General features: G+C 33.8%; 7 protein-coding genes and 2 pseudogenes across 7 annotated transcripts; 4 read left to right on the forward strand and 5 right to left on the reverse strand.

The window, feature by feature from the left end:
• The first annotated feature begins 261 nt into the window (after positions 1-261).
• Positions 262-1,502, forward strand: LOC18594004 (VQ motif-containing protein 4). Its single transcript, XM_007021445.3, has one exon. The coding sequence runs from the start codon at positions 599-601 to the stop codon at positions 1,325-1,327; it is 729 nt and encodes a 242-aa protein (XP_007021507.3). The 5' UTR covers positions 262-598; the 3' UTR covers positions 1,328-1,502.
• Positions 1,503-4,314: 2,812 nt separating this feature from the next.
• On the reverse strand, positions 4,315-15,939 carry LOC18594005 (haloacid dehalogenase-like hydrolase family protein). Its single transcript, XM_007021446.3, has 12 exons — positions 15,555-15,939; positions 14,391-14,527; positions 8,311-8,406; positions 8,049-8,168; positions 7,551-7,640; positions 7,083-7,265; positions 6,695-6,850; positions 6,060-6,209; positions 5,880-5,981; positions 5,219-5,328; positions 4,994-5,112; positions 4,315-4,511 (listed from the first exon to the last, which is right to left on the reverse strand). The coding sequence occupies exons 1-12, from the start codon at positions 15,781-15,783 to the stop codon at positions 4,420-4,422; spliced, it is 1,584 nt and encodes a 527-aa protein (XP_007021508.3). The 5' UTR covers positions 15,784-15,939; the 3' UTR covers positions 4,315-4,419.
• Positions 9,191-10,278, forward strand: LOC148761547 (uncharacterized; annotated as a pseudogene).
• Positions 15,940-19,366: 3,427 nt separating the features above from the next.
• On the forward strand, positions 19,367-23,126 carry LOC18594007 (uncharacterized). The gene is made up of 4 exons (XM_007021448.3): positions 19,367-19,724; positions 20,106-20,501; positions 21,975-22,389; positions 22,689-23,126. Exons 1-4 carry the CDS (start codon positions 19,472-19,474, stop codon positions 22,888-22,890), a joined length of 1,266 nt encoding a protein of 421 aa, XP_007021510.3. The 5' UTR covers positions 19,367-19,471; the 3' UTR covers positions 22,891-23,126.
• A 452-nt stretch (positions 23,127-23,578) lies between these two features.
• On the forward strand, positions 23,579-30,963 carry EMB2737 (embryo defective 2737). Its single transcript, XM_007021449.3, has 12 exons — positions 23,579-23,880; positions 24,595-24,659; positions 25,209-25,307; positions 25,606-25,738; positions 25,882-25,941; positions 26,800-26,859; positions 27,177-27,299; positions 27,587-27,658; positions 28,192-28,329; positions 28,425-28,580; positions 29,206-29,310; positions 30,665-30,963. Exons 1-12 carry the CDS (start codon positions 23,656-23,658, stop codon positions 30,695-30,697), a joined length of 1,269 nt encoding a protein of 422 aa, XP_007021511.1. The 5' UTR covers positions 23,579-23,655; the 3' UTR covers positions 30,698-30,963.
• A 5,546-nt stretch (positions 30,964-36,509) lies between these two features.
• Positions 36,510-38,225, reverse strand: ENODL1 (early nodulin-like protein 1). The gene is made up of 2 exons (XM_007021451.3): positions 37,797-38,225; positions 36,510-37,671 (listed from the first exon to the last, which is right to left on the reverse strand). The coding sequence occupies exons 1-2, from the start codon at positions 37,969-37,971 to the stop codon at positions 36,659-36,661; spliced, it is 1,188 nt and encodes a 395-aa protein (XP_007021513.1). The 5' UTR covers positions 37,972-38,225; the 3' UTR covers positions 36,510-36,658.
• A 551-nt stretch (positions 38,226-38,776) lies between these two features.
• LOC18594011 (indole-3-acetic acid-amido synthetase GH3.17-like) lies at positions 38,777-41,747 on the reverse strand. Its single transcript, XM_007021452.3, has 4 exons — positions 41,360-41,747; positions 41,081-41,179; positions 39,746-40,596; positions 38,777-39,546 (listed from the first exon to the last, which is right to left on the reverse strand). Exons 1-4 carry the CDS (start codon positions 41,635-41,637, stop codon positions 38,990-38,992), a joined length of 1,785 nt encoding a protein of 594 aa, XP_007021514.3. The 5' UTR covers positions 41,638-41,747; the 3' UTR covers positions 38,777-38,989.
• A 4,078-nt stretch (positions 41,748-45,825) lies between these two features.
• Positions 45,826-48,758, reverse strand: LOC18594013 (indole-3-acetic acid-amido synthetase GH3.17-like). Its single transcript, XM_007021454.3, has 4 exons — positions 48,408-48,758; positions 48,119-48,217; positions 46,615-47,456; positions 45,826-46,498 (listed from the first exon to the last, which is right to left on the reverse strand). Exons 1-4 carry the CDS (start codon positions 48,683-48,685, stop codon positions 45,942-45,944), a joined length of 1,776 nt encoding a protein of 591 aa, XP_007021516.3. The 5' UTR covers positions 48,686-48,758; the 3' UTR covers positions 45,826-45,941.
• A 7,656-nt stretch (positions 48,759-56,414) lies between these two features.
• LOC148761548 (uncharacterized) lies at positions 56,415-57,853 on the reverse strand (annotated as a pseudogene).
• Between the last annotated feature and the right edge of the window lie 388 nt (positions 57,854-58,241).

Here is a 58,241-nt window from a genome sequence, read left to right on the forward strand (position 1 = left end):
CAGGGCTCTGAAGTCAATGCCCAATGCTTTCTATATTTATAGATTTATTAATCTATTTTTATATCTAAAAAACTATAATTTTTACATATTTTTCATATCTTTTCCAATACTTTGCCACAGGTGGCATAGATGCTAATGGCCAAAAGAAATTCCATGTTCAACCAATACCCTTTCATCTTTATATAATCCCAAAACCCAATTGGGTATTTTTTTTCTTTTTTTTTAATATTAAACTAAGCTAAATTCAGTAACCCCAAATGAAGCATGGAAGTTCAATAGAGAGAGGGAGAGAGAGAGAGAGAGAGCAGTAAAGAGAAAAGGCGACTAACAAGAGAGAGAGAGGGAAAGAGAATACGCTAACCCCTTGTTGCTGCCACAACACAAGAAAACAAAACAAATAAGCAACCTTCTCCCCCTCCCTCTCCCTCTCCCTCTCCTCATCAATCAAGCCTTGTTTTTCACTCATCATCTCTTCTTCTCCTCCAACCAAACTAACCCCAAAAGTTTCCTGCTTTCTTTCCTTTCTTCTCTCTCTCTCTCTCTCTCTCTCTCTCTGTCTTTGATTGTGGGGGTGCTAGCTTGCTGGAGAGACCTATCAATGGAGAATTCAACAAGGCTAGTACAAGAGAACAGGAACAATCTCCCATCTCCTTTAAACTCCCCACATGGCAATGGAAACAACAGCAATGGTGTTGTCCAAATCCACACCCCACCCCTCACTCCAATTCCAATCTCCAGATCTGAAACCAACCCTTACCCAACAACCTTTGTCCAAGCTGACACAACTACTTTCAAACAGGTTGTCCAAATGCTCACTGGCTCATCAGAAACTGCTAAACAGGCCTCCTCTAAAACTCCAACACAACAACAAAACCAACATCATCATCAGCAGCAGCAGCAAGATCCACCATTACCATCAAAATCATCCTTTCCTATACCTCCCATCAAAACCAACTCTCCCAAGAAACAAAATTTCAAACTTTATGAGAGAAGAAACAGTAACCTCAAAAACAACCTCATGATCAACACTTTATTCCCTTCTAGTGTTACAAACAGCAGCAGTTTTTCTTCACCGAGGAATACGGAGATCCTCTCTCCAAGCTTGCTTGACTTCCCAAAGCTAGCTCTTAGCCCAGTCACGCCATTAAATGAAGACCCTTTCAACAAGTCTTCACCTTCTTTGGGGAATTCGTCAGAGGAAGAGAAAGCTATAGCTGAGAAAGGTTTTTACTTGCATCCATCACCTATGTCAACTCCCAGAGACACTGAGCCTCAGCTTTTGCCTCTGTTTCCAGTTACTTCACCAAAAGTTTCAGGTTCTTCTTAAGAATTGAAAGAAGAGGACGAAGAAGAAGAAGGTGGTTATGTAATTCGAGAGTGATTTATCAAGAGGTTTAATGGGTTTTGGCTGAATTTGAGTGAAAAAAAGAGGTGGAGGATCTTTCTTCAATTGTATGATTTGATCTCTCTTTGATTATGGTAAAGCTCTTTCTTTTTTTTTACCTTCTTTTCAAAATCTTCTTTCTTTTTTTGTTTTTCCTTAATATTGGTTTCGTACTTAAAACTATTAAAACTTGATTAATTCTCCGTAGATGCTATGAGAAAAATGACTAATTTTCTCTAGTTCTTCTTTTCTGTTTAGCATATTGAACAAGTCAATTTCTTTCTTTTTTTTTTTCTTTGGGCGGTTGTGTTGGCCTAGGAAAGAAGCAGGTCATTTACTTCTACCTTTCTTTTCCTTTGCATAATTTGACTTACATGAACCTAATCTTTTGGTTGTCCTGCCTTTCGTTTTATGTAAATGCAATAGCGATTCATTTCTGTGTACAATCAAAAGCAAGTCAGCTTGTTAGTTCTTTCTGATAAAAGGGAAAACATATCAGAGATGGAAACCTTGTCTCTCAGTACCTTCAAACTATCAACGTAATAATTAAAATCTTTAACCTCTAGATATAGTACAACCATTGCAGTTGTTGTAAGGATGTTCATTTCTTTCTTTGTGATTGAGTTAATGGCAAAAGAGAAAGGGGAAGACTTTTTTTTCAGAAAGTAAGGGAAGGTCACAGCACAATGAAGACTTTTTGGCTGCATTTTTAAGAATGGACCACCATATTGTAAGAAGGGTATCCTTGTTGAGTCCAATTTAATGGAAATTTTGGTGCATTTTATTTATTTTTTTTTAAAAGAAAAATTGGGTTTTGGAAATTTTGCCAGTTCTTGTACCATGTAGTAGTGCTGCTTTGTCTTTGTAACTTTATTCATTCAAGTATCCAACTTAGGCAGTTGTTAATTAATAGTATGACAAACAAGCTTTCCTTTCATAAAAATGGCCCACAAAAAGAGATCATAATAAGAAGGAAAATGAAAAAGGGATCAAACAGGATGTGACCATATTGGATCCTCTAATCTTTTCACTTTTTTCTACCCCAAAACTCAAGTGGAAGGCAAGTTAAAAGAAATATCAACAGCAAATGTCAATGCAGCTTCTTCTTTTTTCTTGGTAAATTGCTTTACTGTTGTTCTTCTACATTTCCCTAACTAAAACCCTTCTTCTTTAATTGCTTTCCTTAACTACCTCCACCAGTTTTAGTCTGGTTGATCTGTCTTAGCAGTACTGAAAGTGCAGTTGAGGTATACTATAAAAATTGGTTTTAGGTATGTAAGGCTAGGCAAGGTAGGTAAGAAACTGTGGAGAACAGAGATTAATGACCCACATCTGTTACTTCTGTCAAGATGGAAGGAGCAGTCTTTGTCATTTAAATTTGATTTAGTATGCAATCATGCAGCTTGGCTTATTTATCTTTTTTTTTTTCTTTTTTCTTTTAAATACAGTCTTTTTCTTGACTTTGAGACATCACTCATCAGAGTACTTAAGAAATGGGAACACACTAAGCAGGCTAAAGTGGAAAAGTAGGACTTCTATTATGATTATGATTGAAAATGAAGTTAAAAGAAAACAAAAGAACAAAAGACCATGCTAAGTAAATGTAAAGACTTCTTCTTTTTCTTTTTTGCGCCCTTTCAAAGTTTTTACTTTGTCATTGCTTGAATGCCAACAGTTTTGTCACTGGACAAAGACCTGCAACCTGTTCATTTCTTTGTACCAGTTGAGATGCAAGTGGAGATAGCTTTTGGTTAGCTGTTTCACTTCCTTAACGGGGCTAAGCTTTGTTTCTATGTATAGAACTTTATATTGTCTGAAGCTAATTTTTTCCCTTAAAAAGGACTTTGAATAATGGAAAAGCTATGCAAAATCCAGCAAATTTTTGTGTGGTTAATAGAGTTTGGAAACCAAGTCCATTCATTGCCAAAGCAGCAAAAATAAAATTAAATATCTTTCCTGTTGTACTGAGAAAAAACATTTGGTAATCAATAAACGAGCTGTGTTATCTGGTCTGTACTTTTGTACGGTATCTGCATGCATGCAACTTCAACTACCTCATTCGTCAGTGAGTAGCCTAGCACATTTAGTGCTTTTTATTTGCAAAGCTGAACCAAATGCTCAGAGAAATACATACCCTTCCCAGCTGTATTAGATGTTAGTTGACCCTATTCGAGATTTTGAAATAACTCTAGCTTCCGAATCACCTTTGCTTCTCAAGATTTTTTTTTCTTGCAACTATTGGTATTAAAGAAGGGAAAATGGGACGAAGCAAATTGGTTAAAAAACGAAACAAGAAGGGATGTAAGGGACATTAAGTTTGGAACCAGACATCTGAATTCATGTTTAGCATATTAACACCGACCATCATTCTTCCAGATCTTAAACATCAACATCATTGCCCATCTGCAAAGTATAACTCGGACACGAAGTTTGGTAGACATCTAAACAGACCCTTTATTGTGTGGCAGAGGTCCCTACAATTGCATGTCGAAGAATTAATGTTAGGCTTTGGTTGCTCTACAATAAGTTAAGACTTCTTTATACCAGTATTGGTTGAGGAATGTTTGGAACTTTCTAGTGCATTTCACAGCAGACATCTGAGGCTTCATCTTCTGCAAGTTTATCACCATCATCCTTTCAAAACGTTACACATCCGCATCACTGCCCATACAGAGCTAAATGGCATACAATGCTTGGTAGAGGTCCCCTCCGATCCTTTATGGAGTGACAAATGTGCCCACACATGCATGTTTAGAGATTTTTGACACCAAACCTTATAAGTTGTTTGCTTCAACAAGGCTACCTACCTAAGCATTAGTGGTCGCCCACAGGATAGAAATTATTCACATAGCTTATAGAGTATATTTAGAGAATGAACAAGCAAATAACTCTCTTGAATGATGATACGAAACAAAATCGACAGCAACAGATTGAGAAATGGTTGTAACAAAACCAAGATTTATTGCATCCAAAAGTGATTTATTATGTGTAGAAACTATTACAGTTGATATTAATACGGAGTTACAGAACTTGTATCAGATCTCCAAGAAAGAGTTGATAGTCTTGAATCCATGGTTATCGGGAAGAGGACCATTTCCTGGCCGGACAGAGATTACCACCTCCAAACCTACGACAAGGATGATGATGAAAATATTAATGAAGAAATGGTATTTATTTATTCCTACCTGACAAAGTATTTATTGCCTTAAATTTCTAGTTGGAGTAACACTGAAACCAGAAGGTGGTCTACGAATCCACTGAACATTAAAGGCACAGGCCTCAATTGACAACTTATGCAAGGATAAGCAGAGTATTACTATTTTTCTTATGCTAACTTGTTGCACATGGAAAAGGATTCTGATATTTTCCTTTAACAGTCTAGCATGTCTAAGGGGGAAAAGATAAAGAACAAACAAACAAACAAAAGAGAAAAAGAAAGAAAGAATATGAAAAACAGTATCACTTATTTTGCAGAAGTAAGTTCTAAACAATATAAGCCAGGTGCCAACAAGTCTAGAATTTGGACAATAGAGTAAACGAAAAAGTAGAACCAAATTATTATTGCTATCTGGCAGTCACTGTTAAAATAAATTATGGGCAGAAAAGCACCTGCAGCTTTTGCAGCGGTAGCTTCTTGATAGACATCAGTCACAAATAGTATCTCAGATGGCTTATCAACTCCCAATGACTCAAATATTTCAACATAACTGCGTGTTTCTCTTTTGTTTCTGCAAGCAAAAGAAGGGGAAACGGATTGTTACTTTGAATTAAAATTAAGTGTTAAGTGAAAATCTATTTTAAGTACTGAAATATCTGTGAAAGTAACAAACTTACCCCACTGCGGTGTCAAAAAATCCAGATAAATACTTCCTCAAATCGCCAAAGTTGGAGTTTCCAAATATAAGCCTTTGAGCCAACCTGCTACCACTAGAATATATATATACCTGTGGTGAAATGAGAAAGGAGTGATTAACATTGAAAATGGAATTGTCTATCCGTAGTCAGGAAGTTAGGGAGTAAGGATCCTTTTGCAAAGGGAGGGGAGAGTTGAGAGATGTCTAAAAGGTGAAACACTCTCATCCCAAAGATGCTTCAATTTTTCCTAATGGATATGTCTGTCTTCTCAGAAAAAAGAGAAAGTATCTGGTACTATGCTGATAAGCGATACAACTTTTCAACCACTCAGATGGTCATGAACATACATTAACTTGAACTTAGGTCCAGATCAGTCTCCAAGTGGACACCTATCTACTAAGAAATTTGGCTTCAGTTTGGCAGAATGACCAGATATAGATGTCCACAATTCATATATTAACTCCAGACGTAAACAGTTATTTTCTTTTCCAAAAACGGACTGCAATCATACTGAGTTTGGGAGCAAATGCATTAAAACCTACTCAAAAGATAGAGAAATATAGTATCCAGAACTACATTCAGAAAATGAAAATGTATAATGAATAATAAAGTGAAGAGTGAAGGAAAAATGCAAGATCACCTTTACGCCCAAACTGTGCCACTTTTGAAGAGCTTCTGGTACATCATCAAAAACTACACCTTCCAGCTCATTGTTCTCAAATCCAGTTCGCCATATATGACCCTATTGAACCTCATATTAGCTCTAATCCCAAAGATAAGCTCCAAAAATGTATCTTCTTTATAATTCGTAACTGCTTACTTGCAATTGCTTTAAGGCGGTGATTTTTCTATCAGCTTTTATCATTGCTTCCACATTAGCAACCAAAGCTGCAATCACCTCCTCTTTTCCCACATCCTCCAAAGGGATAGGCACAGCGCCAAGAACACCTTGCTTCAAGTCATCTACAACCTGCGGAAAGCATGTTGTGATTCAATATAGACATATCATTTAGGAGTCAATCTTGAGTTCTGGACTACCATGGTTGCTAATTTATGAGGCCAACAATCCCACCGCCTTAACTACAGGAAAAGAGGTGAAGAAGTTTTGTTTGCCTAGCTAGAGCATACCAAAGAAGCAAGCATATAATTTCAGTAAGAAGCATCTATCAGAAATAGTGATCCCAGTGAAACATACGTGCAAGTCCAAATTCTTTAGTTTCCAGTACCAAACTACAGGAGTCTAAATTATGATTTGTATCCAAGTCAGTAAGCATCTCGGGAAGAATGTAAGATTTCTTATTTATTTGACAGTCAACTTGCAACCTAACTCTTAAAGTTAATTCTTTCATCTAGATATTAGAAAGTAATTGCCCTGAGAAAGCCAAGCAAGCAATTTTGTATCATGATGCCAGTACAACATCACAAAAGGTTCAAAAGTCCAAATAAAAATCTTACTTGAGAACGTAACAAATTTATATCATCTTGGGTTTTGGCGGTAGCATATGTTGCAGACAAATGCCTCCCAACATTGTTTCGGGCATAGGGAAAGAGAACATCTGTTACAAATGAAATAGGAGTTGTCGTTCCTTCAATGTCAAGCACAATGCAATGCTGCAACAGAATAAAATTGAAGAGTAAGAAGGTATTCCTGACAATTGAATGGACCAATCTTCTTTCCCATTTAAACAGTCAGAGTCTACCAGAACATCATTCACCCATTCACATTAAAGAGTAAAGAAACAGATTACCCATTTTAACAATCCACTATATCTGCTAAAAGGGAAATACTATTATGTGTAAACCTGAATTTACCGATGGAAGGGAAAATATGTAAATTTCTTACTGGAAATGACCCAAGTTTGTAATTTGAATCCACAGTCCCAGCCTTCGTAGACACATTTATCCTGCCATTGATGCCTGAAACTCCTTTAACATTCTGAATAGGGCCATGATCCGGAGTAGACCAGTCTAAGCCTAGTTGATGAAGTTTAATAGCAGCATCAAAGAGGTAATGGTAAGATTCAGCCTGAAATAGTGTGTCAGTGCCGAAGTAAGAAACACAATATGAGCAATAAAACATGTAAGAACCTCTATATTACTAGGAGACAATTAAACTTTTAATAAAGTTTTTCATTATTCTTTTCACGTTCTCATTCACATGAATGCAAAATTTATCATACTGTATGCATGTCAACAGCAGTAAACTTTAGACATCTATAAGCCATAGTTAAGCCATAAGAAAAAGAATCTCCAGTGACATTCTAAAAATTTCACCAGTTTGGATTCAAACATTTCCATAAGTTTTACAAACCTGAGTTTTAGCACTGATCCATGAGTCTCCCCATACATATATGCCATGATTGCGAACAAGCACAGCAGTTGTTTTAGGATAGGCTTCTATCTGAATAACATTAAAGCCAACTTCAATTGAGTGAAGGAAATATTTACATGGATAGATTCAACCAAAATATAATGGATTGACAAAAGCAGAATAAATTTCTGTAGAGAGTTGCAACATCATCCATTCGATGGGATGATACTCCTTCACACTGAAAGGCCAATCTTTCTGGTCCAAGGAAACCTTTCCATTCCTCCATTACCTTTTGGCAGCAAATTATCAACCTTAACAAAGTGGTAACAGGCAATAGACACATCATTCGCTTTAATTTAGCAAAGTGGCACAAGAAAATAGACATACTCCTCATTGCTAAAGTAATATTCATTAATCTTACTCAGCTACATGAACTATGATCAACATGAAAGGCAATCTCATAATCTCTATGACAAGATGAACACAAAAGAAACATACAGCTTTGGCAAGAGAATCCGTGAGCTCATTTTCATAGGCTGTGTTCTCGATGATTGGGATTACAAGTTCATCATAGTAACCATGCCCTTGAATTCCCTTTATCATCTCCATATGAGTGATCTGCAAACATCGAAAAGAGAAAAAGTGAATCAATCATTGAAATAGCAAGAGAGATGTGGAGCAGTGAAGAAGGAAAATAAAAGTGGGAGAAAGATAGAACCACACTTTAGAATAATATTTGACAGTCAAAACAAAAACTTACACGAAACTCTTTTGAAAGTGGATTGATCATCGTTACAAGACAAGATTCCATCCCATGACTATGGATAACAGCTCCGGCATTACGGATGTGATATGCCTGAATTATGAGGGGAGAAAGCCTTTTAGAGATAAAGATAGAGCCAAAAAAATATTAAGTGGAAAGGGGGCATTCTGGTTAAGACTGATTCAGTGACAACTGTCATAGATAATTCATTAACATAATCTCCACAAATTAGACATTTATAACATGGAGACAAATAAAGTACTAGTTTGACTGCTTAAATAAACCAAGTGATCTGCAGCTAAACATTTGGGTAAAAGAATCAATAGTTGTACTCCAGATGGGTCAATACTGTTAAAACTGGAATATAGCTCAGCTTCAATGGAGGGTGACTTGATGATGGTTTGAATAGGTGGAGATGAGGTCACGAGCAGCAGCATGTGACTAGTCTAAAGTAGCAGTTTATGTGTTGGTTATTTTCAGTTTTTTGTCTTCAGAATTATGTCAATTTAGCAACATGGATTTACCATGTTGAGTTGTGTTTGTTAGGATGTCAGCCACTAATATCATGCTACAGCTAAACAGTTATTGGTGGTTTAATTGCTTAGTTATGTACTGGTTTTTTGTTTTGTATTTTCTCTCTCTCGGTTCTGTAACTACTGCATATATATATATTCAATGAAAAACAGAACAGCAAGTGTCTTTGTCTTCATAATTTTCCCTTGGCCTGATTAAGTCTCAATGCTTGTATAACTCATTCCTTTTTTGAACATGGTATCAGAGCATTTCATGTGTTCTTAAGGGACCTATGAAAGCAATTTTTTTTTTTTTTGAATACTTAATCTTGCTGTCTCATATCTTCCATTAGAATACTTAACCTATGGCTTCCACCAGTTTCAATGTTGTAGCTCCACCAGTGTTTAACGGAGATAACTACCCAATTTGGGCAGTGAAGATGAAAGCTTATCTCCGTGCATTTGACCTCTGGGAAGTTGTGGAGGTGGGTGGAGATCCTCCAGTTCAAAGGCATGCCAATCCTACAATGGCACAATTGAAGCAGCATAGTGAAGAGGTTGCTAAGAGATACAAGGCCCTTTCATGTATCCACTCTGCTATATCTGACTCCATATTCACTAGGATTATGGCTTGCGAGAATCCTAAAGATGCTTGGGACAAGTTGCAAGAGGAATTCCATGGAAGTGATAGGACTCAACAGATGCAAGTTCTTAATTTGTTGAGGGAATTTGAAGTTTTAAAAATGAAAGACAGTGAGACTATTAGGAGTATTCTGATAAAGTAATAAAAGTTGTGAATCAACTGAAGCTACTTGGGGAAGACCTTCCAGATAAAAGGATTGTGAATAAGTCCTAGTAAGCCTACCGGATAAGTTTGAAGCTAAGATATCCTCACTTGAAGAGTCCAAGGATATCTCACGCCTTACTGTCACAGAGCTTGTTAATGCTCTCCAAGCACAAGAACAAAGACGAGCTCTTAGGCAAGAAAACACGGTAGAAGGAGCCTTCATAACTCGAACAAAGGAGAAATGGAGTGACAACAACAGAAAGAATGATTCAGAGAAGAGAGACAAGGACAGGAGATCTGGAGATGGAAAACAAGGCAAGCCGAGAGCTAAGTATCCTGTTTGTTCTCATTGCAAAAAGAGAACACATCTTGAAAAATATTGTTGATATCGTCCAAATGTTAAATGCAGGTCATGCCATCAATTAGGACATGTGGAGAGAGTTTGCAAATCGAAGGGAAACAGACCTAAGGAGAAGGCTACTGTTGCAGAACATCAGGAAATAGTTGATGAATTTTTATTCATGGTAAGGAAATCTGAAGTTTCAAACAAGAAGCACACATGGCTGATTGATAGCGCTTGTTCGAATCATATGATCGGGAAGGAAGAAAATTTTATTACCTTGGACGAGTTATAAATCTCAGGTTGAGATTGGAAATGGACTTAATTTGCAGATTCAAGGGATAGGAACAGTTGCGGTGCATACACTTGCAGTTATGAAATCAATTTCCAATGTAATGTTTGTACCTGAAGTTGCTCAAAATCTACTTAGTGTGAGGCAATTGATTGAGGATGGATATATTTTGTTGTTTAAAACCAATGCTTGCACTATCCTTGATGCCTCAGGCAAGGAACTTTTCTCTATTGAAATGAGAAATAAGTGTTTCTCTGTAGATTGGATGAAGGTTAAGCATAAAGCTTACCAATGCTTGTCCACTAATTCTGAAATTTGGCACCGTAGATTGGGGCATGTAAATTACCGGTCTTTAATGCATATGATATCCAACAACTTGGTTGAAGGACTCCCTAGTTTGACTCAAACAGATAGAATCTGTAGCACTTGTCAATATGGTAAGCAATGCCGAGTCTCTTTTCCAAAATCTAGAAATTAGAGAGCAAAACAAAAGCTTCAATTAGTGCACTCAGATGTGGGAGGTCCTATGAAGACTCTATCATTGAATGGGAGTTTATATTATCTGATTTTTGTAGATGATTATACAAGGTACAGTTGGATATTTTTTATGAAACACAAGTATGATGTGTTCAATTTGTTTACCAAGTTTGTTGCAGCAGTGGAAAATGAGTCTGGGAGCAATTTAATGATTCTTAGGACAGATAATGGAGGAGAATTCAACTCAACCGAGTTTAAAGAGTTTCTCGCTCGAAAAGGAATCAAACACAAGTTGACGGTTGCCTATAACCCTCAACAAAATGGAGTTTGTGAGCATAAAAATAGGACACTGATGGAGATGACACGCTGTTTGTTATTTGAGAAAGATTTGCCAAAGGAATTTTGGGCTGAGGCTGCTAATGTTGCTGTGTATTTACTAAATGTTCTCCCAACAAAAGCTTTAAATGTTAAATGCCCCTATGAAGCTTGGCATGGTACAAAACCATCAGTAGCGCACCTCAAAGTTTTTGGGTGCATTTGTTATGCCAAAATTCCTGATGGTAAGAGAACAAAACTCGATCCTAAGTCTCAATTGGCAATTCACTTGGGCTGCAGCAATCTGTCAAAGGGATATCGATTGTATGATCTGAAAACTAAGAAGGTTTTTGTAAGCCGTGATGTGAGATTCGACGAAGACTTGAAGTGGAATTGGAAAACTACTGCTGTTGAGAAATCAAAGTCAAATAATACCACTGGTGATGTGAATGAAGGTTTGAAGTGGAATTTGGAAATAGCTACTGATGAGAATAATGCTGATGGTGATGAGAATCTATTTGATGATGAGGAAAGTGTGGATGAGAATGATGAAAGCTTGGCTGTTCGAGGAACAAGACCACTCCAAGAAATTTATGGTAGATGCATTATGGCAGTAATTGAACCAAATGAAGTTTCAAAAGCTTTAAAAGATGAGAAATGGAAAGAAGCAATGGATGCTGAAATGCAAATGATAGCAAGGAACAGGACCTGGTACTTAGTAGATAGACCTCAAGGGCCAAAGGTAAGTGGTGTTAAATGGATATTTAAAACCAAGCTGAATCCAGATGGGTCTGTTAACAAATTAAAGGCCAGATTAGTTGTAAAAGGATATTCACAAGTTCAAGGAGTGGACTTTGAAGAGACCTTTGCACCGGTGGCTCGATATGACACCATTCGAGTCTTAACAGCACTTGCAGTCAAAGAAAATTGGTCCATTTGGCATATGGATGTGAAATCGGCTTTCTTGAATGGGGTTATATCAGAGGACATTTATGTTGAATAACCTGAAGGTTATGTGGTACAGGGAAAAGAAGACAAGGTGTGCAAGCTTGTCAAAGCTCTCTATGGACTCAAGCAAGCCCCAAGAGCATGGTATGACCGAATTGACAGCTACATGCGAGAAAAAGGATTTATTCGCAGCAACAATGAAGCTACACTCTATGTTAAGAAATCTGGTAATGCCGTGAAACTGATTGTATCATTGTATGTTGATGATTTGTTAATAACAGGGCCTGATGATGAGTTTCTAAAAGAATTCAAAGCTCAAATGAAGTCTGAATTTGATATGACCGACTTAGGAAAGATGTCTTACTTCCTAGGCCTGGAGTTTCAGCAATTGGAAGGTCAAATTTGTCTCCATCAAAGTAAATATGCTGAGGATTTGCTTAAAAAATTCAAGATGAACTTTTGTAAACCAGCTCCAACGCCACTAACTATGGGTTGGAAACACAGCAAAGATGATGGTGAGATTAAAACTGATGCACGACTCTATAGAAGTATAATAGGATGTCTTCTATACTTGTCAGCTACCAGGCCTGATATTATGTTTGCCACAAGTCTCCTATCTCGATTTATGCAGGAACCATCAGAAATGCATATGAAAGCTGCAAAAAGAATCTTGAGGTACATCAGAGGCACAACAACATTATGGCTTAAGTTTGTGAAACAGGACAGTAATCATCTGCAAGGCCATTGTGACAGTGATTGGGCTGGGAGTGTGGACGATTCAAAGAGCACCACTGGCTATTGTTTCTCATTTGGAAGTGCAATCTTCTCCTGGAACTCAAGGAAACAGGAGGTGGTAGGAGGTGGTAGCTCATTCTTCTGCTGAGGCAGAATATATAGCAGCATCTTCTGCAACTAATCATGTGTTATGGCTCAGGAAATTGCTTGATGATCTGGGTTTTAGGCAATTTATTGGCACTGTCTTATGGGTGGATAACATGTCTGCAATTTCGATAGCAAAGAACCCAGTGCAGCATGCAAGAACTAAACATATTCGAGTGAAGTTTCACTCAATCAGAGAGGCTGTGAAGAATGATGAAGTTGTAATCAAGCACTGCAGCACCAATGATCAAGTTGCTGATATATTTACAAAAAGCTTGAACAAAGATAAGTATTATTATCTCAGGAGCAAGCTTGGAATATGCGAGATAAATTCCAAGGAGGGGTGTTAAAACTGGAATATATCTCAGCTTCAATGGAGGGTGACTTGATGATGGTTTGAATAGGTGGAGATGAGGTCACGAGCAGCAGCATGTGACTAGTCTGAAGAAGCAGTTTATGTGTTAGTTATTTTCAGTTTTTTGTCTTCAGCATTATGTCAATTTAGCAACATGGATTTACCATGTTGAGTTGTGTTTGTTAGGATGTCAGCCACTAATATATCATGCTACAGCTAAACGGTTATTGGTGGTTTAATTGCTTAGTTATGTACTGGTTTTTTGTTTTGTATTTTCTCTCTCTCGGTTCTGTGACTACTGCATATATATATTCAATGAAAAACAGAACAGCAAGTGTCTTTGTCTTCATAATTTTCTCTTGGCTTGATTAAGTCTCAATCCTTGTATAATTCATTCCTTTTTTGAACAAATACATACATCATTCTTGGGTTTCAATTTTCCGTGCATAACTTAACTTAACACCCTCCAGTAATATCACAAGGTCAGATGGGATCAAGAGCACCTAAAACAGATGAGAACAAAATCTGCTGGCTATCATTTTGTAACTAAGATCTTTAATCTTTTTTGCCACCATTAAACAACAGTTGACTATGGTCTGATTTCAATCCAACAGTAGTCACAATTGCACATGCTTTACTTCCAATGAAAAGTAGGAAAACCCACTAAAATCATAGTTTCTAATCTTAAATTCATTACCTTTTGAGACTGTTAAGAAGATTCACATCCATTCCTTTTTAGTTTCTCTCTCTATCTGGCTTGATGGGTGGGAGAAGAGGTGGTTTAAAAGTTAAACCAAGAAAACAAAACATTTGATTGGAGGTTCATTCTCCTTTCTTTTACTTTGTTTTCTCAGCAACCAAATGGAAGGCAACCAAAGTTATAGTAAAAAGAGCACGAAGTTACCAACACCATAATACAAAATGTTCAAAGTATCATGCTCATTTTCATCGTCAAGCCTTATTACATGAAAGATCAAGCTAAAAAGTTATGTGGTGTTTAAAAATAAAACAAATCATAAAAGCCAGCTATCCTAGCAAATATTCCAATATCAGCCTCATAAACTATATCATAAAATTACCAAATTTCGATAAAAAACACTCAGTAAAGTAAACTGTTGGATTGATTAAATGACATCAAACAATAGTTATTTAAAAGCACAGATAATAGTTACCTTCATAAAAAGAGGAGCACAATCAGAACACTTGGGAGGCTTATGAGGGTATGGCTTTGGAGAAGGTGAAGTTATGATAGAGCCATCACCCGATAATATATACATGTCCTCTGGTTCCATTCTCTCCTTTTGAACACCTATCAAAGTACCAAGTCACAAACCCATAATTAAGCCATGCCAGAAGACGGTATACAGAATATAACAAAAGATGAGTCGTATCCACGTAGAATGTCTGCTGAGGTGAGTATTAGTATTCATAGTTTATGTAAAAATGAGAGTCAGAAACACAATCAGTCTCATACAGAGGCCTGTGTAAAATCAACAAGGAAACATTAGAAAAGCAGAGATATCTCAGATTAATAAAAAAAACAACTCACTGAGGCTTGAAAGCACATACCAAATAGCCAAAAAGTCATAAAAAGGAAAAAAATTTTGTGCTAGATTTACCACAGCCCACGTATAAAACATCCCAGAATAAATAAAAATAGTCATCGGTGCTTGAATAACTAATAACAAAAGCCAAAATGTATAGTAAAACAAACAAGTGACCTAGAACAACAACAATTAAGATATCAAACATCCAAGACTAATACAGAAGAAACACAGAGTTGAGCTTGAATAACATACACCAGAAGCAAAAAGAACCATCTCAAAAAGAAAAATAAAAATTTACATAGAATAACAACAACCGGTATAGTATACATTCCGTATTAATACACAGACTGATTTGAGCCTGAATATGAAATGCCCATAAGCCAAAAGAACCATGAGAAACAAACATTGAGCTAAAACAATAACAACTTGTAATATCAAACATCCCAAATTAATCATCAGAAAACACGCCCTTGAGCTTGCATAACAAAACCCAGAAAACAAAACAAAAATTATGGAGCTAAAAATAACTACAACCCAAGATCATACTTCCCAAATTAATCAACTTTGAGCTTCAATAACAAATACCGGAGCCATAAAATAAAGAAAAAATCAATAATTAAGCTTAAATAACAATATTCCAGATATCAAACACCCCAAATTAATGATAAAAAATTTAAAAAAAAATACAACTTTGAGTTTCAAAATCAATCATCCTGAAGCCAAAGAAATAAAAACGATGAAAAGGACCAAAAAAAGACCCCACAAGATGATTGATTGAGAAATAGGTACCAGAAGGGGACATGAGGATGAGCTGCTGAGGCTTAGGGATACAGCTATCATGGACCTTCATGGTGATGCTGCCACCCGTCCCTGAGACCCATCCAAGGTTATAGAACTGGCGGCAAAGCTCAGATATCAAAGACCTTGTCTCCTTCACTGCTTTGCTTTCTAAATAAGCTTGTGATACGCTCCCCATCTTCAAGCCCCCGTTGACTGCCACTGTTGTTGCTACAGCCATTGCAAAAACAAAGGCTCTCCTTAATATATAGCTAGAAAAAGTAACTGAATAAGGAGAATCTTTAAATAAAAAATAAAAAATAAAGGGTAGTTCTGCTGGAGCTTTAAAATATGCCCTTTAAAGGGCCTTTCTTTTATTATCTTCAATCTCTGCTGAGAGATGGGACAGGACAATGCTCTGCTGTACATATTTTGTTTTGATTTGTCCGAGGTAAGAATGAATGTACCGTGGGTCAGAAGTGATTTTCTTGCTGAACGATGTGGTCAAGGCTAACTTGAACTCGGACTCAACAAATATTTATTAGGACTTAATCACAGCTTTGGGTACTAATGGCGGCCTTTGACTGAAGCCAATGTGGGGGATGTGATGAAGTGAAAGTGAGTTGCGATTTCAGGACGTTTTGGGGGAATGGGGATGTGGCTGCGGGTCAAATTAGTGGAATTTCTTCTGTTGGGAATTTGATTTAGAGTGTGATTAAAGAGGGGAAATTGTGTTTTGCAAGTGGCACGTTTCATGAGAATTTATTACCTTATTGGAGTCAAGAGGCTTGCCTTGCCTTGCTGTGGTGTGATTTAAAGTCCACTTACAAGAAATATATTTTTACAATTAATGTTGTAATTAAGATGTTTTGAAATATTAAAAATCTGAAATGATTTTAGGATACTTATTAATGGAGGTGTTCGGATTTTTCCTTTTTATAATCAAACTTTAAATCTAGTCTCGTACGTCCAATCAATTATAAAAAAGAATAGGCATAATATTAAAAAACAAATTATTGTAATTAAGTTTAAGAAAAAATTGAATTAATTTTAGAGTTTTGGAAACCGAGTTAAAGATTTTTAAATTGATTTTAAGATTTTATGAATTAATTAAGGGTTTCTTGAAACGGGTTTTGGGTTTGTTGGATTTGTTTTATGGTTCATTGAATCGAGTCGAACTGATTTAAGAGTAATGAATCGATTTAGAGTTTTTTTGAATCGAATTGACCTGATTTTAGGTTATGTTGAATAAGATTGAATCGGTTTTAGCCTTTTTTTTAAAATTGGATCGATTTGATTTCAAGGTTTCATGAATTGGATCAAATTGATTTTAGAGTTTTATAAACTAATTAAGGGCTTCTTGAATCAAGTTTCGAGTTTATTAGATCGGTTTTATAGTTCATTAAATCAGGTCGAAATGATTTAAGGTTTATAAATCAATTTTATAGTACGTTTGCTTCACAGAATAGATATGAATGAAATAAAATAGTTATTACGTGAAAATAGAATGAGGTGAGAATAGAATAAAATAAGTATTACGTAGTTTGGTATGACGAATGGAATAAAACATGAATAATTATTATGACTTATTACAGTGTTTGGTTGATAACAATAACTTTGGAATAAGAAAGGAATAGAAAATAAAATGACAAAAATACCATTTATTATATATATATATATGATTATTTTTTTTTTTAAATATTGATGTTTTATTTATAATCTAATAATTAACATTATAAAATACTAATATTTTATTTATAATTTAAATGTTATTATGATTGTTTATTTTTAAATTATTTTATTTTTAAACATTAATAATGTATAATTTATTTAAAATATTAAAAATTGATAGTTCAAATATTAATATTTTATTTATACTTTAATCATTAATATTAAATGTTATTATGATTATTTATTTTTATTTTTAAATATTAATAATTTATATTTTATTTATAATATTAATAATTTATCATTTAAATATTAATATTTTATTTATAATTTAAATTTTATTATGATTATTTATTTTTATTTAATTTTATCTTTTAAATATTAATAATTTATATTTTTTAAATATTAATAATTGATTATTTTATTTATAATTTAATCATTAATATTATAAAATACTACTATTTTATTTATAATTTAAATGTTATTATGATTATTTGTTTTTAGTTTAATTTTAAAATATTAATAATTTATAATTGATTTAAAATATTAATAATTGGTAATTTAATTTATAATATAAATATTATTATTAAAATATTAATACTTTTAATTAATTTTAAATTCAAGATATTTTATAATATATAGTTAATAACTTAACCTTTTTATTATGATAAGATTTATTTTTCTCTATTTCCATTTTTCATTTTTAATTTAAATTTCACTTAATAATTTAAAAATTAATTTTTGAAATATTAATTTTTTATTTATAATTTAAATATATTATAATTAAATATGAAAATATTAATAATTTTTTAATTTTAATTTAAAATATTAATTTTATAAGTTTAAGTTTGTAATTTTTAAAAATAAATAAGGACATTTTAGTTTAAAATGTTTAAATTTTATTCCCATGGGTGTGGAATAGCTAATACCATGGGAGAATGTGGTATTCGCTATTCCTGCCTTAAAAACAAACCAAACAAGGGAATAAAATTTTGTAGGGAATAGAGGGGGAATGGCAACCAAACATGACCTTAGGGTTTTATTGAACTGGATAAAATCGGTTTTAAGGTTTTTTTTTGAATTATATCTAATTGATTTTAGGGTTTTCTTGAATCAAATTGAACTGGTTGTAGGTTGCTTTGAGTAGGATTGAATTGGTTTTAAGTTGCCTTGAATAAAATTAAATCAGTTTTAACATTCTTTGAATTGGATTGAATTGATTTTAAGGTCTCCTAAAGGGTTTTTTAAATTGAATTAAATTGGTTTTAAGGTTTTATGAATTAAATTGAATTGGTTTTAGAGTTTTGTGAATTGGATTGAATTGGTTTAAGGGTTTTTGTGAATTAGAATGAATCAATTTTGAAGGTTTTGTGAATCAAATGGAATTAGTTTTTAGGTTTTTGTGAATTGGACCAAATCAGTTTAAGGGTTTTGTTATTTGAATTGAACCAATGTGAGGGTTTCATGAATTGAATCGATTTTAGGATTTTGTGAACTAAATCAAATCAATTTGAGGGTTTTATAAATAGGATCAAATCGGTTTGATGGTTTTATGAACCAAATCGAATTGGTTTGAAGGTTTTGTGAATCAAATTGAATCGATCTGAGGGTTTTATGAATCAAATCGAATCATATTAAGGTTTTTGTGAATTGAGCTAAATTGGTTTAAGGTTTCATGAATTAAATCAAATTGATTTTAAAATTTTGTAAAACTGAATCGAACAATTAATTTTGAGATTTTCTTGAACCAGATCAAATTGAGTTAATACGAATCGATTTTAAAATTTATTGAACCATTTGCGTTTCACCGAATCAATTTAAAAGTTCTTTGGATCAGTTTTACAACTTTGACAAGTAACTCGACCCTTAGACGTGTTCACTTCTATTTTTAACCATAAGATATATAATGAGTATTCCTTTTTTAAGAAAAAATAGTTTAAATTTATAGACTCACTAAAAAAGGGAAAAAAAGAAACTAATCTTGGTCCAAGTAAATGCAAAAGCCAACCCAAGTTAGAAACTAAAACTTAATTTAGCCCAAATTGGTAGCCATAAATCAAGTGGGCTCTAAGCCTAAAACCCAAACCAAGAAACATTTCTCCTTCCTAAATCAAAACCCCGAAGCAAATCAAAAACCCTACCCTTTCTTCCCAAATGAAACCGAAAGAACACTGATAAACAAGATAAAAAATAAAAAAAAGGAAAAGGAAAAGGAAAAGAGAAGAAAGGATACCCAGATCCTAAAACCCTTCTTGGAAGCCATGAAAAGAGCTCTGTTGAGAAGCATTTCACTCACTACTCGCAATTTTCTTCACTCTTATACCAAAACCAGTCAAAACCCAGTCCATTCCCTCACCCCACTCGCCTCTTCGACTCGGTCTCGACTTAGGTTCTACTCGTCCGAGTCGGATTCTCCCGACGAAAAGAAGCCTGACCCAGTTGCTGAATCCACTTCATTAGCTCAAGCCCATGTCAAGGGTGTAGCTTTGGATGTTGAGGACGTGAGTACTGAAGGTAAGAATCCGGAGAAAAAAAGATTGGATTTTGGGTTTCTTTTTGTCAATTTTTTTGTGGCGTATTTGTTTGGATGATGAGAAAAGAAATATAAACTGAGTGTAAAGTTTGATGTTTTTTTTTCCATTATTTTGGTCAATTTGAATTGGTTTGTTGTGTTGGTGTTCTTAGTTTGTTAAAAAACTTTAAAATTTGGGTCCGAGAATTTGATCTGGGGGTCTTTTTCCTGCATATCGATTGGTAATGGTTTGTTATACGTTTGTTTGGATAATGAGAAAAGCAAAAGAATTTTTTTGTTTTGGTTTGGATAATGAGAAAAGCAAGTGGTAGTTTATTTCTTAATTACTATTTAATTTAACTTTGTTTCTTTTTTGGTGCTAGAGCTGAAAACGCGAATTGAGAAGTACTTCAAAGGGGATGAGGAGGCACTCCCCTCAGTTCTTGAGGCCATTTTGAAAAGGAAAATGCTTGGGAAGCATGAGGAGACGGATGATGATTTGTTGGAAGAAATGAGGATTCAACCAGTTGACGATGTGACGGATAGAGAGTTTGAATCAGATTTTGAAGAGTTGTACTCAACTGATGAAGAGATTGATGATTTGTATAATGCTAGGGATATAGCTATGAAGAAAATGGTCAAGGATGAGTATTTTAACATGGATGATCAGAAGTGGGATGAGATGATTAAGGAAGCGGTTCAGCATGGATATCTTAAAGACACAAAAGAGTGTGAGGAGATTCTAGAGGATATGCTTAGCTGGGACAAGCTCCTCCCAGGTTTGTCCTAATTTTAATATATCATCATCCTATGTCCTTTATATGTGTGGCTGTCTGGTTCTATAATACTTAATTGCTTTACTGTCTATGATTGACTTACTGCTAATTTCTAGCTTTTCATCTACAATACTTAAAAATCTTAAGATTATCAATCTCTTTTCTTCTGAGATGATTCATGGTAACATTTTGAAGGCTTTTTGGTATAGTGAAATGACAAGGGTGGACTTATTAAAATTGCTTGTGATTCTTATCATAATGTTGACTCTGAAGACCTGCCTCTTAGTCTTAAGCAACCCACCTTTAATTTTCCTCAAAAGTTGTTCCTACTCTGTTTGCCTTTTTGTATGCATTTTCTGAAATATTGGCCACCATTTGGTTTTTAAATGAAATTAAGTTTAGATAAAAAACTCTTAAATACTTGCTATGTTTGTGGCCGTAATGTTGATAAACGAGAAATGACCCTAGACTACTTCAATTCTCAAAAGCTAATTGCTTGTGATGACACATAAATAGTCACCAGCAAAGTGATGGCTAAGATTAAAGAATTTGTTTTATGAATAAATATATCTTTTTCAAGTTCAATTTTAAATGTCACTCCATTTGCTCCTTTCCCGTTTAACCGTTGTAGGCAAATTGATATTTATACGATTTATTTCTCATGAATATTCATTGCAAAACTCTTACATATTAATCGTTAACAAGACAGATTTGCAGGGTGAAATAATAGGTGGATCTTGTTTTAGTTTACCATGGATGCTTTACGCCTATGTGATTTAATGTTAAAACACAAAGCTTATACAATTGAAGGAAGCAAGTTCATAGCTCTAGGATATCAATATATGAGATTTTCAATGATGGTCTTTTTATCTTATTGGCCTCTAGAGTCTAGGGTGTTTCATTTTAACTTTATATATTCTTTTAAATATGAACTGCATGGTGCTCATACACTGTTACGGAAGTTTCACTCAACTTGGACAACATTAGGGAAAGGGAAAAGTTGGTCATCATTTGGAGTGACTTGGATCAAGGGATAGCTAGAGTAGCTGTTGCACTTTCAGAGCATCTAATTAATTTTGGCTTGTTATAGTTCATACTTTTATGTTCAACGAATTGAAAATGTTAAGAATAAACTTTTGAATGAGAGTGACTGAGGTATATGACTTATTTGAAAGTGTTGAGAAATAGAGTTGTCTAATATTCGAAATTGGTATATGATAAGTGCGTGTACCTTCCTGTTTGTGGGAGTTATGTGTTGAACATTTAGTGTTTCTTTTAACAGACATTCAAAACTTGATCTGCTGTGTCCTTTTGACAGTTTTGCAGTTTGACTTTTCTTTTTTTAGTTTTTTTAATTGTATTTATGACCCTCCTACACTTGCAAGAGTCTTATATTTAATCTTCTGAGCATTATTTTGATGTTCTTTGTGAATGGATGTTTGCCAGCTGTGATTTAATTTATGTTGGCATGACCAGATGAGATGAAGAAAAAGGTGGAAGAAAGGTTTAATGAGCTAGGTGATATGTGTGAAAGAGGCGAGCTTGAAGTTGAAGAAGCTTATGAGCTATTCAAGGAATTCGAGGATCAGATGGTCATGGAATATGGAAGGATGATGGAAGCTGAGGGCCCACCCAAATTTGATGAGACTGATGTGCCTGACATGAAAAAGAACTTGGATGACCCACCTGGTGAAGGGCCAATCCTTAGGTGGAAAACACGGGTAGTCTTTGCTCCTGGTGGTGATGCATGGCATCCCAAAAACAGAAAAGTAAAGATGTCTGTTACAGTGAAGGAACTTGGGCTTTCAAAGCATCAATTTCGCCGATTAAGAGAGCTTGTTGGGAAGAGATACCATCCAGGCAAAGATGAGCTTACAATTACTAGTGAGAGGTAATGATACTGCATTTTTTTTTCTATATTGCTCATTGTTTCTTTTCATCTTCTTTGTCTTCATATTGCCCCTAGTAATCTTCTGAAACCCCAGCAGCAGGAATCGAATTACTATGACTTCTTGCACCTGGTAAAAGTACAATAAGTTGTCTTCAAATGATTCCTGACTATGTACCTTAATCAGTGCCTGTTTGGATAGGATTGATATAATTATTTTTATGCTTGTAGACATATTCTTTGCACTTCTGGATCCTTGGGGAGCTGTTAAATTTATTTTATCCATTCTTCCAACTTTTCAGGTTTGAACACCGGGAAGAGAACAGAAAAGATTGCCTTCGAACCCTCTTTTCTCTCATTGAGGAAGCTGGTAAAGCTAACAAAATGGTGCAGGAAGTTCGTGCTTCGTACGTCAAGAACAGACTTAGAGCCAATCCAGCATTCATGGAGAGATTGCGTGCCAAGACTATGAGATTGCAAGCATCTAGAACTCTAAATGCATGAGAGTTTGATCTGCAATAGTTGGCTTACTATTCCAGACAATTCGACCATGCATACTCACCTCATTCTATGGATTCATAACTCCTATGCATTGAAGCTTCTCAGGGGGTTGTTGTTGAAGCAATTATCATTGTGTTTTATGAGGCATCAGTGTATTTCTTTTGTTTTGCAAATTTTGCTTAACAATTTACAAAATGTTCCTTTCATTAAAAGACAATAAATAAACTCACTTGGATGCATTTGATTTCTTTGCTCTTCCTTGCTATTTGTTCCTTCCATCTTGTTGGGCCATGTTTCAAGCATGGGTTTTTGTTTTCTGTATGAACTCTACATGCTGCAGCGGGAAAGAAAAATCAAATATTACCATTTATATATTATGTGTAAAAGAATAAGAATTTATTTACATTTTTAAAAAAAATTTAGAAAAATTTTAAAATATTATGTCCAAATTTATATAGTAACAAGTAATAGAGAATAAACTTTTTAAAACAATGTCCAAATTTATACAGTAACAAGTAAATTTTTTTAAATATTTTATTTACTTTTAAGAATTTTTCCATGAATACCAAACAAATATAAATTTTTTATAAATTCCAAAAGGAACAATAAGGGAAGTGTTTGGTTGCAGAGATTAAACTATCCTCCTCCAAAGCTTATCCAAAAACCCAGAACAAACCCCTAATTGAAACCAAATTAAGTAAGAAAGAACTTCAACATTATCCAACGATACATGTACCTTTCCCTTCTCTTTCTCTTCGACAGGCAGCCATGTCCAGAGGAACAGAAAAGCTAATAAAGAGTGTGAAGCAATTCGCAGATAACCAATACAAGTTCTTCACAACTAGATATGGGCAACAAGTGATTGACATTTTGGAGTTTCCTATAAAAGTAGTGCTCTCTCCTTTCACTCTTGCCTTTGACATTGCTGGCTCCGCTCCTCGTGGCTTTGGCATCCCTGAGTTTATCTCCAAGCTCTCCTACACTTCTGTCTTTGTAAGTTTTTCCTTTGTCAGGTCTAAGTCTTTTGCTCAAATGGGTTGTAACTTTTTTATTCCTTTTGTTGGTTGGTATGTTCTTGTTTGTTATAATTGCAATTTGCTGAAATGGGTAATTGTGCAATCTGTTAAAGTTTTGAGCTTTTTGTTGAAAGTTGTTTTTTTTTTTTTTGTCTTTTTTGGTGCTCAAAATTTGATGGTATCTGTCATTTTTGTGAAACAAGTAGTTGGGTCTTTGCTAATTGCCACTTTGTTTATTGGTTTATTGCTGAGTGATGTTCTATTGAAAGATGCATTTGAGTTAAAAAATTAGTGCTCATAAATTTCAATTTATTTAGTGTCCGTTTTGAGTGGTACTAATCACCTGATGAATTGGTGGCTTAGTTTTTGACTTGTTTACCTGATGGTTCTTTTAACTTTGACATTTTCGACATAATATATGGTTGAACTTCTGTATGCTTACATTACTTTAAGTTTTTACATTTCAAAGATTAAGCATTTACAATGAAACTATAGTATCTAGTTGCCGTATATTCCTTATAAATGCTAAATTCTGAAAGGGCATAGAAACAACATGCTGTGTGCTCCATTGACCGTGTGCATCAAATGTGCCCATGTTGGTTGTTCTTTTAATGATTTACCGTTCTAAAGGTTAGAGAAGGGGTAGCCTGACTTCATTGGTTTTAATTCTTTTTTCATGGGTTGATTGCAGGCTATTGCTGCTTTAGGAACCTATGATATTGCATTAGAGCTGGGAAAGAAGGTGATATGTCAAAGGTGCATTTCAGTATTCCTTCAAAGTTATATTTTGGATACTGCTCATCATTAATTAAATTCTAATTTCATAGAACTTGTGGCATCTTAATGTGCTACTCCAATTTTACTGTTACATAAGTTGGATTCTGGATTATTTTATCCTTCTACTTTCTTCTAAAGAGATGAAGAAGAAAGAAAACATTTTACACTTGAGATTTATTATATCATGTGGAGAATATCAGTGCTGATATTTTTGTTAAAGCAAAGACTATTTCAACTTTTTGGTGTATGTTTAATATTGATTGTTACTAAAGAAACACTAAACTTTTGGCACACACATCAACTGTGTCATTTATCACTTTGGTGAAGTAGATCTGACAGAAAATTAGAAGCCAACTTTTGTTTAAAAGCTTATGTACACATGATTTATTTCTTTACCTTTTTTCCACAACTCTCTTGAAGTTTCAGAAATGATTATTACTAGCTTTTTGTGTTATCAATAACTTGAAATTTGAAATGTAACTTTTAAATGAAATGCCTTCTTACACGAGATTGGTCTGTCAAGTTCAGGAACTGTCGAACCTGCAATGGATGGATGGCTTTGCGGTGTACTATGTGCAAAGGATCAGGGAAGGTGCACTACCAAGTGAAAAATTACACCTTGAGAAGGTAGATTAACCTCTGGTCACTGTTTTCAGACTGTACACCTGTAACTATATCTTCTCCTCATTTCTTCCATGGCATAGACCATACAAAAGAACAAGCTTATTGAGCTTGGGTACAATAGAGTTTCTTAAAGATGTTCAGTCCACAAGACACTAGGGTCTTAGGCTTGGGTGGTTAATATTTGGAGGTTGAATTGCTTTATGATCTTAGCTGACTTTGTTTAGGTCTTCAATCCTTAATCCAGCTCAATTATGGTTGTTTTATTATTTAATCGTGAATATTCTCTCTGAATCTCCTGCAGTGGGGAGAAGGCAACTGCAGAATGTGTTGCAGATGCTATTGCTGATAATCGAGCAGAGCTGGTGCACCTTCCATCCTCTATTGATCTTAATACACCATTGCCATCTAAAGACTGCCCAACTTGTGATGGAACGGTGAGTCTTACATTTCTGGGCATATTGCATTTAGTTGCTGAAAGTCTTTCCTGTTCAATTCTACTATCATCCTTCATTGCTGAGTTCTTTTAACTGGAAAGTTTTGAGTTTTGATCCTTGGGTGAAACATGTGTAATTTGCAGGGAGTAATGCACTGTCCTGAATGCAAGCACAAATTACAAGTCAGGATCTCTGCAGATGATGTGAGTTGCTCTGTTTCTGTTTAGTCTATGGTATGCTTTGCATTTGACATTATGTTCTCCTATCTTGAACAAAAAAGACATTGTAAATTTCTTTGTGATCAACTGGCTTCTGTCTTTATCACTATCTTGAAACATAGAATCAATTGCAATGACTATCTAGAACCATTATGCTTTGACAATTTGTTGCATGATATATCTCAATGCTAGAAAGTGATTCACATTGCCCTTTTCTTTTAACTCAAGCAATATATGCTTTGAGGATATGACCAGGTTTTGTTGGGGACATGCTATGGCTTTAATTATCTGTCATGTTTAATATATTATTGTCCCTTTTTGTTAAGGGAAGAAGGCTGTTATGCTGTAATTAACTTTTCCTTAAAAGTCTTATTACATTAGATTTTTGGCTTGAGATGCTATATGATGCATATTGGGATGGGATACCTTCTGAAATATTTTAAAGATACAATAATTAATCAATAAATTAACCAAAATACACCTGTAATACAAAATGTCTAAATAAAGGTTCAACTTTGATCAGAAATAATCTAAAAAGTAGCACCAGCTTGGAGATAAGAATTTTTGTTTTGGCCGGTTTAGATCTTAGAGTTTAAACCATGTGCAAACTGTATTAAAGATATGGATGAAGAAATTTTGGAGGATACGGGGTTTGTGCATTAGACTATAAGCTTTCGTTTTTTTTTTCTTTTTTTCCCCCTTCTACTTTTGTAATTGATTGCATATCTTTGAAACATTCAACAACTCTTGTTTTAAATGTTATTCACTTCTACTAGTGTTGTAATTTTCTTGCTTATTTCATGCTAAAGTTGCCCATCCTTAAATTTGGTGTGCTTTTTGTAGATAATGGAACCTCCATGGAAAGCCTATAATATCCTAAGGAAGATGGACTATCCATATGAGGCAAGTATCATAACTTATCGCTCCTTATTTGTTCTTTTCAATGTTAAAGGTCGCTTAGGGCATTTCTATATTATTAAATAACTGAATTGCTAAGGGGAAGAAAATAAAGATAACATCTCATGGTTCTCTACAATCATTAATAAATTCACTACAATACCAACAGAGTCTTATTTCTGTTTTTAAACTCATATGCCATATTTTTTATATATCTAAAGACTCAAGATCCTAGAATTTGTACGTAGATGATTACTTGTCATATAGTTTACATTCTTTTTCTTATTTAATTTGATATTTCTTGGTCAAATTTACTGTTTCAGCACATAGTTCACAGCATGAAAGACCCCAGCATTGCAGCATTTTGGTTGCTTACGCTGCCTCAGATTGTGGGTGGATTTGACTATGATGATGATGTGAAGCAGAAAATTTGGTGGCAATACAAGGTATAGGTGTTTATGATCTCACTAATTGTCTATGATATCGTTTGTAATCCTGGATAATTAATGGATAGCCATTTATGAGATTAATAGTGAACAAAATTTGTTAGAAGTCAATTTTACATAATAAATAAGAGATATAGGTATGTATGATCTCACTACTTGTTTGAAATTTATCTTCTTATTACATGATGTTTACTTTTAGCAGTCAAAGAATCTTTTATTGCATCAAATGCAGTTTGTTTAAAAGGAACTTCTGCTCTTGTAATTGCTTGAGTTTCTCTTGGATTTAGGAATCTATGCGGTATGATCAACTTCGAGATGTGGTGGCCAAGCGAAATCCTGGCTGGGAGCACTTGCAGGAAGTAAGATAATGATTTTATTTAATGTAATCATTAAATTTTTTGGTAGCATGTCTGTGATAACTTTTATGAGCAAAACATGCATGATATTGTTTATGAGATAAATCATGTGTAAGAAAACAGAAAGTCTTTGTTTCTATATGTTTTTCTAAGGGCTTGTTTGGGTGTAGAAATGCTTTCATATGTTCATTTTCCATGAAAAGATGGGGGGAGAGGTGGGGGATCTTCTTGTTATTCTCACTTTTAGCCTCTTTGCCACCTCATCCTGTGAAAGATTTTACAAGTTTTGATGAGCCAAACGTGTTTCATTTAGTTTGCCATTTTCACTAGAGTTGGAAGAGAAAAGTATTGAAATTATTCAATGACCAAACAGGCTTGGTATATTGCTGAATTGATTATTTTGGGGGATCATACCTAGTGGAGTTCTTTTGATAACTCTCCACCAAGTTGGTGCTCTATATGGTTCATACTTACAAAGTACATATAAGTCCTTTTATTTGGAAAGTTGATAATGTGAATTAATTTGACATTCACAGGCCTTGATTGCCATAGATCCTGTCCGTGCTAGAGATGACCCTGTTGTAGTGAAAAATATCCCTTATTACAAGGCCAAGAAGGCATTGGAGGCAGAAGTGATGAAACTTGATCCTCCTCCACGGCCACAGAATTGGGGTGTGAGTATCCTCTGTTGTCATATTACATAATTCATATATTTGATCTGTTTGAAACAATTGTGGCAATAATAGGACTAACTGCAGAGTGTTTGCAGAAGCTGGACCTTCCCCTAAATGCATCTTCCTGGAGTGAAGACGACCTTAAAGATCCAGCAAAACTGTATGAAATGACTGTTCTTCTTAATGCTCAAAGAGAAATTGCTGATAAACTTTTAGATACTCAGTGGGAAACAAAATGGCGTCAAGAGAAGGTTTGTAACTTCTGATTGATTCCTTCTAAAAAAAACCCTGTGTGGTATGTCAGCAATTCAATAACGACATTTATGATTTTTAAAATAGTTAATGTTCCGTAGATAATGGTTCTTCAATGGCCTCTTTACTACTGAAAGACTTGAAAAGATAAAAAGAGAACCCTATAAGTTTTTGTGATTTGTTTGTTGAAAAGTGGAATGTTGGATTTAAATTGCTTCAGTTGGGACCTTAAGGTTTTTACCCAAAGGCAAGGTGATCTCCTGCACTCATGCACATGTACCTGTACCAACATCCATGTGCCTTGCACATGCTCACAATCACACACACACATGCACATGCATGTTGCATGCTAAACTGTGAAATTGTCTGCAAGTGCATAGAGAGGAAAGAATCCATAAAGTTGGCAGAATTGTGTTATGTAAAATATGCCTCTTAGAGGAGCATGTGGTTAACAGAAAACAAACAAATACATTTAACTTGTGTATTTCAATTGCCTTTCCTCATTTTCTCTTAAAACTGCTTTCTCCATTGCTACAACTGATTCAATCTATCTTGTTTTATTGGTGTACTTACTGTCAAAACCAATATTTTTTTGTTCATGGTTTTCTGATATTTGATTTTCAGTTAAATGAGATGTTGGAGGAGAAGGTGCGTCCATACATTCAGAACATTGATAATAGTCTCCTTCCTCAGCCAATTGTAATACAATCCCAAAATCGAAATCAAAAGGTTCGAAGTTTTTTACTTTCTTTGCTTACAAATGTAGTGTAATGGTCATTTTTATGCTCCTTAAATGGCCTGTTTTACATTCTTTTGTCATTGGTTGAATTCTAAAGTTGATCCCTCTATTATTTCATTTCAGTGGTTTAAGTCCCTCTACCTCAATTTTAATAAATTTAATCTTTACATTTTATTGAAAGTTAATTTAAGAACAATTGATAACGACATTAAAATTATGGCATTAATTTCAGCCATATGGCAATTTTTGTTGATTACTTGACATGAGAATTTGAATTTTTTTTGGCCACATGGCACATATTTGCTCAGAAAAGAAACCATTCATTTTAAAATATAATAAAAAATTGTTTAATTTAGAATCTAAAAAAATAATTATTATGTAATCGAAGTAAAATGTGATATTTTTAGATTGATATTTGTCCCATGGTCAAAAAATTAATTAATCTCATCATATCATGTCATTAATAAATGCCATGTCATACAAATTAACATTAAACTTTTAACTCTGTTATTAGCTGTCCTTAAATTGATTCTTAATAAAAGTGTAGGGATTAATTGAGGTAGAGAGATTAAAATTATTCAATTGAAATAAAAAGGGACCAAATTCAAATTTCGACTTTTATCATTTCATATAAGGTTCTGTTTGCTTGGTCATCATAAAATGATATATTAGTCATGGTTCTATGCTAAGAAATAAAAAACTACAAAAGATTGCTACTTGGACTGTGGCATTGCTTATGTTCGTGAATTTTTCCATTTCCATTTTATTCTGCCATTGCATTGCATGGATGCTCTAAATGTTGCTTTCTGTATTAGTGGTTTTTAAGTTGATTTCTTGTCTTCAAGATGGAGCTTTTCAAAGTAAGATGTCTCCTTGGAGCTGTGTGACCTATATGATTCTATCCTTATTGTAGCACATATTAGATATATATTTTAGGAGATTTTGTAACTGCTAATATGGTAGAAGGTCATTAAGCATGTGGACCAGTGACTAAGGGCTGGGTTTTTAGACATACCGTGTGGAAGAAAGAAGGAAGATATATAATAATTTTATGGGCTTAGTTTTTGAGTATTCCCAAATTTCGGACCTACATGATGTTAGATTCTTTATGTTGGACATTGGCCTAGGAACAATTTTGTCTTACACTGGATATATATTCAATGGTAGTGCATTCACAATCTATGAATGGTTTACATTTAGTTGCTATCCCGGAAACCTTATTTTGGTGATAGTGAGCCCAGTTTGATAGAAATCATTAAGCTTCAACATGTGAAGTCTTCGACTTTGCAGTGTTTCATTTTAATCGGAAGCTGTTAATGTTGGTAACTTGTGTTCATGTTGCAGAGGGCTAGGCGAAGGAGATGGTTATTTTTCTAAATCATTCCACCCATCTTTGTATCTGGTCACCACATTGGCTATACTTCTCCCATTTTCCATGTTGTATATTTTTATTTAGGCATGAAAGTTATACTATGCTTTTTCAAATCCCAAACCATTGATTATTGTTTTTAATGTAATGAGTATTGCTTGCCCCTTACAATAAGCATAGGGATATGTAGAGTCAAACATGGTTAAGGTTTCGTTCCAAAAACCAGTCTTTTTCTACATGGGAAATAATTAAAATGACATGTTGAATCGGTCCATTTGGATTTTCTGGATTGGTAGTTGTTCCAAACCTTTATTATTAAGGTAAAGAACGTGCTTGACAAGATGAAAAATGCAAGTGTGAATAAAAGAACAAAAAAAATGGAACTTTTCTTTATGATGCAGAAGGTTAAGGCAGAGGTTGGAGAAGATAGTTTTTGAGTCGAAGAACGAGGTTTTCAGACAGTTGATGAGTCCTTACTCACTAAGCTAAAAATGTCTTCCATGGGGTCAATAGAGAGATGTAGGTCTACCCTTTCTTTTAAGTTATTACGACTTGACTCAACCTACTGCAAAACCAATTTTTGAGTTAGAAGTATGAGTTTTTCTATCTACTTGATGATTGATAACGAAGGGGTTGGCCCCAATCAACTTGGGATGGAACTTCCAAGAAATGATCATCTAGACAAAGCAAAACTGTAAGAAACTCCAAGCTTGGGCTAATGGTTACGCCTACCCTTGGTACAAAGAGTCAGCCTCATTCAAGTCTTTTTCCTTAGTTCTCCTGTTTATCTGCCCGCTTGTGAAGTTCCTGCATGCAATAATTGAAGGAGATAAAATTCTTACATTTGTCAAAAACACAAGCAGGGAATAACTGGTCAGTTTTGCCGACACGATGGCAACAGGGCCAATCACATCACTTTATCTAATCACGTTCAAATCAATAAAACTTTTGAATAATTCGAAAACAATATTACAGAAGCTTTGTTTGGCTCCATCTTTGGTCTTTCTCTTACCAACAAGCTATTTGTTTCCACACGATTTCCATGAAATAAGCTACTTTTTCTGATGTTTCTTATGGCTCGCGTCTTCTGGCAATGGCTGTAGATTTTGTTTCTTTTCTGGTGTTCTTCGTTTGCTTGGGGCTTGTTCTGCTGTTCCTTGGTCTGTTTTTATGTCTTCCTCTAGATTGAGTCTTGGTGTTTTATATCGATTGGCTTGGTTCTGTGTTGGGTATCTGTTTTGTTCCTAAATAGAGAATTTTATGTTCCTTTTCCTTATTAATAAATTTATTATACTTTAAAAAAAAAAATCAATAACAAAATCAAAAGTAGTGCACAAGAGCATAATTAAATTTAGGAAACAAGACGACTACAAGAATCATAAAAGATGGACCACTTATGAAGACTCAAGTTACATTTTCATGATGTGTAATAACAATTGGTAACAATTGCTCAATGCATTTTAGAAGGCATTAAAACAAAAAACAAGAAAATTGCCCTAAGCTACATCTATGTGATGCCAAGAACAAAGCCTAATTAAAAATAGACAAATGAAAGTAATTGTTGGGTTTTAGATTGTCAATCCATACAAAAAAGGCATCATTCTCCAACAAAAAGGTGAGCAATCTTTCCCCTAAAACCAAACACATAATCAAACTTCTCTCAACGAAGGGTAGACAAATACGGTGAACCCAAATAAAACGATGTCAGCGGTAGACAAAATAAAACCCAAAGGAGCCATAAACACCAAATTTTATATCAAATAAGTGAAATTACATCATATTCTTTGGACTAACTTGTTGATTCCCTCTTTTGATTCTTTTCCCTATCAAATGTTCAATCTTTGCTTGCAAAATAAAAAAAAAAAGTCTTTCTCGATTCTTCCTTCTAATACTTTTCCCTATCTTCAATGTCCGATTCAAACGATTCTCCCTCTTTGGATTATTTTTGTTAATTTGGTTTAATTTAATTTAGGGTTAGTGTGTTTTTAAGGTAAAATTTGAAGTGTTTCCAAATTTAATTTTTTTCAACACCAGCAATTGCTACATCAACATCTGCCACGTCAACACAAACTTGTGATTTGTTTAGTCAATGCCACATTAATATCACCACCTCACATCGACACATAATCAATGCCACATCGACTTAATCAAAATACCATATCAACATACTTAAACTGTGAGAGGGTTAAGAATTGAATTGACACAAATTATTGTATAAGAATTACATTTATATTTTTTGTAGAGTATAGAGACTAATTATCCTCATAAGCTTAGCTAAAATGCCATGTCAGTATATTTAATTGTGAAATAAAGATAACTTGTGAAATAAAGGAAGACTTTTACTTATGAACTTAAAATTCATAACATTTCTTACTAATGTGAGATCTATAACACTTAAATGACAAACACAAATCAAAAAATGATTCAAATTTTTGTAAGTACTATTATACAAACATTAATAAATCGGATCTCATCAAAACTCTGCAATCAAAATGTTTTTGGATGGAAGTAGTTTGAGAAATCCTCGTTTTACACCTCTTTTGACTAAAAGAAAAAATATTACATTAAAAAAAACACTCTATTAGCGTTAGAGTGATTGTTTAATAACAAAAGTTTTCCTAAGTGAATAAAAAATGATGTAATTACGCAAATATAATTATTTTGAAAGTGGTGTTGCTTCAAAATATGTTGGTCTCTCTATTAAGAAAATAAAAACCTATCTAGTAATTCCTATTTAACGAAGAGTTATAATTTTGAAAATATAATAACTATAAGTTGAAAAATTGTAAATTAGTAATCTTCTTAAAGTTAATTTTTAATAGATAAAATTCAACCTTTATAAATTAAAAAAGAAAACCCTTTATATCAAAAGTTGTCTTGTCAATTTGTTGACGTGGAAGTTTTACGCGGGGAGAGGAGTCTTCTCGACACTTCCTTCTTTGTATTCTTCGATTAAGTTAGAGACAATGATGCGACTGTACATAAACAAAGATAATGTCATGACAATGATTTTTTTTTTTTTGTTTTCTCTCTCTACAATGTGAAATTTATCACTGTTCTCAATTATTTTTAAATCCAGTTTAATAAAAAATGTCAAAATTAATTTATTAAAATTAAAACAAAAAACTAAAATCCCTAAATTAAGACACCAAATTACTTTTCTCATTAATAGAGGTTTCCAATCCATATGGGATCTTGATAAGTGGAAGAATGTTTATATTTTTATATTTTTTAAATATTATATTTTATTACAAAGAAAATATTGATGAGCATTAAGTGAAGGGCATGTGAGTGGAAAAAGGTTAAAGGGAGCACAAGAAAATTTGTCATGGATTGGTGCTCGATCGAATGTATTCCATTTGAAGGCAATGATACTTTAACAATGAAAAGGACTTTGATTATCTTCTAATAATAATTACACCACAGCAACAACAAAATTAATAAAAAAAAAAGAAAAAGAAGGGAGAATGTTGCTTGAGATGGAGATGTGAAACATAAATTCCAGTGTGGGTCTCTCTTGCTTTTACTCGTTTGGTAGATAAAGTCTTGTTGTTTTAACCATCATCATGGAACTTTGACAGATGATCAAGCCAAGAATATGTCGCTTTTATGGGGTTTGAATGGGCGATAATTTCTTTAAAATGTGGTTTTCCAAATTTTTTGGTTCTTGGTCATGTACCTCCAACTATCATCTGATGATTGCTTTCTAGGTATAAAGAAGATGAAGAACAAATCCTTAGTCTCTTTGATGGAGGAATGGAAAAATCTAGTGAAAAGTTTAATTCTTATGAGGAGATTGAACAAGAGTTCAGGTTCGGAAAAGATGACTTAATTGGATCAATCATGCTGTTGATGGGGCATAAAATAGATCAAGGCCTATGTTCGAATGTTTACTTATATGGGAAAGACATTTTTACATTAATTCAGATTTTCTTCTATGTGGATATTTCTGTTTCGAATTTATATTTTTAATTTAAAAAATATATTTATTAGGTGAAAGAAAATTTTTTATTTATATACTTAAAAGATCTATTCTGTCTCTCTCTAATACTTTGGAATGCCGACAAGTTATTTATTTTCATTTTCTTATATCTTTCGTAAGGCTTTTAATTTCCAACCGACTGTGTTTATGGCTCATAACTCTTTTAGTATGCCCAGTCAACAAAGTTTGTCCAGAAGACTTGCAAAGACAAACCCCCTCCTTCAGAGAAGCTACCCAGACGCCTATTTCACTTCTTGAACATTCCCCAGACTCGATCTTTAAGTCAGTCAATGCTGGAAATTTGCAGGAAGTGTTGCATGGGCTTTATTCCCTCCTCCATTGACCCCAACCAATTGAAGAATTCAAGCTTGTTTTTTTTTTTTGTACAGAATAGTATAGGTATAACTACAATTACGATTAGTCCATCAGCCTAAAAGGGAAGATTTTGATTGTTTAGGTAATTAATCAAGAAGAAATAAATGCAAAAATTGATGGTTAAATCAAACCAAAATAGGGCCATAAAAGATTTGTAATTATGTCAATTTAATGGCATTTAATAGAATTAAAGTAAAAATAATTTTCATTTGACATTGAATCTCTGATTTTATGCATGAAATCATGAACTACAGGTAGATGACACAATCAATTGGCACAATCAAGGCCTGTCGGCTTTAAATAATTTTTAACTGAGCCCATAAATAGATTGAAAAAATCAGATTGGTGATGCACTTTTAATAAATAGTAAAACCCTTAATTCACAGTTTTGTTTTGGTACATAAGTGAATATAAGCAGAAAATAAGTGAATCTTTTATATTTTGGAAGGGCAAAGCTGACTCTTTCTTGTTAGGAATGTTAATAAATTATTTTCTTTAAAAGGAATGGTTGATTGAAAGATGTAGAAACCATACTTATATGAAACATTTATTAGCCAATATTTAAGCCATTGATTAAAATTTATATTTTAGATTCTTGAACTCGAATCTTATTATTTGATAGGGTACTTTAACCCTATTATTTGATTAAGTACCCGAACTCTATAAATACTCGATTAAACTTTTTAATTGTAATTCGAATTCGTATTAAAATATTCTAAATACTACTTGTTAAACACCTTATTAAAATAAACTTAAAATCAATTTTATATGTATATTATTAATAAAAATTAAATTAATAAATTAAAAATTACTTCATAAAAAATAAATTATAATTTAAAATTATAATTAACACAATTAGTGAATTTTAATATATTAACTTACATATAAAACTAAAATTTTACTACGAACTAAACCCTACTCGAACCTTTGACAAATAGTAATTTTACTACTTGAACTTATAATGTACCTTAATCTTATTTAATCAGGTCAAGAATACAAGATACATGATTACAAGGTACCTATTAACATCCCTAGGATTCGATGTTAAAATACCATAAAAAATACAAATAATTAACAATAATGTCATATTAAATGTCCCTAAGAGATTTAAATGTGTCCAATAATTTACATGGTAAAATCTTTTATTTCTAGGAAAAACTATATATTAATGAGAGAATCATTTGCAACCCAAAATAAGTGTTTAGCAAAAAAGAAAAAAAATAAAGGAAAAAGGAGCTTTGATGCTTTTCATTTTCTCAACAGAGAAATGAATGATGAGTATAACATAATTAAATTGCATTCCCATTTCTCAATCGCAACTTCCTTATCTCAACCGTACGATTACGTTTAATAGCCACAAATTATGAAAATGTTACAAAAAGATTAAATGGTTCTCAGAACATATAATAGAAGGCAAATAAGATAAAGGAGAAGCAAAATTAGAACATAATACACGGAAAATATAAGGTTTAATCTCTAAATATGTTCATTAAACATCATAAAATTAATAAAAAACATATGATAATAGCTAAGATTTAAAAAAAAATCAACTATAAAAATTCCCATATCAAAAACATTAATTTTTAAAACTCCACTAAATTATTCAATATTCCTAAATGGCACCCACAAAGCTACCAAATACCATACTCAACAAGACACTGCCTGCTAAGACCGTTGCACTTGAATAAGTTGCAGTGGCAAATGACGTGGAAGGAGCCGGAGATCCTGTTTGTCTTCCAGATGGTGCCTGAGAACCTGTTGGTGATGGTGATCCGGTTGGAGAAGGAGAAGGAGCTGTTGGTGGACCTGGTGGGCTTATGACCGTTGGTGACTCAACAGGGGCATTGGAAGGAGATGGAGTCAGAGCTTGGGGTGCTGCTGACTGTGGAGATGGAGGAAATGAGGATGGTGTAGGTGAATTAGGAGACAAAGCTGGCGATGGAGATGTTGCTTTAGGAGGATGTGCAATAGGACCATGAGCCATTGGTGACAGGGCTGGTCCTAGAGATGGAGAAATATGGGAAGATGGTGCTGGCGTTGGAGATGATTCACTGGGAGATTCAGCAACAGGGGAAGGGGATGTGGGAGCCAAAGCTGGCCCTGGAGATGATGCTTTGGGGGGTTTTGCAACAGGGCCATGATGCTTGGGAGAGTTTGCTGGCCCTGGATAAATGTGGGAAGATGGTGCTGGTGTTGGAGATAATTCTTGGGGAGGTTCAGCAACAGGGGTTGGAGATGTAGGAGCCAAAGCTGGACCTGGAGATGATGCTTTAGGAGGTTTTGCAACAGGGCCATGATGCTTGGGAGACTGTGCTGGCCCTGGTGATGAATATGGGGATGATGCTGGAGGCTTGATAATTGGAACAGGGTACATAGGAGGAGCTGCTTTTGGGGGATGAGTTGGTGATTTTTTCTTTCTCTCAGCCATAACAACGGTGATCAGTTTCTGCCCCTTTGGGCAATGACCCTCTTTCCCACTGATGAAAAAGAAGGGACCGGAGTGAGGAAATTGAAACTCAGAATTTCCACTGTCCATTTTCTTTACAGGGTTCGTTCTGTTGCACTTGTAGTAATCATCTTTGTGTACCAGCAAAACTGAGTCTGATCCCTTCTCATATTTGAAAGCTACCCAAACCAAAAACATAATCCACATACCAAAATCAAATCAAGTAACAGAAGAACATAAAAATGGTTATGAAAAACCAGAAGGCCAAAATGAATCAAAACATTCAGCAAAGTAAAAAACTTACTCAGAGTGTCATTGACTTGGAACCTTTGTCTACCAGCCCAGTCATTGTACTTCTCTTTAGGCTGCAAAACCCAGCCATCTTTGCCACCAACATAGAAGTTTCTGTAGGCTTGAGAGAAAGAGAGAAGGTAAGCAAAGAAAACCAAGAAAAGGACGAGAGATTTCTGAGACATCATGCTTAGTGATTATATATATTAAGAAGCTCAGAAGAAAGGCAAAGACATATATGATTTTGTGTTATGTATGTGCTTTTATATATATAGGCAAAGGAAAAATATGCAAAGAAGCTTCAGAGAAACGTCCCAAAACCCAAATTTCTCGTTTTTGGAAGTTAAGGATTCTTGTGAATATGATTGGGGGGAAAAAAGAGAGTGGAAACTGAAGCTAAATTGTTACTTATCAATTGAAGAAAGAAAGTAATTTAGGAAGGAAAATAAAAAAGAAGAAATAAAAGTGCTGTCAAACCAATTTAAGGTACGTGTTATTATGAACTCTGTTCAAATCTTCTGCCTAAAATTTTGTCCAAACACGTGGCAAATTAATAGGAATTCAACTAGAATTTTGGAATTTAATGCAATCAAGGTGTTGGGTTTTAATTTAACCTCAATTTATTAGTCTTACTAGTAAACAGCTCATGTTGAGTCGCAGGTTTAGCTTGACAAAGAAGGGTAAAAGTATTCTTGATCAAAAGAAATACGAAAGAAGAAGGTAACACTTAGCAGTCATTGAGGTTTTGCAGATGAATCCTGGAGTCTTGCTAAAAAGCTTGTCAAATTTCTTTGGTAGGATTAATAAAGAGCAAAACAGCATATCTTTGTCTAATAGGTGGGGTGCAAAGTGCAGACTAGCTGCAATTATGGGGTTAGCTACTTTGGTGGATGGACCCAAGTCCTAAACTTGAACTTTGTACAAGAGAATTTAGTCTTTAGGCCTAGCCTTAATTGAGCCATACCCGAACAAATTAATATGGGACATCAAACCAAAGACAATGTAGGTATTCGCTTCCTCGATACCTTTTTTGTAATTATGGGTCTGATGCATCAATGCATATCAACGCAATTAGCAGAATGGCTAATTAAGTACTCACAGAACTACATATAGGATCAAGTTCTCCAGTAACTATTTTAACCTTGTCAAATTACCTTCCTAGACAATTTATCCTTCATACCAAACAAACATAGGAATGAATACAAATCAAAACTGAGTTTCCACGCTGAAAAACTTTCCCATCACTCTGGAATCTAAAATCTTTATGGCTTGCTTAGATTTGATGCAACTAGGTCCCTTGTATTGGCTCATAGAAGCTCCTTGTGATACATAGTAATCCATTAGGGCATCAAAAGTTCCCTGTTTTACCACCCTAAGCTCCAAAGGTGCAATTATATTTTCCTTCCTATACATTCTGTACGTGTAATTGAGTGACTCTTCCATGCTGGAGCAACATTCTACCATTATCTTGGGATCAGGCTCTTTCATGTCATTGCTTTCCTTCATCTTAAGTTCCCAAAATAATATGTAGTGACCTGGTGTTGATGAAGTATCAGCATAGCTAGTGTACCCTGTCAACAGAAAGCCAAGCGGATCAAGAAGAGCCTTTGCTTTTGTCACTGCCCTTAAGAGGTCTACTTCGCTTGTTTTTTCTGCATCAATACTTAGAATTACATTTTGTCGCTCAACAAACTGGAATTGAGGTGCATTATTGTAGAAACCCGTTGCCATAAGAATATCTCCAACTTTGTACCGGTATAAGCCTGCAAAAAACAAAGAATCCAATGAGATCGCATGAAACTAATAAAATATATTTTGTAGAGAATTGTTCATAACCTATGTGACCCTTTATATAAGAAGTATAATATACAATTAGTACATGGCATTCAATTAAATAAAAAAAATGGAAGGTTAAGTGATGAGAATGTATATATATGATTTAAATCTGAAGAGGAATTTTGCCTGCAGAAGTTGTGACAACCAGTTCATAACATTGACCAGGCTCCACATTCACAAGATCAACAGGTTCAATAGCTTCAATGCTGCTCATCATTTCCTTGGACTCTTGGCGTGCAACACTATTAAACTGAACCTGATCCAGAAACATTGTTAGACAATCTTTCTTCACAGGAAGGAATTCAAAGTATGCCATATTGGAGAGGAAGGTGTAAGAGACATCAGCAGGCTTGCTTAGAGGTTCTAAATTGATCCCACACATAGCTTCAGAACAAACATAAGCACTTGACACTAAAGGGAGCCCTCCACTGTAGAAATCGAGTGCTGCAGTATATTGACTCATAACGCCTGTAGCAACAGCACCAATATACTTTGCTTTAGGCCAAAGCTTTCTGATTATTCCTTCCCATGATTTACAACCACATATATTTTCTATTGAATCAGCCAAATCTGGATTAGGCTTCATGATCAATGACAGAGCATTTTTGCATCCTGAGTCACTGATCCTACTGCTTAAGTGACCTGTTTTTATGTTGTAGCATAGCTCTTCCCAGTGATCTTCTATAAACTTGATAGCTCTTACCATTGCAGATGCAAAGATTGAGCCAACCGATACAACCTCATCCCGCTGTATTAAACCAACAAGTAATTGGCAATACATGCTCTGGTTGATGTCTGAACAAAAGATTGTCTCAATTGGGCTTGTGTAACGCATGGACACAATGTTTCTAAAGCCACTGTCCTTGAATATGCTTGTTGTAGCAGTTGTTGCCAGTAGGCCAGATGGAGTTTCAATCTCTGGTTTGGTAAACAAAAGTTGCATACTTTTTCCGGCTTTATCTAAGTCACCAAAGTGCCTGTAAATGGATAAACTCAACCACTATTGTTAGGTTTACTCATGTAAAGATCTTGGAAGTTGATCTGAAGCACAATAAAACAATAATAGGTATCCATGAATTTTCTTTAGGCAATCTTTCTACTTTAAGAAAAAGTGTAATCTAGCTTCCATTCTTGAACTTCTATCTGTGTTATACTGTTTTGTAAGTACAATTAAAGAAAATTATTGACATTGTTACTTAATTGTGTGCTTAGTGGTCATATTTGACAATCAAATGACATTGATGGTACAGAATTGAATATCTTTTCAGCAAAGCACCAAAGCGCCCCTAAAACAGAGTGGAAACTTAATGATTCATGAGTTTTTGCAGGAAGTTGATAGAACTTGATTATGTGCTAGTGGAGATATAATTTATTGACAGATGAGAAAGCCTAAAATTATACACTAAGAGTATATATCAAATACTATAAGCTATAAAAGAATGGGGCTAATTAGTTTCTCACTTGTTCATCACAGATCCCATTAGGGTCTGAAATAATGCCCCTTTGTCCTTTTCAGCAGTTGAAGGTATCAGCTTTGGTTGTCCTCCTGAAGTTCCAGTGCTGCATCAAAGATGATTGACTAACTATTAGGGGGAAGCAAGAAAAACAGAAGAGTATCTGAACATTTAATAGTAATCAGTGCGTGTGTTCTGATGAAAGAGCAGCTTCGAATCCCCATATCTAAAATAAGAAAAAGGAAAGGAAAGACTAGAAAGCCTAGGGTAGAAGGAACAAATTTACCTTCGATAGAACCCAGTGACAGGTTCAGCTAAAAGGATATCTGATGACTCCCCATTGGCGATCCGATGGATGTAAGGCTCAATATCATCATAGGTAACAATGGGAACATTCTTTTTGAAGTGTTGCTTGTCGCATTGGCCATTTAGGAAGCCCCTTAGGTATTCTGTTCCTGCATTTCGATTAAGTATGTCCTCCAGTACCTGTTCTTGTATTTGGTAAGCATCGGTGGTCAACTTCTCCAAAATCTTTAAGCCAGCTTGGTGCCTATCTGCTGCCATCTAGCAGACCAGAAATGGAGGAAATGGTAAAGACCCAACTTGGCTACTCGTAGCTCTTTTCAGTGGATTTTTAGTCGCTGATCAGCAGATACGACGTCTGAATTTTATCTCCTAAAGTAGTAATTGAAAACTTGACAAAAGTGATGCAGGGGGCAGACGGAATCAGACAGCAATGGCCCACGGCTTTATAGCATGTTTGACTGGGAGGAATGGCTTTATTCTCATAGAATTTTGCTTCTTTAATTTAATTGAGAAATAGTACAAAGAATAACCATTAGAAATAATTATAAAATTCTCTTAAACTAAGAAATAACTAATATCAATTTTTCCTGGTATTAGTTATCCCATAATTGAAAAATAAACTTAAAAAATAATTAAGATCAAAATACTCTCTACGAGTTTGAAAAATTACAACTCTATTTTTATAAAGTATTAATTTTTACTCTCTTCTCTTTCTCTTCTTTGATTCAAATTTTTAATAAAATATTAATATTTTAAAATATTAATATTAAATTATAAATAAAATATTAATATTTAAATTATCAATTATCAATAAAATAAATTCTAGATTATTACTATTTAAAAACAAAATAAATTAAAAATAAATAAGCATAATATCATTTAAATTATATATAAAATATTAATAATTAAATAATCAATTATTAATATTTTAAATAAATTATCAATTATTAATATTTAAAAAATAAAATAAAATAAAATAAAAATTAATCATAATAATATTTAAATTAAATAAAATATTAATATTTAAATTATCCTTATTAATATTTTAAACAAATAATCAATTATTAATATTTAAAAATAAAATAAAATAAAATAATTGATCATAATAATATTTAAATTAAATAAAATATTAATATTTAAATTATCTATTATTAATATTTTAAATAAATTATCAATCATTAATATTTTAAGAAATAAAATACAATAATTGATCATAATAATATTTAAATTAAATAAATTATTAATATTTTAAATAATAAATAAAATATTAATATTTAAATTATCAATTATTAATATTTTAAAAATAAAATAAAATAAAATAATTGATCATAATAATTTTTAAATTAAATAAAATATTAATATTTAAATTATTAATTATTAATATTTTAATTAAATTTTAGATTATTAATATTTAAAAAATCTAATAAAAATAAATAGTTATATAAATAATAAAAGGTATTCTTGTCTTTTTATTTTCTATTCTTTTCTTATTCCAAAGTTATTGTTACCAACCAAACATTATAATAAGTTATAATAATTATTTATGTCTTATTTCATTTGTCGTACTAGACTAAATAATAATTATTTTATTTTATTCTCACATAATAACTATTCTATTTCATTCTTGTTTATTTCGCCAACCAAATGTGCTTTTAAACTTTATCTCAATATTCTTCATGTATAGCTTTCATTTTGATTTCTTGCACTAAATTATGTGCAATAAATCATCTTTTTGATGGATAAATGACTTACATGTGTTTTTTAATTTTGTGAAGTGTACAAGGTATGAATGACATTGTTTCAAGAAACATTTCAATCATTGAAATAAAATTATTAGTTTTAAACTTTTAAATTCTAATTTAAAGAGAAAAAATATAATTTATGGGATGAAAATTGATTATTATATATTTTTATTTTGTTATTCAAATAGCAATAAATTCTATAAAAGAAAGAAAAAAAAAAGAGAGGATATAGGATTATTTGTGCTAAAGCTAGAATAGGACAAAGGGACTCTGATCTTTCTACTTTCACCTTTTGAATAGAATCACAAAAGCTTAAATCAATTCATCCTTGGATTCAACCATATTGGAGGAGAGAATTCAAGCAACAACATTTTGATCAAAATGGTTAATTAAGTATTCATAGAACTACATATAGGAGCAATTTTCTCAATAATTATTTTTACCTTGTATAATTACCTTTTTAGACAAATCAAAAATGAGTTTTCGGATTGAAAAACTTTCCTATCACTATGGAATCTAAAATCTTTGGGGTTTTCTTAGATTTGATGCAACTAAGTGCCTTGTATTAGCTCATAGAAGCTCCTTGTGATACATAGTAATCCATAAGGGCAGCAAAAGGTCCTCATTTTACCACCCTAAGCTCCAAAAGCGAAATCATATTTTCCTTCCTATAGATTTTATACGTGTAATTGAGTGACTCGTCCATTTTGAAGCAACATTCTACCATTATCTTGGGATCAAGCTTTTTCATGTCATTGCTTTCCATTATCTTAAGTTCCCAAAGTAATACATAGTGACCTGGTGTTAATGAAGTATCAGCATAGCTAATGTTTCCTGTCAGGATAAAGCGAAGTGGATCAAGAAGAGCCTTTGCTTTTCTCACTGCCCTTAATAGGTCTGGTTCTCTTGTTTTTTCTACATCAATACTTAGAATCACATTTTGTCACTCAACAAACTGGATTTGAGGTGCACTATTGTGGAAACCAGTTGCCATAAGAATATCTCCAACTTTGTACTGGTATAGACTTGCAAAAAACAAAATATACAATAATATCGCATGAAACTAATAAAATATCTTTTGTGGAGAATTGTTCATCATCTATATGACCTTGCTTTGGAATAGGACAAGTAAATGAAATATTCAAGGACCTTGCTGTTCCTGTCCATGAGCAGAGTGTGGTCATTGGTAACATTTCATCAAACATTGATTCTTCCTCTGCTGCAACAACCCAGGCTAGAGTTCAACTAGCTAAGGCGGAATAAGTGCGAAATCCCAAACCTCATAGTGTTGGTGGGTGCTGATGCTGGTAATTTTTCTCCTTGTCCTTAGCATGTAGTGTGCAAGGGCTTTACCAAGTAATGGCGTGCGATACAGGACGTATTTATTCTGTCCTTATCATTTATTCCATACTGTTTGTTTTAATGCTTCCTATTTTCTAATCTTACAGTAATTAAAAAAATTATTTGTTACGAATGACATGCCACTATATTTTTTTTTATGTAAATTATTTAGGTTGAACACACGGGTTGTGTGAAATGGTTAATGATATAAGTTTGTTACATATATAAGAGCCAATGTGAGCTCAATGTTTGTTTGTGGAATGAAAGCGCATCTATGCATTTGGTTATTGGATTCATGGCACTTGAAAGTGCTCTTGATAATATTGAATATAGTTGTGTTGGATGAGTGTAAGGCTTAATTGGGTCAAGGGAACGTGTCTTCTTAATTTTCGCATCGGTCATGGTTTGAGATTGGGTCGTGATATCTTTGGAGTGGATAGGGTGTTTTATCCTTCATGTACATGACTTACATGTGTTATTTAATTTGTGAAGTGTGCAAAGTATAATTGATAATATTTTTAGAGACATTTTCAATCATTGAAATAAAATTTTAAATTCTAATGTTAAAGAGAAAAATACAATTTATATGATGAATTATGTATCTTTATTTCGTTATTCAAATCGCAATTCGGGGTTTAGTGGTTGATGCTATGTCTGCGAACACAATCCCCGTTCTAGTTGATAGAGAAATATCACCTGGCTTGACAAATCGCATGAAACGTTGGCAACCTCTTGCAACAAATTTCGTTGCTTTGAACGTTGATGGTGCTTCACGGTCCTCTCTTAATAGAGCAGCCGCAAGAGGTGTGTTAAGGCACGCTCATGGTAATTGGATCACAGGTTTCTGTCTTCGGCCGAAACCTTGCTCAGCCTATAGGGCTGAGCTATGGAGAGTTTTAAAGGGTTTAACAGTGGCTTGGGATTCAGGGCATAGAAGGATTGACTTGCAAATTGACAATAGCATAGTCGTAAAAGTTATAAATCTAGCATCAACAGTCACCAGCCATAATTATGATCTAATTCAGGCTATTAGGAGATTGCTTCTGAAACAGTGGGTCATAGAAATTAGACGCGTCTTTCATGAAGGAAACATTGTTGCAGACCGTGTGGCGAACATGGGGATGACACAAGAGGCTACTTTTATGTTATTTGATGTTCCTCCTCCTTCAGAGATTAATTCTTTTCTATTACACGATGTAGTTGAACTCAACTTATTAAGCTAATAGAAGTTCATTCTCCAAAATAAAAAAAGAAAAAAGAAAAAAAAGGAGAGGACCTGCCAAGCTAGAATGGGACTGTGATCTATCCACATTCACATTTTGAATAGAATCACAAAAGCTTAAATCAATGTTGAAGGACAGAATTCAAGCAACAATATTTTTTTACTGGAATGGCTAATCACGTACTCATAGAACTGCATATAGAAACAACTTCTCCAGTAATTATTTTTACGTTATAGAATTACCTCCCTAAAACAAATCAAAAACGAATTTCCGGATTGGAAAACTTTCCTATCACTCCGGAATCTAAAATTTTCATGACTTCCTTAGATTTGATGCAACTAGGTGCCTTGTATTGGCTCATAGAAACTCCTTGTGACACATAGTAATCCATAAGGGCATCAAAAGTTCCTTCCTTTACCACCCTAATCTCCAAAGGTGCAATTGTATTTTCCTTCCTATAGACTTTATACGTGTAATTGAGTGACTCTTCCATTCTGGAGCAACATTCTACCATTATCTTGGGATCAAGCTCTTTCGTATCGTTGCTTTCCTTCCTCTTAAGTTCCCAAAATAATACATAGTAACCTGGTGTTGATGAAGTATCAGCATAGCTAGAGTACCCTGTCAAGAGAAAGCCAAGTGGATCAAGAAGAGCCTTTGCTTTTGTCACTGCCCTTGAGAGGTCTGCTTCACTTGTTTTTTCTGCATCAATACTTAGAATTACATTTTGTCGCTCCACAAATTGGAATTGAGGTGCATTATTGTGGAAACCAGTTGCCATAAGAATATCTCCAATTTTGTAACGATATAAGCCTGAAAAAACAAAAAAAATAATGAGATCTCATGAAGCTACTAAAATATCTTTTGTAAAGAATCGTTCATTGCCTATATATATATATATAAAATTTAAATCTGAGGAGGAATTTTGCCTGCAGAAGTTGTGACAATTAGTTCATAACATTGACCAGGCTCCACATTTACAAGATCAACAGGTTCAATAGCTTCATTGTTGCTCTTCATTTCCTTGGATTCTTGGTGTGAAACCCCAACCTGATCTGGAAATATTGTTGGACAATCTTTCTTCACAGGAAGGAACTCAAAGTACGCCATATTGGGGACAATGGTGTAGGAGACATCAGCATGCCTTTTTAGAGGTTCTAGATTGATCCCACACATAGCTTCAGAGCAAACATAAAAGCTTGACACTAAAGGGAGCCCTCCACTGTAGAATTCAAGTGCTGCAGTATATTGACTCATAAAACCTGTAGTAATGGCACCGATATACTTTGCTTTAGGCCAAAGCTTTTTGATTATTCCTTCCCATGATTCACAACCGCATATGTTTTCTATTGAATCAGCCAAATCTGGATTAGGCTTCAAGATCAATGACAGTGCATTTCTACATCCTGAGTCAGTGATCCAATCGCTTACATGACCTGTTTTTATGTTAGAGCATAGCTCTTTCCAACGATCTTCTAAACACTTGATAGCTCTTAGCACTGCAGATGCAAAGATTGAGCCAATCCTTACAACCTCATCTCGCTGTATTAAACCTGCAAGTAATTGACAATACATGCTCTGGTTGGTGTCTAAGCAAAAGATTGTCTCAATTGGGCTTGTGTAAAGCTTGGGTAAGATGTTTATAAAGCTACTGCGCTTGAATAAAACTGTTGTGGCAGTTCTTGCCATTAAGCCAGATGGAGTTTCAATCTCTGGTTTGGCAAACATAAGTTCCATTCTTTTTCCGGCTTTATCTAAGTCACCAAAGTGCCTGTAAATCAATTAACTCAACTACTATTGTTAGTTTGGGAACGTATGATCATATAAAAATCTTAAAAGCTGCTCTGAGGCATAATAAAACAACAAAATTACAACAAATATGGGTTTTAATTACATTTCTTTAAATAAATATAATTTTTATGTAATGAAATTTTAAAAAGACACAATTATTTTGTACAATTATAGAAATTATCACTAATTGTGTGTCATTGAGGTGCGGATATAGGCATGCACGGCACATTGACAAAAAAAATCAACATTAGTGGCCCTATTCTGATGGCAATCAAAAGATAGTATTTGTAAAATTTTCTTGATTGTGCAAAATCAAATATCACGAGTTATTTATTGAAAATTTCAATTACATGTCGTAACTTGTTTCATCAAATTTATAATAATTTTTCAAAATACAAAACTATGTAAGAAAGTATGTCATAAAAAGCAACTTAGCCAAAAAAAAGTTGTCAAAAAAGCAAAGGGAGAGGATGACAAACACTGCAGCTAAGGCTTGTGCAATTGTGTTCCATGAAGATCAAACAGAATGGAAACCTAATGAATAATGAATAGTAGCAATATAATTTATTGACGAATGAGGAAGTGTAAATATATATCAACTACTATAAGCTATAAAAGAATGGGGGTTAATTAGTTTCTTACTTTCTAATGACAGATTCTATTAGGGTATCACGTAATACCAATTTGTCCTCCTCATCAATTGAAGGTATCAGTTTTGGTTGCCCTCCTGAAGTTCCGGTGCTGCATCAAAGATGATTGACTAGCTATTAAGGGGAAGCAAGAAATCAAAAGAGCATCTGAATATTTAATAATAATAAGTTCATGTATTCGGATCAAAGATCAGAACTGAAATTCTCTTTTCTAAATTTATTAAAAAAAAAAAAAAACAAAGAAAGACTAAAAAACAGTGGATAGAAGAAACAAAATTTACCTTCGATAGAACCCAGTAAGAGGTTCAGCCAAAAGGATATCCGATGGCTCCCCATTAGCGATCCTATTTATGTAAGGCTCAACATCTTGGTAAGTAATAATGGGAACATTCTTTTTGAAGAGTTGCTTGTCACATTGGCCATTAAGAAAGCCCCTCAGATACTCTGTTCTTGCATTTCGATTAAGTATCTCCTCTAATACTTGTTCTTGTATTTGATGCGCATTGGTGGTCAGGTACTCAAAAATCTCTAAACCAGCTTGGTGCCTCTCTGTTGCCATCGAGTAGACCTGTAATTGAGGAACTGGTAAAGGCTCAACTTTGCCACAGTTTTCACTTTTGGGTGCAGAAGGATAGTAGATAGGAGTGTATCTTATATAGCAACAATTGAAACTTTGAGATGATGGATGTGGCCGACAAAATGATTCAGACAGCTTTAAAGTGACGCCAAATCCGCTGCCCATTTCTGATTTTTTGACAAGTCAGGTGCGCCCAACTCTCGCACACGTGTTCACCTTATTTATTGACATATTGGTTCATGTGGTTTTGACTAAATTTTATGTTGAAGTAGTGATAATGACACAAACTAAGCAAAAAGGAAATTGAAAAACTTCCATGTAATTCTCATTCAACGAAATCTCATCCAATTGCAAGAACCTGGGAAGCCCAAAGCAATTTTATGTGTTCAATGCAAAAAACTCCAATTTTACAGTATCTTTTTCATCCTCCCTTTTAAAGAGCCGTGTATGGCTGTTTTAAAATAAAATATTGCAAGCATTGCTCCCATAATTGCACAGTAGAGAACAAACCCAAATTGATATTTGTGTTTGATTAGGAAAAAAAAAGTAAAAAATATAATTAAAAATTTAAATAATTATACTTTTTAAAATTTTATTACATAACAGGATACTTTATTTAAAAAAAAGATTACTTAAAACTCAAATTTATTATCATGTTATTATATATCTTTATCTTGTTAATTATTCACGTCGTAATAGCATTTATTATGTAAGACAAAAGAAAAAAAAAAGTCTAAGATGATCTATGCTGTGGTGTCTTCCTCAATTATATATACAAATATTTCTTATTGAAATAGTTAATAATTGTTTTTTGAAAAGAAACTACATGATAAATATAAACTATCGAAACAAAAGTCACATTAAGATCTGACCAATAAGATTTCTTGTTGAAATAATGTGATCTTAATTTGTCAATGATTACTTTTCCCGGGAAAAAAAATAATTTGTGAATTTGACGATTTCCATAGTTTGACTCCTAGACATAATGCATCCACCAAACCAAACAAAAACGTGGGCGGCCGGCCGGAATAAAATAAAGTTATCTTCCTCTTAAAGTCAAGAAGAAAACAAATTGCAATGCAAAGTTTCTTGCTGGAATGGCTGATGTAGTAATAGAATAATGAAAGCTACTTCTTATAGATAAGCATGCAAGACTTTGGGCCCTTCTTGTATACAAAATATTGGAAAAACATGCATCTAATCACTGGGGAGTTTTTGGGATAAAAAACTTTCCCATCACAAAATCTTTTAGGCTTCCTTAGATTTGATGCAACTAGGTGTCTTGTATTGGTTCATAGAAGCTCCTTGTGACACTTAGTAATCCATTAGGGCATCAACAGTTCCTTGCTGTACCACCCTAATCTCTAAAGGTGCATTTGCATTTTGCTTCCTATAGATTTTATATGTATAATTCAATGACTCTTCCGTTCTAGAGCAACATTCTACCATTATCTGTGGATCAAAAGCTCTTTTTAATCGTTGCCTTCATTTACATTAAGCTCCCAAAATAAGACATAGTGTCCTGACGTTGAAGAAGTATCACCACAGGCCATAGCTAGTGTACCCTGGCAAGATGAAGCCAAGCCGGTCAAGCAGAGTCTTTGCTTTTGTCACTGCCCTTTTTTTTTAAAGGCAAAATGAGTATGATTATATTCACCAACAGAACAAGGATTGATAGTCCCGCGGCATATCAATCACCTGAAAATGATTCAGGAGAGGTTAATCAAGCTGAAAGCTAGCAAAAGTAAAACCTGTACATATCTCTTAAGTCAGACAACACTCCTGTACATGATATTTATCAATGGACAACAAGACAAACTCAAAAGCAGAGTTTCAAAATCACAAAAGATTCTTCAACACAGAAAATTAGAACCTGCAATCTACACCTGCCCATCCGTATCAGTGAGCATCAGCCTTTCATTACAAGATGTTGCATCAGAATTAATCCACAGGAAATCTAGTGGCCTGTGCACACCCCCTTTAGCAAGCTGATCGGCAGCATCGTTAGCAGACCTTGGCACATGTGTCACCTGCCAAGACAGAATTCTTTCAAGTGTTCTTATGATTAGCACGATGTGGTGTTCTGTCACTGCCTTTAAGAGGTCTGCTTCACTTGTTTTATCCACATCAATACTTAGAATAACATTTTCCCTCTCTACAAATCGGAATTAAGGTGTATAGTTGTGGAAACCAGTCACCATAAGAATATCTCCAACTTTATATCGATATAATCCTGAACATACAAGATTTGGATCATTTTATGAAACTTTTATACAAGATTGGAATATCAAATTCAAGATTGGATCATCTTTATTTTGTTGGCTTATTAGATTACATGGATATAAGATTTATATCTCTAAATTATATGTTATTGTTTACTCTTTCAAATTCAGTTATGGGCTTGATGAATTTTTATATATAGAGATATGAGTTCTTTAAAGGTGGACTTTGGGTTTTGGATGGCACCTTTTTTAGTTTCAATTAAATTACATGTTGCTACTTTAAAGAAAGCAAAATATGGCGAGATTCTATTAAGGTACTTTGTCACACTTCTTTATGTTACCAATGTGCGTTTATCTTTCTATTTCTGTACATTTTCTTGCTTTGTTTTTTTCTTTTGGATTCACTACAAAAAATTTGACTATTTCCAACCGAAATTTCCGTTGGAAATAGGCCATGTTTCGTTGGAAATGTTTATTTCTAATAGAAAAGTTCGTTGGAAATTCCGTCAGTACAAACCTTGTGGGTAATACTTTCCGTTGAAAATTCGTTGAAAATTTCCAATAGAAATTCCGTTGAAAATTCATTGCAAATTTGAATTTTTGCTCCTTTTTTTTTTTATAAATCTGTTGAAAATTTCCAACGGAAATTCCGTTGGAAAGTATATTTTCAACGGAAAATCCATTGGAAATTTCCAACAGAATTTCCAACAAAAATTTTCGTTGGAAAAATATTACCAACGAAATTTTCCGTTGGTAATATTTTGACCTATTATTTTTATAATAATTTTTCAAAAAAAATTACCATTTTTGTTTCCGATACTAAATTTAATTCCGCATTCAACTGTAAAATATATAAAAGAAAAACACATTACAACATTGAGATTCAAGTCCTAACATGTAATTAAAAATTATCCTTAACACACAATATATAATATAGTTTGATATATATGAATATTAAACATAACATCCTTAAAAAGTATTCAAGTGTTTGCTTTGAAAATTATACATCATGTGAGGGAATTTTTTTTCCTTACTTGTCAAGTCTTGAAGGTCCCGCATCGCCAACGGTTGAATGCGCATTACTCATGAACATGGTTTCCATACGTGCCATAAATTGACTCATGCCTTCCGCCATCATATTTCTCATTTCTTCACGTATTTTTTCACGTATTTTCTTACGTATCTTATTCAAGTTTTGTGCAAGATTTTCCACTTTTTCTTCCAATGCATTTGCGGGACTGTTAAAGTTTGAGTTGATAGGACCATAAGTAGACTTAGATGTTGCTACATTGGATTGTGTTCCAGTTAGTAAAGCTGTTGCAGGGACACGAGTGCCAAACCCATACACGTGAGTGCATGTAGTTTCCTTCCCTCCAATTGCTTCAGTCCAAGCATGTGGATCAAATTCCAGCTGAGAAGATGACTCATCGCCATACTTTTGCGATAGTATAGAATTATACATTTCCTACATAAAAACCATCATTAATGATTAATATTGAAGTAGAACATCAACTTAGAAGAAATAGTCAAAATTAATCAATTTTTACTTACACTCGTAGATTTGGATTTGTTATCAATAAAATCACCATGACCCCTTGAGCGCTTATGACTACGGTTGAAAACTTCCAAGAAGGTAACATCTTGTTTCAGCTCAATTGCCTGAATTTATTAACAATTATATTTAGTCAATCATAATCGATATATAAATATATATATATATATATATATATATATATCCTGATATTTATAACATGTATAGCAAAACCGAAATCCAACTACGATTGAACAATTTAAATGAAATTCATGGGAAAACATACATATTAATTATGAGTAACATTAGTTCATACCATCCTTTTTGCATGAACCACAAATAGAACTGAACCGTCAGTGTGCTTTGGAATGCTTCCTTCTTTTGGGGTTAAACGATTTTGCCTTGCTTTTCGCGATTTGTTTTGCCACTCTTCTGTACCCCATACTATATCGATTAGGGTGTCCCATATTTCATTTGTGATCCATTCCTCGACATGCCTTTGCATTCTGTAATGTTGTTAGTTATGGCTTCAGTCATTGCTTTATGCCTTTCTTCTGAAAGCATGTCTCTTAATCGATCGGAACAAATTTTTTTCCATATGTGTTGAACTAAAACATCTTTATTTGCAGACCAAACACACTTTTCCTACAACATAATGTAATACAATAATTTAACAAAGTTATACAAATTAATGGAAAAGAAAACGCTTAATAAATATATAACAAACATAATACCTGAAATTTTCTAAACATTAACTCTTTGATATCATTAGGAACTTTCCTCCATGTCGACCATGGACCATGAAAGTGATTTTTGATAATCCTTGTTATTGTAGATGTGACTCCTCTCTTGAAAAAAGTGCTTGATAAAATTTCAAAAAATTGTATATATTAAAATTAAAAAAATTAAAAATTGAGTTAAAAAATATAACAAGTTTAACATGATAACATACCTATCCCCAATAGGAGTTATACGTAGTTTGTCCTATGGATCTACAGGAGTCTGTAGTCCTACACTGGGTCTCCTACCTCTTGATCTTGACGATTCCTCATTTGCATTTCCACCTAAATCAATAGATAGGAATCTTGTAATATCATGTGTAGATATCTCATTTTCTACTTGCTCTGCAAATGCATCGTACAAAGACTGTGTCTCAAATGGTGCATCATTATTCTCCTACTGCACTTGTTGTGGAATGGATATATCATCACACGCTTGGGAACTTGTAGGCACAGCCATACTCCCCGATGCATATGAAGACCTAGGTCTCGGTTTTGATTGCTTCCCTTTAACCATCTTTCCTGCAATATTGTATTGTTAAAATTCCATTAGCAATTATTATTAATATGATTATTATTATAACATAATAAAAAACTTCAATTCACAGCAATGACATGTATAATTCTTAATTATTAAAAGCAAAACAACAATTATATATTAACTAATTTCAACATTTAAATCTTGATTTTAACTCAAACGTTCTAATTTTACATCATGTCAAAATACTTTAATATTATAAAATTTAAGTTCAACAATACCGTAAAAAGAAAATATTAAACTAATATCGTACGTGCCTACAGTCATTATTCACTTCGTTAATAATCAAACTCATGTTCTGCATTATTATCACTATCATCATTATAAGTTTCACAATCGTCGTGCTCCACATGATCTTCATCTTCATATTCATTTTCATCTTCATCTTCATCATCATCTTCATTATCTTCTTCTTCCATGTCATCTTCTTCATCTTCATCTTTATCGATATCATCTTCTTCATCCTCAATCGATAGATTAATGTCTTCATAATCACCACTCGCTAACTCTGTTAAATCAACTTCCTCTGATTGAGTACTAGTAATTGAATTGGACACATCTTCTCGGTATACTCCTTCATTCAAATCACTTTCATTTTCTCTATCACCACTAATAGGAATTTGAAATCTACTCCTAGCTTTTGTTTTAAATACTGCCCACCAATCATGTCGATCTCTTCTTCTTGATGGATAACTACTATAATAAACTTGGTGAGCTTGGGCAGCTAAAATAAATGGTTCATTACTGGCCAGTATTGAGTTGTAATTAACATCAACAAGACCATGCAATCGATCTACCTTTATTCCTTTTTCAGTATCAAACCAATGACACTTGAATAGAACAACTCTATTTCCTATACCAAAATACTCAAACTCGATTATATCCACTAAGATGCCATAAAAGTCACGCTCATGATCATTGTAAAAACTCCCTTTTATGCAAACCCCACTTTCATTGTCTTACGATTTTGGCCGTAATCTAAGGTGTGAAACTTGAAACCATTTACAAAATATCCATTGTAACACCTTATCATACGTCCGGGACCATAAGAGATTTCAATTATACGTTGGTCTATTTCCTCATTATGCTTTACAACCTACAAACATGAGATACAAAAGAATAAAATAATAAATTACATAATAAAAAATCAAATGATTAATTAAAAGTTCACTTCTATGTTAAGGAAACTTACATAATTTTTAAACCATTTAATGAATCTCGCATCACGTACTTTTTCCAATTCCTTTTCTGAAATTTCCACAATATCTCCCTTCACAATTTCATCAAATATCCTATCGTAATATCTACGACTACGTGATTAACTTCAATCTTATTATAGGGTATTAACAAGTTAAAAAAGTAATGGTACTTACTTTATATATGGGAGCATCTCTTCACAATTCATTAAAACATATAACTCAGCAGCATAAAACTCATCCTCATCTAAAAATTGAGATTTATCACATGAACCAAAAGCTCGCCCCGGGTGAGTGAAAATTGAAAGACGACCCATAGAGTTCACCTCTCCCCCATCATCATTACGTGGCACTCTATTTACTCTTGTTCGCACAACAGGTTCAAAATACCATGAGCAGAATGAGGAAACTTCCTCGATAACATAAGCCTCACATATAGATCCTTCAACAGAGGCACGGTTTTTTACTTTCTTCTTCAACTGTTGCAAAAACCTAACAACCACAATATTCATCAATCTTATGATGTACTTTAAACTCTTCAAAATAAATATATGAAAACAAATAACAATTATTTTACCTCTCAAATGGATACATCCATCAATACTGGACGGGTCCACCAACCTTGGCCTCGTAAGGTAAATGAATCGGCAAATGCTCCATAGAGTCAAAGAAACCCGGAGAAAATATCTTCTCTAGTTTGCATATAGTTTCACATATTTTTCCTTGCAACGTTTCCATATGATCAATAGGTATTTCAGTTGCGCACAAATCCCAAAAAAATTGAGATATCTCAGTAATTGCATCCCAAATTGTTTGAGGCAGCATATCACGGAATATAATTGGGAGCAATCGTTGCATAAAAACATGACAATCATGACTTTTCATCCCATAAAATTTTTCATCAATCTCATTAACACACCGAGAAATGTTCAATGCAAAACCATATGGTAATCTCAATTGTTTAACCCAAGCATAGACATTTCTTATTTCCTCCTTATTTAATGTGTACGCAGCCTTAGGCTTGTACAGTTTTCCATTATTTTCCACCAATTTCAATTTTGGCTGCTTGCAATACACCTTCAAATCTTGTCGTGCCTTTATGTTGTCTTTTTTTCCTTTGTCCTTCCTTTAACATCCATCATTATGTTGAGTATATTCTCAAAAAAATTACGTTCAATATGCATAACATCTAAATTGTGACGAACAAGAAGCGTATGCCAATAAGGTAAAGACCAAAATATACTATTCTTCACCCAATTATGGCAAACACCATATCCTGAACTCTTTCGCTCACCACATTTTGTTCTGAATGGGAGTTGAGGAAGCGAATTCAAACGTGTCAATATTTCTTTGTCTGATAATTGAGGAAATGGTAAGTCATGTTCAACTCTTTTTTTAATAAATTTGTCTTTCTGCCTCCTAAAAGGATGATTAGCTGGCAAAAATTACTGATGACAATCAAAGAAACAAGTTTCCTACCATGTTCCAATATGAAAGATTTAAAATGTTCCATGCAATATGGACATGATAATCGTCCATGTGTACTCCACCCTGACAACATACCATAAGCAAGAAAATCATTAATTGTCCACAATAATGCTGCTGCCATATGAAAATCTTGTTTTCTGTATGCATCATAGGTCACAACACCTTCTCTCCACAATAAAGTCAACTCATCTATCAAAGGCCTCAAAAAAACATCTATATTTTGACTTGGACTTTTCTTACCCGGAATAACCATGTTAAGAAATATATATTGTCGTTTCATACACATCCAAGGGGGTAAATTATACACACAAAGCATTACTGTCCAAACATAATAAGGCTTGGCAGTCGATCCAAAAAGATTGAAACCATCAGCACATAACCCGAGTCTTACATTTCGAGGTTCCATTGCAAAGAATTCATGTGTGAGGTTGAAGTGTTGCCAAGCCTCACCATCAACAGGGTGTCTAAGGAGTCCATCATCATTGTGGTGTTGCGCATGCCACGTTATATGTTCAGCAGTTTTACATGACATATAAAGCCTTTGAAGCCTCGGTATAAGTGGCAAGTAACGCAAAATCTTGTAAGGAATTTTCTTATGCCTTCTCACACTTGAATTCCTCTGTTTATACCGAGGATGTCCACATACCTGACAATGCTCAAATGTGGCAAATCGCTCATAAAATAACATGTAATTGTTCTTGCAAGCATCAATTTTGATATATCCCAAACCAAGCTTTTCTACCTTGTTCTTCATCCTATAAAAGTCGATAGGTAAATTCTCATCAGATGGCAACATATTCTTTATTATCTCCAACAATCGATCAAAACATGATTCACTCAAATTGTACTCCGCCTTAACATTTAAAAGTTGCGACACAACTAAAAGCGTTGTGTGCTTTGTGCAACCTACCCACAAAGGTTCCTCTGCATTTCTTAACAAAGAGTAAAAGGAAGACGCATTTGGATTGGGATCTTTTTCCACAAAACTCGACTCATTTTCAAAACCATGGTTGAAAGCAACTTCGGGATGCATAGCATCCCTAACCATTCCAGTATATGGATTTTCTATTTCATCTTCATATGTAGGTTCTCGAAAAGCAGCATCTCCTTCAAATCTAAGGGATGGTTCAACTCTAGATCTACTTCTTGATGATTGCCCAACATGATCTTCCCCATGTAAACTCCAAATTGTGTAAGCCCCAGTAAAACCACGGTTTAGGATGTGTTCTGTGACTTTATCTTTATCTAAGAACTTGTTGTTACTACATCGTGTGCAAGGGCATATAATTTTATTCTTCCACATAAATGTAGTCTTCGAACATGCGAAATTAATAAATTCAGTAACTCCATTTACAAATTCAGCTGTAATGAATCCATTCTGTAATCGACGGTACATTCAAGAGCGATCTCCCAACATTTATTATTATCCTAAGTATCATAGAATATCATTATCAAGACTAATTTGTATTGATGGAAACAAAATAATTTGTTAAACCCTACATTCCAATATGTATTATATTTATATATATGTATATATTCAAAATTACATTGTAAGATGCAAAGTAGCCCTTATAGTATAAATTATTGCATATATGAATTACCAAAAAACCTAGGAAAATTGTTTATATTTATTAGGATAGCATCAGATTGAACAACATGAGTATTGTGGACGGGTCAAAATATATGTACTATTATCCGTTGGAAAGGCTAGTATCATTATTTATAAAATTGAAGTTTAACAGGGGTGGTCAGTTCTCAAATACCAACATTTAATTGCTTGTGTA

This window comes from Theobroma cacao, chromosome 7 (assembly GCF_053813885.1).
Source record: "Theobroma cacao isolate CCN51 chromosome 7, ASM5381388v1, whole genome shotgun sequence".
Taxonomy (NCBI): domain Eukaryota; kingdom Viridiplantae; phylum Streptophyta; class Magnoliopsida; order Malvales; family Malvaceae; genus Theobroma; species Theobroma cacao.

Excerpts from the sequence above, each read along its gene's own strand:
- LOC18594007 (XM_007021448.3), top strand. The coding sequence starts at position 19,472 with ATGAAAAGAGCTCTGTTGAGAAGCATTTCACTCACTACTCGCAATTTT. Across the intron at positions 19,725-20,105 it reads TGAGGACGTGAGTACTGAAG|AGCTGAAAACGCGAATTGAG; the intron begins GTAAGAATCCGG and ends TTTTGGTGCTAG. Across the intron at positions 20,502-21,974 it reads CTGGGACAAGCTCCTCCCAG|ATGAGATGAAGAAAAAGGTG; the intron begins GTTTGTCCTAAT and ends TGGCATGACCAG.
- EMB2737 (XM_007021449.3), top strand. The coding sequence starts at position 23,656 with ATGTCCAGAGGAACAGAAAAGCTAATAAAGAGTGTGAAGCAATTCGCA. Across the intron at positions 27,300-27,586 it reads AAATTTGGTGGCAATACAAG|GAATCTATGCGGTATGATCA; the intron begins GTATAGGTGTTT and ends TCTTGGATTTAG. Across the intron at positions 28,330-28,424 it reads CACGGCCACAGAATTGGGGT|AAGCTGGACCTTCCCCTAAA; the intron begins GTGAGTATCCTC and ends GAGTGTTTGCAG.
- ENODL1 (XM_007021451.3), bottom strand. The coding sequence starts at position 37,971 with ATGATGTCTCAGAAATCTCTCGTCCTTTTCTTGGTTTTCTTTGCTTAC. Across the intron at positions 37,672-37,796 it reads CCAAGTCAATGACACTCTGA|CTTTCAAATATGAGAAGGGA; the intron begins GTAAGTTTTTTA and ends TGGTTTGGGTAG.
- LOC18594004 (XM_007021445.3), top strand. The coding sequence starts at position 599 with ATGGAGAATTCAACAAGGCTAGTACAAGAGAACAGGAACAATCTCCCA.
- LOC18594013 (XM_007021454.3), bottom strand. The coding sequence starts at position 48,685 with ATGGCAACAGAGAGGCACCAAGCTGGTTTAGAGATTTTTGAGTACCTG. Across the intron at positions 48,218-48,407 it reads CTTACTGGGTTCTATCGAAG|CACCGGAACTTCAGGAGGGC; the intron begins GTAAATTTTGTT and ends TCTTTGATGCAG. Across the intron at positions 46,499-46,614 it reads AATTGTCACAACTTCTGCAG|GCTTATATCGTTACAAAATT; the intron begins GCAAAATTCCTC and ends TTGTTTTTTCAG.
- LOC18594011 (XM_007021452.3), bottom strand. The coding sequence starts at position 41,637 with ATGGCAGCAGATAGGCACCAAGCTGGCTTAAAGATTTTGGAGAAGTTG. Across the intron at positions 40,597-41,080 it reads ATGGGATCTGTGATGAACAA|GCACTTTGGTGACTTAGATA; the intron begins GTGAGAAACTAA and ends ATCCATTTACAG. Across the intron at positions 39,547-39,745 it reads GGTTGTCACAACTTCTGCAG|GCTTATACCGGTACAAAGTT; the intron begins GCAAAATTCCTC and ends TGTTTTTTGCAG.
- LOC18594005 (XM_007021446.3), bottom strand. The coding sequence starts at position 15,783 with ATGGCTGTAGCAACAACAGTGGCAGTCAACGGGGGCTTGAAGATGGGG. Across the intron at positions 14,528-15,554 it reads CATCCTCATGTCCCCTTCTG|GTGTTCAAAAGGAGAGAATG; the intron begins GTACCTATTTCT and ends GTACTTTGATAG. Across the intron at positions 7,641-8,048 it reads CGGATTCTCTTGCCAAAGCT|ATAGAAGCCTATCCTAAAAC; the intron begins GTATGTTTCTTT and ends AATGTTATTCAG.